The sequence below is a fragment of the Hordeum vulgare genome, chromosome 6H (genome assembly GCF_904849725.1).
Source record: "Hordeum vulgare subsp. vulgare chromosome 6H, MorexV3_pseudomolecules_assembly, whole genome shotgun sequence".
In the NCBI taxonomy this organism is placed as follows: Eukaryota; Viridiplantae; Streptophyta; class Magnoliopsida; order Poales; family Poaceae; genus Hordeum; species Hordeum vulgare.
Window position 1 is genome coordinate 42,467,081 of NC_058523.1, and position 72,089 is coordinate 42,539,169.

A 72,089-nucleotide genomic window follows, 5' to 3' on the forward strand; every position below is an offset into this window, starting at 1 on the left:
AGCGAGCAATAATAATAAGTTTGAAACGTCAACACTTCAATCAAAACAATCATGAAGCAGTACGAACAGATGGTATCTCGCTAGCTCTTTCTGAGACTGCAAAACATAAATGCAGAGCACCTTCAAAGACCAAGGGCTGACTAAACATTGTAATTCGTGGCAAAGAAGATCTAGTCATAGTCATACTCAATATCAGTCAAAAGCAAAGCATAAAAATGACAGAGGTGCTCTCTAATTGGTGCTTTTATAAGGAGAGGATGACTCAACAGGAACATAAATAGATAGGCCCTTCACAGAGGGAAGCATTGATTTGCAGAGGTGCCAGAGCTCAAGCATTGAAGACAGAGATAATAATTTTGGGTGGCATGCTTTCATTGTCAATGCAATGACCAAGAGTTTTCACCATCTTCCATGCTACACATACTATAGGCCGTTCCCAAACAGAAAAGTAAAGTTTTGACTCCGCCACCACCGATCAATCACACTCCACGGCTAGCCGAATACTCGGGTGCCGTCCATACCAACATCAATCCAGGGGGTTTTGTTTGCAATTATCTTTTCAATTTGAGAATGGAACTGGGCATTCCAGTTACCGGCCCCTTTCTCGTGAGTGATAGTGAATAAACACATATCGAGGATAACACGCTTAGCATGGAAGATACTGATCGCCCCTTGTCACCACATGAGCGGTTTGGGCATGCAAAACAGATTATTTCTTGAAGGTTTAGAGAATGGCACATGCAAATTTACTTGGAACAGCAGGTAGATCCCGCATATAGGTAGGTATGGTGGACTCATATGGAACAACTTTGGGTTTATTGAAGTGGATGCACAAGCAGTATTCCCGCTTAGTACAAGTGAAGGCTAGCAAAAGACTCGGAAGCGACCAACTAGAGAGCGACAATAGACATCAAAATGCATTGACATTAACCAACATTGAGTGCAAGAATGAGTAGGACATAAATCACCATGAACATGAATATCATAGAGGCTATGTTGATTTTGTTTCAACTACATGCGTGAACATGTGCCAAGTCATGTTGGGTAACGTAGCATAAATTCAAAAATTTCCTGCGCCATATTCAGATCTTCGTATGGAGAGACCAGCAACAAGAGAGGGATGGGTGCATCTTCATCCCTTTGAAGATCGCTAAGCGGAAGCGTTGCTAGAACACGGTTGATGGAGTCGTACTCGCGACGATTCAGATCGCGGTGTGATTCCGATCTAGTGCCGAACCACGGCACCTCCGCGTTCAACACACGTGCAGCCCGGTGACGTCTCCCGCACCTTGATCCAGCAAGGAGGAGGGAGATGTTGGGGAAGATCTCCGGCAGCACGACGGCGTGGTGTCGATGGAGAGACGAGGTCTCCCGGCAGGGCTTCGCCAAGCACCGTGGGAGAGGAGGAAGAAAGGGGGCAGGGCTGCGCCGAGGGAGAGGGAAAACTGTGTGCCAAAACAGCCCCAAAACCCCCACTATATATAGGAGGAGGGGAGGGGTGCCACCCCTCGGGTTCCCACCCTAGGTGGTGCGGCAGACCCCCCCCGGATGGGAGGTGCGGCGGCCAGGGCAGGGGGAGGGGGTGGCGCACCCCTAGGTGGGCCTTAGGCCCACCAGCGTCTAGGGTTCCCCCCCTCTCCACCTCCTGTGCCTTGGGCCTCCTTGTGGGAGGCGCACCAGCCCACTTTGGGCTGGTTGCCCTCCCTCTTTTGGCCCATGCTACCTCTTGGGGCTGGTGGCCCCTCCCGATGGACCCCCGGGACCATTTCCGGTGGTGCCGCTACATTACCGGTGACGCCCGAAACATTTGCGGTGTCCAAAACCATCCATCCTATATATCAATCTTTACCTCCGGACCATTCCGGAGCTCCTCGTGACGTGTGGGATCTCATCCAGGACTCCGAACAACTTTCGGTAACCTTGTATAACAATTCCCTATAACCCTAGCGTCATCGAACCTTGAGTGTGTAGACCCTACGGGTTCGGGAGACAGGCAGACATGACCGAGACACCTCTCCGGCCAATAACCATCAGCGGGGTCTGGATACCCATGGTGGCTCCCACTTGCTCCACGATGATCTCATCGGATGAACCACGATGTCAAGGATTCAATCAATCTCGTATACAATTCCCTTTGTCTGTCGGTATAGAACTTGCCCGAGATTCAATCGTCGGTATACCTATACCTTGTTCGATCTCGTTACCGGTAAGTCTCTTTACTCGTTCCGTAGCACGTCATCGTGTGACTAACTCCTTAGTCACATTGAGCTCATGATGATGTTCTATCGAGTGGGACCAGAGATACCTCTCCGTCATGCGGAGTGACAAATCCCGATCTCGATTCGTACCAACCCAACAGACACTTTCAGAGGTACCCGTAGTGCACCTTTATAGACACCCAGTTACGTTGTGACGTTTGATAACCCAAAGCACTCCTACGGTATCCGGGAGTTGCACAATCTCACGGTTGAAGGAAAAGACACTTGACATTGGAAAAGCTTTAGCATACGAACAATACGATCTAGTGCTATGCTTAGGATTGGGTCTTGTCCATCACATCATTCTCCCAATGATGTGATCCCATTATCAATGACATCTAATGCCCATGACCAGGAAACCATGATCATCTATTGACTAACGAGCTAGCCAACTAGAGGCTTGCTAGGGACACATTGTGATCTATTTATTCACACATGTATTATTGTTTCCTGTTAATACAATTATAGCATGAACAATAGATGATTATCATGAACAAGGAAATATGATAATGACCATTTTATTATTGCCTCTAGGGCATATTTCCAACAAGTCAAGCCACTTGAATCATTCAAAGGAGGATACCATCCCATCATACTACATCATAGTATCCTCAAAATTCATGTTGGCATCCAAGACAAACCATTATAAGCTCCTAGCTAATTAGGCATGGTATCAAAAACTATGATCTCTAAGTTTTCATTGCAAACATGTTTCTCTCACAACAAAGCTGAATCTGGAACGATGAGCTAGTCATATTTACAAAAACAAAATAGATCGAGTTCATACCAGCTTTTCCAGGCTCAGTCACTTCATCATATATCGTCATTATTGCCTTTCACTTGCACGACCGAATGATGTGAACAATAATAAGAGTGCTCGTGCATTGGACTAAGCTAGAATCTGCAAGCAAACACAAAGGAGAAGACAAAGTAATATGGCTCTTTGATAGATAAACAGATATGCATGCGAGATCCACTAAACATTGTAACCATGGTCTTCTACCTTGACCCAAAGAATAAGAAAACTATTTACACGGGAAAACTCCCAACAAGCAAAAGAAGAACAAGAAATCTTTTTGGGTTTTCTCAAACTAGACAAACACACGAGAAGAAAGCGAGAAAAAGAAATAAACTAGCATGGATGATACAGTGGCAAAGTGTGAACACCGACTAACAAAGTGAAAGTGTAAGCGAGAATATAAAGTCGGTGAGAAACACGTACTCCCCCAAGCTTTGGCTTTTGGCCTAAGTTGATCTACTCCCAAGGTGGGAAGTAACCGTCTCCGGGGTACTCCGGAGTGGACTCAGGGTGCCACTGCTGTGTGAGCTCCTCTGGCTCCCACTGATAAACTAGCGTCTGGTACTCGACTGGTAGCTCGGGCACGGGCGCCTGTGGTTGGTCTATGCCCCAATATGCGTAGATGTCCGAGGGCATAATAATGTACCTGCCTAGATGAAGATTGAACAAAGAAAGAGTAGGCAAGGTAATAGTCTCACGTGTACCCTGACTGAATACTAGGTTATAAATCATCCTCTTGTTTATATCTTTATCAAGAAAGTCATGGAGAACCATGCTATCATAATCTAGATATCTCTCAGGAAGAAGAATCTCTTCTTCCTCGTCCAGTCTAATAGGTATCTCAAAATGTCTAGCAAGACGGGTAGCATAGATACCTCCATAAACAACGCCTTTAGAATGGTTCGTGTTCAACCGTTGAGCTACTATAGCGCCCAAGCTATAAGTTTTATCATTATAAAGGGCTTCACGCAAGACCGCAAGATCTGGGGAGCTAAGGGCCCCAGCTTTCCCACGGCCAATCAAACATTTTCCCACGAATAATGGGAAGTACCGAAGCACAGTAAAATGTATGCTAGCAGCTCTAGCGCAAGACACTCCTCTCTCCTCTCCTACAACAATAGTATCTATGAAAGCCTCCAAGTCCCGTGGACGAGGTTCATGAATATCCCCAACATAAGGTAATTTGAAAACATTGCAAAAATCCTAGAGTGAGATGCGCTGGGGGATATTATATAACTTGAACTCAACCATAGGAGGATTCTTCCTTGGATAGAAGTTAAAGCTTTGCACGAAAATATTAGTGAGGAGGAGGTATTGCGGACACTTATCTTCAACGAAGGCGGTAAGGCATGCGTTCTCCACCAAGTAATAAAAATCCTCATAAAGTCCGGCGGCGCGTAAGAACACATCGCTTGGCCACTCGCACGCTCGAACTTCTGCAACTCGGGGGACCGGATACTTGGGTTTCTTCTTCTCATGTTCATCATCCATGGGGTCACGTCTTGAAGAGCCTCTTAAGAACCTCCTCATCTTTTCCTTTTTCTATCTCTGAAAATTTCTGAAATTTTTAGTGACTCTAAGGAAAAGTTTACAAGGCTCAACGAAACTCATAGCAACTACTCCAACAAGTGCCTAGAGGCCATATCACGCATCAAAACTACTTGGGACCAGCTAAAATTAACATGTAAAGCTCAAGAACAAGGTCACCAAGGTAGCAAAAATACGCAACGAATAGGGACCTAGAGCAAAAACTAATTAGACCAATGGAGGAGTCACATACCAAGGAGCAATTTCCCCAAAACAGTTTGGTAAATGGGGCTTTGCACAAGGAGATCGAAAATCGCAGCAAGAAGAGCAAGAACACGGGCTTGAGCTACGAAACAATTTTTTATGGAGGTAGGAGAAGCATATGGGAGCTAGAATAAGTGGAGGGGGGACACGTGGGCCCCACAAGCCTGGTAGGCGCGGCCAGGGGGTGCCCGCGCCTCCACGGCTTGTGGCCCACTGGTGCAACCCCCTGACTAGCTGTCCGTCTCAGAATTTTTCAAAAATTCCAGAAAAAATCATACTTGATTTTCAGGACATTCGGAGAACTTTTGTTTTCGGGGTACTTTTCTACAGGACGCAAAAAGCAGAAAACAGGGAAAGCTAAAGCTAAATCTATCATTTTTCTTCTAAGCAACCGAAGGTGAAAGCTTGGAAAAGAGGGTTGTGACACCTCGATTCATCCATCCTCTGGTCGTCGAAAGAAATCCATCAATGAGGTTGATCAAGTCTCCTTGACAAACTTTTTCAAATCGCATAAAAAAGAACGGAGAATTTTCGAATAGTCACTAGGTTACCTCAATGGGGATGTGCATATCCCCAACAAGCAAATCATACTTCATCTTGACAGTAGGTATGGGGCATTCGAAGCTCCCAATAAGAATCGATGAAGTTTCTTCGATAGCATTGATGCAGTGTACTCGATATTGTTTCTTCGGAAAGTGCATCGTATGCTCATTACCGTTGACATGGAAAGTGACATTGCCTTTGTTGCAATCAATAACAGCCCCTGCAGTGTTTAGAAAGGGTCTTCCAAGGATGACCGCCATGGCATCGTCCTCGTGAATATCCAGAATAACAAAGTCTGTTAAGATAGTAACGTTCACAACCACAACAGGCACATCCTCGCAAATGCCGATAGGGAAAGCAGTTGATTTGTCGGCCATTTGCAGAGAGATTTCAGTGGGTGTCAACTTATCCAATTCAAGCCTACGATAAAGAGAGAGAGGCATAACACTAACACCGGCTCCAAGGTCACATAAAGCAGTTCTAATGTAGTTGCCTTTAATGGAGCAAGGTATAGTGGGCACTCCGGGATCACCTAGTTTCTTAGGAGTTCCACCCTTGAAGGTATAATTAGCGAGCATGGTGTAAATCTCAACCTCAGGTATCCTCCTCCTATTAGTCACAATACCCTTCATGTACTTAGCATACAGAGACATTTTAAGCATATCTATCAAACACATTTGCAGAAAGACAGGTCTAATCATTTCAACAAATCGCTCAAAATCCTTATCATCCTTTTTCTTGGATGGTTTGGGAGGAAAGGGCATGGGTTTCTGAACCCATGGTTCCCTTTCTTTACCATGCTTCCTAGTAATGAAGTCGTTCTTATCGTATCTCTTATTCTTAGGTTGTGGGTTATCAAGATCAATAGGTTCAATCTCCACATCCTTATCATTGCTAGGTTGAGCATCATCATGAACATCACTATTGATATTATCATTAGGCTCATGTTCATCACCAGATTGCGTTTCGGCATCAGAAACAGAGACATCGTTTGGACTCTCAGGTGTAACAGTAACAGGGTTGCTAGCATGCAAATTCCTATCATCTTTCTTCTTCTTCCTAGGATGACTAGGTGCATCAGTGCCAACTCCTTGAGAATCTTGTTCAATTCTCTTAGGATGACCCTCGGGATACAAAGGTTCCTGGGTCATTCTACCGCCTCTAGTGACGACTCTAACATAATTGTCATTCAACTCATTGAGCAAGTCATTTTGATCCTTAAGTACTTGTTCTTCCTGAGCAGTAACCATAGAGGCATGTTTACTCAAGAGCTTAAGATCATTGATGTTTCTGTCCACACAAGCACTTAAATGACTAAGCATACGAGCATTCTGTTCCAATTGTCTACTAACATAATCATTGAAACTCTATTGTTTGGCAACAAAGTTATCAAATTCATCCAGGCATAAGCTAGCAGGTTTATCAAAAGAAATATCACTCTCATTGAATCTACGAAGAGAATTTACTTCTACTACCTGTATCAGGTTATCAAGACCATGGATCTCCTCGATAGGTGGTAGATTTTTGCCATCTTCAGATTTAATGCCTTTCTCTTTCATAGATTTCTTAGCTTCTTGCATATCTTCAGGACTGAGGAATAGGATACCTCTTTTCTTCGAAGTTGGCTTAGGAGGTGGTTCGGGAATAGTCCAAGCATTCTCATTGCACAAGATATTATTCAATAGGATCTCAGCTTGTTCTACAGTTCGTTCCCTAAAAACACAACCAGCACAACTATCTAGGTGGTCTCTAGAAGCATCGGTTAGTCCATTATAGAAGATATCAAGTATTTCATTCTTCTCAAGAGGGTGATCAGGCAAAGCATTCAGTAGCTGGACGAGCCTCCCCCAAGCTTGTGGGAGACTCTCTTCTTCAACTTGCGCAAAGTTGTATATTTCCTGCAAGGCAGCTTGCTTCTTATGGGCAGGGAAATATTTTTCAGAGAAGTAGTAGATCATATCCTGGGGGCTACGCACACAACCAGGAGCAAGAGAGGTGAACCAAGTCTTAGCATCATCCTTTAGTGAGAAAGGAAACAGCTTAAGGATATAGTAGTGGCGGATCTTTTCCTCACTCATGAATAGGGTGGCTATATCGTGCAGTTTGGTAAGATGGTCTGCAACCGTTTCAGACTCATAACCGTGAAAAGGATCAGATTCGACCAAAGTGATTAACTCAGGGTCGACAGAGAATTCATAATCCTTATCGGTCACAAAGATAGGCGAAGTAGCAAACTTCGGGTCATATTTCATCCTAGCGTTCAGAGATTTTTCTTTCCACTTGCACAGTAATTTCTCAACATCATAGCTATCCTTACAAGCAAGAAAGTCCTCAGCTATCTCTCCCTCCATAACATAACCCTCACGCATATCAGGCAATTCATATCTAGGAGAGCTAGTTCTAACAGGCAAAATAGCAGGTTCTACTTCAATAATCTCAAAAGTTTCAGAAGTATCATCACATCTAGCAGCAACTCTAGCAATTTGTGCATCAAGGAATGCACCTAGTGGCAAAGCATTATCAAGCATAGCATCATCACAAGCATCATGGATAGTAGAGGTAGCATCACCAAGCACATGTGACACATTAAAATTTCTAGCAGGAGGTGGTGTCGCAAACTTACTCATAACTGAAGGTGAATCAAGTGCAGAGCTAGATGGCAGTTCCTTACCTGTCCTCGTAGTTGAGGGCAAGACTTTAGTTCTTGGATCTTTCAGATTCCTCATAGTGATCAGTAGACGTAAATCCCAAGTGACTCAGAGAATAGTGTTATGCTTCCCCGGCAACGGCGTCAGAAAAAGGGTCTTGATAACCCACAAGTATAGGGGATCGCAACAGTTTTCGAGGGTAGAGTATTCAACCCAAATTTGTTGATTCGACACAAGGGCAAGCCAAAGAATATTCTCGAGTATTAGCAGTTGAGTTGTCAATTCAACCACACCTGAAAGACTTAGTATCTGCAGCAAAGTATCAGTAGCAGAGTAGTGTGATAGCAACAGTAACAGTAGCAGTAGTGACAGAGTAATAGTAGCAGCAGTGATAGCAGTAACAGCAGTAGCGGCAAAGTAACGTAGCAAGGACCAGTAGGAAAAGACTCGTAGGCATTGGATCGGTGATGGATGATTATGCCGGATGGTATTCATCATGCAACAGTTATAACACGGAGAGATATGCAACTAGCTCCAGTTCGTCAATGTAATGTAGGCATGTATTCCGTATGTAGTCATACGTGCTTAGGGAAAAGAACTTGCATGACATCTATTGTCCACCCCTCCCATGGCAGAGGCGTCCTAATGGAAACTACGGTATATTAAGGTTCTCCTTTTAATAGAGAACCAGAACAACGCATTAGCACTTAGTGAATACATGAACTCCTCATACTATGGTCATCTCCGGGTGCGGTTCCGGCTATTGTCACTCCGGGGTTGCCGGGTCATAACACATAGTAGGTGACTACAACTTGCAAGATAGGATCAAGAACTCACATATATTGATGACAACATAATAGGTTCAGATCTGAAATCATGGCACTCGGGCCCTAGTGAAAAGCATTAAGCAAGGCAGAGTAGTAGCAACATCAATCTCAGAACATAGTGGATACTAGGGATCAATCCCCGTCAAAACTAACTCGATTACATGATAGATCTCATCCAACCCATCACCGTCCAGCAAGCCTACGATGAGATTACTCATGAACGGTGAAGAGCATCATGGAATTGACGATGAAGGAAGGTTGGTGATGACGATGGCGACGATCTCCCCTCTCCGGAGCCCAGAACGGACTCCAGATCTGCCCTCCAGAGGAAGAACAGGTGGTGGCGACGCCTCCATATCGTAAAACGTGATGAACTCTCCTCCTTGATTTTTTTCCGGACGAAAGGGACTAAATAGCGCTGGAATTGAAGGCGGTGAAGCAACGTGGGCCCCACAAGCCTGCTAGGCGCGGCCAGGAGGCGTGCCTGGTGGGCTTGTGGGCTCCACGCTCCACTTCTCCGGTTGATTCTTGCGCCAGTATTTTTTATATATTCCACAAAAAATCCTCGTAAATTTCCAGGTCATTCCGAGAAGTTTTATTTCTGCGCAAAAACAACATCATGGCAATTCTGGTGAAAACAGCGTTAGTCCGGGTTAGTTCCATTCAAATCGGGCAAATTAGAGTCCAAAACAAGGGCAAAAGAGTTTGGAAAATTAGATACGACGGAGACGTATCATCTGGCCAGAGATTATGGATACCGCAACACTGAGAGGGCCCAATAATATCTCTGCATAATCGGAGGAGAAAATCCCAATCTTGAGCTACCAAGTTACTTGTCATACTTTTCCGTGAACCTGTAAGCCACCGTAATAGCCACCGTAATAGCCACCCTGTACATATGACGTTTAACAAACCCCAAAGTTCACGAAGCAAGTACGAAGGAACTCGATATTCCCATGGTCTAAGGAATTATGCAAATGTTAACTATCTCTGTGTTATTAACCATTAACTTGTGATGGATGTATCTCATAGCATAACACCAATGCGAGTCGATTCAACACAAATGTCCTTCTAACATTGTGCCCTCAAAATTGTCGGGATAGCCATGCCCATGACCAGGATAACAGAATCATCATGCAATACTTGAGCTAGTCATAGAGGCATGACTAGGAATACAATTTTCTGTTTATTATACCACACGTTCAAATGAGTTTCCCTCCGAGCCTCGTGGATATTGTAGACTCGAGAATCATTGTAGTTATAGCATGGAGCATAAACATTCATTACGAAACAGGAGATACGAAGTAACTTTTATTACTGCCTCTAGGGCATATCTCCTACACATGCCTCAAAGCCACAGTCGGATTTTCTATTGTGGTAGTCAAGGTGTTTGGACCAGAGTACTTGACAGAACCAACAGTTGCAGACGCTAGAAGGTTCCTAGTACCGTTGAAAGCAAGAGGGTGGCCAGGTACGCTTGGATCCCTAGATTACATGCGCTCGAAATGGAAGGACTGCCATATGCTCAACACTCAACATCAGGGGCATTGTAAGAAGCCCACAATCATTCTTGAAGTAGTTGCATCACAAGACCTATGGATTTGTCACTCTTTCTTTGGCATGCCCTGTTCACATAATGACATCCACAGTCGGTAGCGACCTCCATTGTTTGTTTGGTTAACTGCAAGACAATCTCCCCCGTGCAACTATACCATCAATGTTCTATGCTATAACATGGACTAATATCTTTGTGATGGAATCTATCCTCCATGTGGACCTTCTTTGAAATCATCCCTAGGCCAAGGGGTTATAAAAGATCTCACTTTCCCCTAGGACAGGAAGGAGCTAGAAAGGATATGAAGATGGCATTTGAAGTGCTTCAAACCCGTTATACAGTTGTTCGAGGACCTGCAAAAATATGAAATTCATAGAAGTTGTGGGAGTGATAACAACTTATGTGGACATGCACAACATGATTGTGGAGGATGAGGATGAGGCGATTTTCAGCCATGTTTGATCGTATCCAACTTCCACCCCAGAATCACGTGACATTTCAGGATTTCATCCAAAGGATAAATAATTCCGGTATCAAGGAACTCACAACATCTTCCTAATGATCTAATTGAGCAACTATGAGCGCTTCAAGGTGACAACTAAACCATATAGCATACTAAGTTGAATTTAAATTTGAACTATTTTATTTTCAAACATCATATTTGGATTGTAATATTTATATTTGAAATATGACCTCTAGGTTGCACGAGCGAGACCCAAAAGGTAGAGAAGTGTGCAAAACGGCCCCGGTAAAAGTTGTCGGCAGTTTCCAATGCATTCTTATGATTTTGCAGTTTATTTCAGCATTTTTGGCGATTCTAACGGCTTGGCCAGCTCGAAGAAATACAACTAAGTTAGACTGTTTTGTCTGAGCGCGTGTTTAGGGTGGATGTACTGTAAATCATCTTTGGTTCTTGGCGAGGACATGTGAGTTCTTCCCCGTGCACTCGTCCATGAAGACCGCAACTCTTCCTCAATAGGTTTATGGCCTTGCGGTGCTCCATCTTCGTGAATAAAACTAACCCATGTATCTATGTATATTTCACCTTCTTTTGGGCAAGTAAAAAACCATGAATTCAATCTTGTTTATAATAATCTTTTTTACTTCTATAAGTAATTCATTTAACTTTAAGCATGCATTGTTATTGGCACATCTCTAGACATATAGTTTAGCAACACATTTTTCCTACTATAACAAACAATTTTATTTTATTTGAAAACAGAAATATATACATAATTCTTTGTTATGAAATTACATTATATAGTCTTGGAACTGTGTCAATTTTACTCAAAGTTCAGCTTGGACACTAAATACAATATATACATATTACTTAACTCAAATCCTCAATGGAATTTCTCACCAAAAAAGAAAATCTTCCATGGAATCTCGCTCGAATGAAAGAAAATATTTAAAAAAATCCTACAAAATAACTTATTCATTTAGGTAGCGCATTCTATTTTATAACGAATGTGACGACGCATATTTCTACGGGGCGTGATTATAAAGATCACAAATATCATAAGAGATATCTTTTCAATGTGCGTGTGTACAGCATAGGTCAAAATAGAGAATCCAAGAGCGTATGACACAAAATAGATGAGAGGGATATTATGCCCTATCGCAATTTTGTTGTCTCTTCGTTTTAATCAGATTGAACCTAAATAAAAAGGGGAGTGCTAGGCGCCGGCGCCCAGCAGTTTCGGCCGGTCGCCACCTAGCCGTCTGATGCAGCCATCCCCAACCGTATGATCTTCCCCTCTCCTCTTCCCTTCTTCCCCCCGCGTTTACTTCTTCGTCTTCTTCTTTCGCACGCCCACCTTGTCCGTCCTTGCCGTCGGTCACCCCCCTCACCTGGACCTCCTCTCCCTGCAGTCCCATGCCGCTGGGATACGCTCTTCGTCCCTGTCGTCGTCGGTCGCCGTCCTCCTCATCGTCGGTCGCCTTTCCAGCTCCGTACTCGCCCTCGGTGTGGCAGGAAACCGTCGCTCCTCGTAGCAAAAAAACAATATGGTTGCAACAAAACAGAATAAAGGATGTAGCAATTTTGTATAATGGTTGTATCTTTTTTCATCATGGTTGCAGCTCGGCTCTGCCAATGGCTGTAGCAAAAAACAATACGGTTGTAACAAAACAGAATGATGGATGTAGCAAATTCGTATAATGATTGTAGCATTTTTTTCATCATGGTTGCAGCTCGGCCATGCCAACGCTTGTAGCAAAATTTCCGTCAACGTTTGTACAGTAGCTTTTTTTCATGCCGGTTGAAGCTTTTTCATGTCAGTTGAAGCTTTTTCACACACGCTTGTAGTTTTTTTTTTCAATAGATGCATACGCACGAATCCGTCTATGACATGACATCTCTGGTGGCTCGGCCCCAGCACCGGCGATGGCCTTCCATTATTCGGTAATGGTGGTTTGCCGCAGAGCCAGCGAAGGTGCGGGACGTACGGCAGTGCGTGCGTGAAGGGAAGTACCCGAGGGGGTACAATCTAGTTTTCCGGAAGGAAAAGTCACACTCCCTATCTACCCATATCCCCGTACGAGTGGACGATCCATGCTTCTCGGGAGTAAAATCGAAACGCAGTGCCGCCGAGCTCCAGATCGAATCTAAAAATTCCCCAATCCCACACCTCCGTCCGCGCTCCTCCCGCCGGTGGTCGGTCCTCGCCGGCGCGCGCACTCACTCACCGTCGCTGCAGGAAGAAGCGAGGGAGGGAGCCCACTCTGTCCAGCGTCTCCTCCGTCCGTCCTCCTCCCACCAGAGCAAGGGCTTGGTCGTTGCCGCCAGCATTCACCGCCGCTGCAGGGGCTAGACGGCGGCAATGTCACGCCTTCTGGTCCGCTCTCTCCCCAGCTCCTCCTCACTCGCCCACGAGCTGCTGAACGAATTCAAGGATCATCTGGGCTCCGGGACGCTCATGCCCGAGCTCGCGCACCAACTGTTCGACGAAATGCTGCGCCAACCAGTCCCGGTATCAGCACGCGCACTCAACGGCTTATTTGTTGCCCTCGCGCGTGCGCCGCCCTCAACCGCCTGCACTGATGGCCCTGCTCTCGCCATCGACCTCTTCAACTGCATGGCCCGAGCAGGCCGCCGTTGGGTCTCACACCTACGGCATACTAATTGACTGCTGCCACCGAGCATGCCGCCCGGACCTAGGGCCTGCCCTGCCTTCTTTGGCCGCCTCCTCAAGACAGGCATCCCGACGAACATCGTTACCTACAGCAGCCTATTCAAGTGCCTCTGTGACATGAAGCGTACGGATGAGGCTTTGGACGTGCTGCTCCACAGGATGAGTGATGACCTGGCTAATGTCATCTCCTACTCAGTAATTCTCAAGAGCTTCTGCGACAACGGGAGAAGCCAGCTTGCGCTTGACCTGCTCCAGATGATGGCGAAAAAAGGTGCTGACCATTCCCCCGGCGTGGTGTCATACAACCTGGTAATCGATGGTCTCTTTAAGGAGGGTGAAGTAAGCAAAGCATGCGATCTGTTCCATGAAATGATACGACAGGGGGTTGTGCCTGATGAGGTGACATATAGCTACATTATCAATGCGCTATGCAAAGCAGGAGCAATGGACAAAGCAGAGTTGATCGTTCGACAAATGGTTCATAATGGTGTCCAGCCACATAATAGGATATATAATACCTTGATACATGGATATTTAACTTTAGGTCAGTTGAAAGAAGCCTTTAGGTTGTTGAAAGTGATGAGAAGCCAAGGTGTTATGCCAAATGTTGTTACCTGCAACTCAGTCATGGACTACTTTTGCAAGAATGGAAGGATCAAAGAAGCCGAGGAAATATTTTATTCCATGACTGTTAATGATCGAAAACCAAGTATAGTCTCATACTCTACTATGGTGCATGGGTACGCTATAGAAGGATCCCTTGTTGATATGATCGATCTCTGTGAGCTGATGGCAAGAGACGGAGTTGTACCCGACCTCCATTGTTTCTGCATACTGATTAGTGCATATGCTAAGTATGGAATGATGGATGTGGCTATGCTTTTCTTCGAAGACATGTTGAAGCAGGGGTGAAACCTAACAAATTCATTTATTTATCTGTGATATCTGCATTTTGCAAGATGGGCAGGATGGATGATGGGATGGAAAAATTCAATGAGATGATTGATATGGGAATACCATTTGACACAAAAATTTACATCTGCATGATTGAGGGTTATTTGAATCACGGTGACTCCGTGAAAGCCAAGGAATTGATTACTCAAATGAAGAACATGGATATTTGTCATAGGCCGTGATAGGGTAATGGAAGAACATAATGTCTTTGACATGGTTGTAGGTACTGGTGAGAGGCCTGATTTTGTTACATTTACTTAAATGATCGACAGATATTGAGTAGTCGTCAAGACAAAAGACACATTTAGAGTACTTGGTGCTAAACACTCGCTACTTACAATGGTTATTCTCTAATGGTCATTCTTTCGAAGAGAAAGAGAACAGAACAATTTCACTTCCCTGCTATAAATGATTTCTGAGTCCAAACACTACAATTAACCATTGAGCATGAAGCTTTAGTATTGCACCAAATGGTTGCTATGAAGATATTATTAGCCGAGTGCTTCCTGGTAGCACCTGGCTGTGATGATGATACTGTATTAGCGCTTATGTCTGTATCTATCATTTCAGTTCACATTTGGCATACTTCCTAAATGTGTTTTGCATTCGCTGTTAAGAACCTGACTGGGTCTGAGCACTCAGGACAACATGATCAATCGATGTGCCAATAATCAGGCAAATGACCAGTCATGACTGGGTACCTGTAGCAAGAATACAAAAATGAGGACAGAAAATAAAAGGGATATGCCATTTTATCCTGGAGTTGCTTTTTTTTTTAATTCTATATTTCTTCCTTATGCAGCTATATGAATGGACATCCTTTATCACCTGTTTTCTTTCACGATGCTTAAATAGGTTTTCAGAGCTTCCAGGTGTGGTTGTTTAATACAGACTGTACCTAAAATATCATAAGCTTTTCAGAGCTTTCTTTTCTGTTTGCATGAAATAGCCTTGCTTTTCCGACACCACATGTCTTGTCAAGTTCTTCAATCTCTGCAAGGAGGTACCAATGCTGATTTTTTTTCTTTGTATTGCAGGTGCTAGCATATTCTTGATCTTATGTGTCAGCATCAGCAACTGCTCGAGTAATTGACTGAATCGATAACTGGTGAAGACATCCTTTTCCCAAAAACGGCAAACAACTCCATCACCATATCTTTCCTGGCATTCATGGTTTTTGCCACCAACTCACTCATCTCTGCTTACAATCTCATCCACTGTGATCTTTAGCTTAATGTACTAAAGACCTGTTGTTGATTACTATTTTTCATTCCGGATAAAGTATTTCATGCTAACTTTATTGTGTTGTAGGTTGTACAATAACTGTTGTGCTCTACACTTCCAGTAATGATATATATGTGTCTGTAGCTGCTGGGCGCATGATATATTATTAAAGTACCCCGAGCTGTTCAAGGATATACAATGTTTTGGACAAACACGGTCTTAAGCAACTTCCATTATCAATTTCCATAGTTTTATATTATTAAATGGGCTGTACATATTACCAGCCAGTATCAAGTTTGATCACTCAAACTGCAAACATCTTAAATTTTTCATCAGCAGTTATATTGGTCAAAAAGTAACGAAATGATCAATATGTACTGATAACATCTAACTTGATGGAAGTCTGGCCATTCAAATCAAACCAGTGTGTACAATCATCTGCAGCCCTATACTACATCTTAAATATGAGAACATGATCCCAATCACACCTGACAAGTTACAACACCTGAAGATGATGTGAATGGTAAAATAAGCAATTTCACTGATACAACAGAGGCTACTTCAGCCTAGATATAACTGAAGAATCAATTACAACTCCAGCTTTGCTGGATTAGTATACTGCAAAATTAAAAGGCTACTTCAGCCTAATTCAGTAATTTTAATAAATTAATGAATCTTCATGCCCCAAAACTCCATGATATGGGTGTGGCAACTATTTGCACTGCAGCTGCCTCTGCAATGGCTTTGAACTCCATGTCAGCTCTTGGATAGCAGTAGGGAAGATCACTGTAGGCTTCCTCTTGCTCTCCTCCAGGTAAGGGAAGTCCTCTGTGAAGTGCAGGCCACGGCTCTCCCGCCTCGCAAGCGCGCTCTTCACAACCAGCTTTGCGCAGCAGAAGAGGTTCCTCATTTCGCAGGCCTCGATCCCCACCGTGGCAGGCTTCCAGCCCCCCCTGAATAAGAATTCCTCCCACTCTGACTCTAGATCACCAATCTTCCATTCTGCATTCTTTAGCCGGTTCGTTGACCGCACTATACCGACATACTCCCACATTATGGATTGTAGCTCCATCCTGGTCTTCTTTGTCCTCTCAATGATGTCAGACAGTGCACTGTCCCTAATGGAGACAGAGAGCACAGGCCGTGCCCATTTCTCTGCGAGACACGGGTCAGCATCAGCATCCACCATGTGGTCGATAGAGGGCTGCACGGCTCTCTGAGCGAATACCAATGCTTCCAGCAATGAGTTGCTTGCAAGACGATTAGCACCGTGCAATCCAGTGCAAGCAACCTCACCAGCGACATACAAGCCTCTCACACTTGTCTCCCCTTGCAACCCAGCCCGAACACCACCGCACATGTAATGAGCTGCAGGGACGACAGGTATGGGTTGCTGTGTGATGTCCAGACCGTGCAGCAGGCATTCAGCTGCAATGTTGGGAAAATGAGCAAGAATTTTTTCCCTTGGCTTGTGGCTGATGTCCAACAGAACATACTTCTCTCCACGTTTCTTCAGTTGATCATCTATGCTTCTTGCAACCACATCCCTTGGTGCCAACTCAGCACGGTCGTCGTATAAAGGCATAAATCTCTCCATGGATTGGTTGTAAAGAATTCCTCCATCTCCTCTGACTGCTTCTGTTACGAGAAATGCATTATCTCTTGTTTTAGCTGGCTTTATTGGGAGGCCTTCGTCTGATAGTGCAGTTGGATGGAACTGGACAAACCTGGCATTGCGAAATAATAATGTTTTATTATGTAGCTCCAGAACTTCGGATACAAGCACGAGTTGCAAAACCAAATAAGGAAAAATTAAAGCAACTGAGATCAACATGTTGCTACTAGTGCAACAATGATCAGGGAAGCATCGGTGAGTTCTTCAGTCAATAAGGGGTAAATAAATCTTAGAGTAAAGGAAAACTCACTCCATATTGGATATCACAGCCTGAGCGCGATGACACATTGCGATTCCATCCCCAGTAGCCACCTGAAACATTGAGATTTAATGAGTATTAGGAGAGTTATGAGCATTTGACAACCTATTTCATATGAAAGACAAATCAGAGGAGTCACAATCATATGTTCATCTACCATACGGCATTCAGAACATATGTTGTAATGTGAGACAAAAGATAAACAAACACACAAAAAAGAATGGAAAGTTCTATTCTACTCCCGAGCTCAAATGCTCCCTTGTAAACAGTAAAATAAAAAAATACTAAACAAAATAAAAAACTGAAAAAAAAATTTGTGGTACACTTTGACAAATGTTTTACATGCATACCAATATTCAGCACGAAATAACATTTGTGGAAGTCACGGCGAAAAAAACAAAATCAACAGTCCAAAATGTATTCAAAAGCATTTTGGAGCATCGTTTTTTTTTTTTTTTTGCCACGGCTTCCACAAATGTTATTTCGAGCTGAAATTTTGCAAACATAAAAAAAATTGTCAAAGTTTACCACAAAAAAAAATCAGAATTTTATGAATTTTTTACTAGTTCTTTTGATTTTACTGTTCATGAGGGAGCATATGAGGTCGGGAGCAAAAACTCCATGTCCTGCACTATATTGAAAGATAATAGAAAATGGGTGCTTGAAATACCGGTGGATTGGTTGTTGTGGGATATATATGGCCAGCTCCTCCAGATGCAAGCAATGTTACTTTTGAGATGAAACGGACTACCTGGATACAAAGAAAGATGATAAGACCCAGGTGATATAAGTTAAGGATAAACAATGCAATAAAAGAGTACTTCTAGAAGACAAAGATACCAGGTTGGATGTAAGAATTACAGTTGATGTACCTTTTGAGCTTTGGTGTCCAACGAATCCACTCCGTAACAAAAGATTTCACCATTGTTCTGCAGTAAAACACTTCATTTTAATCGCTGCGGTTTGTGTGAAAACTATAATAGGAGGTGCCAGTTGGGCATGGTACATATAGCACACACATTTCCATATATGGAATGTGAATTGTTATTTGGTTCTTGGGGTAACTCAAGTAACAAAAACCATGAAGTTGGATGTGTTTGAAACTAAACAAATCAAAAGTGGAAATAAGAGCAAAAACTAGGTCCAGCTTTGTCAATCCAAAGTCTAGCATGTGCAGAAATAGAAAAAAAAGTGACCTGCAAATTTAGCACTAAGTGAAACAATTAAAGGTTGCATTTTTAAGAGGTCACTATCAACAAATATTTGGAGGCTGACAACATCAAGATACCTATCATTGGTGCCTTGTCACTTTCTAGTCTGTTTCCTGAAAACAGGACAGTTTAGCGATAAGACTCTTCTGTCTTTTTTTAGCCACTAAATACTTCATTCCATGATTTTGTTGCTTGTGAAGTCACTATGAGAAGAAGGGGGAATGGCTATTCAGCCATAAATGGTAAGTAACCAATCCCCATAAATTCTCATCCAGTCAAGTATAGTACTTGTACAGAATTTTAGGAGCAAGCATTACCATATACTCTACTCAATTCAGTTCTAGTTTTAGTATGTACTTGTATCTGTCAAAACAAGTACTAGCAGACAAGTTTCCAAAGTAATAGAAGGAAAAATGGAAAACACATGCATGGACATAGATGCAATGAGTGCAGATCAGCAAAATGGGCAGCAGAAAAAGTTAGCAAAAGTACTCCCTCCGTTCCTAAATATAAGTCTTTTAAGAGATTTCATTAGATGACTACATACAAAGCAAAATGAATGAATCTATACTCTAAAGTATGTCTATATACATCCGTATGTAGTCTTCTAGTAGAATGCCTAGAAAGACTTATATTTAGAAACGGAGGGAGTATTATCCATCAAATAAACAACTCTACAGTTACACCCAAGGTTTGACAATGCAAAAAGAAGCAACACATCAAATCAGCAAATGACTGGCATACGAACCACAAATACCAACCTGACAGGTCAACAGATCAATGGCGAAGTGGTGGCCGAACACAGATATGTTCTCATCATTTTCAACCGCTTGAAGGAGCGCTCTTTCAATCTCTTTTCCAGTCATATCAGCAGAATGTACGATTCTGTTGTGAGAATGTCCACCTTCCCTTGCGAGGTGCAGCCTGCCATCTTCACCATGGTCAAATGAAGCACCCATGGCTATTAGCTCCTTGACACGCTCAGGACCTTCTGTGCATACTATCTGAAAGGCAACACAGATGTCTCAAGGATAAGAATCAATAAGAAGCAACTACTGACAGGCGCAGCAGAGGCTAAACATACCCTGACGGTCTCCTCATCGCAGAGATAAGCCCCTGCAACAATAGTATCTTGCATATGGCTTTCTACGGAATCCTTGGGGCACAGAACGGCACTGACGCCGCCTTGCGCGTAGTTGGTGTTGCTCTCATGAGGCTCTGCTTTGGTGATGATAGCAACAGAGCCGTGCTTCGAGACTTCTAGCGCATACCTTAGGCCAGCGACACCACTGCCGATGACCACGAAATCAAAGTATCTCGTGGTGTCATCCTGCATGCATGGGAGGGCAGAGGCTCTGATGGAGCTGAACCTGTGCCTCGTATGCTGTTGCGAAGCACTGAGAGCCTTCACGGACATGAAACGAGGGGTAGTGCAAAATCTGCAGCATAGCCAACATGGTGTCATCAGCTTAAACAATGAAGACCGGCATTTCAGGATTTATCACCAAAGCTTGCGATTTCAACAGGTAACCAACAGCAACCAACTGGTAAGGTTTTTAACAGGTTTTCAGTTTCTTAGATGGATCCATTAGAAAATATATTTAACCTTCAAAAAAAATCATCGAAAAAGAAAGATGGGGAATCAAGAAGGTGAATACCTATCTCACCAACTGAATGATCATGCAGGCATGACATGACCCCAGGTCCTATATGCTTACAATTTAGGCGACGGCAGGCCATGGACTTACTTATTATTGCGGTTATTATTGCAGTAAACATTTGTGGCTGGCTTAGTTTGACTGACGGCCATTTGTTGAGACATGCACAGATGAGAGTATTTCAGACCCTGCGAGAAAGAGGGCTGCAACTTCACCTGGAGATCTCGAGCTGGGCGCAGGCTCTGAAGGAGAGAGAAGGCGGGCGAGACGCCTGCATGTGTGCTCCCTGCACATGCACATGGTGGAGGCCAGCAGAGCCGCCCATTAGTTTGGCCATCCTGGCGCCGGCTCTGCAGAGACAGAAAGAAGAAGCACATGGATCGGTCCATTAAGAAATCCACGAGATCTTGGCATGGTAGGGTAGCCATAAAAATTCCGCAAGATCTAGGGAGCCGTTTCTTCTGCCATGGAAAACGGTACCTTTAGAAAGATCTGATCGCGCGGTTGGTGGGGAGGAGCAGGGGCGCCGGCCGACGCTGGTGCTCCCAATGGCGGGGAGGGGAGAAGGAGGCGGTGGCGGGGTAGGGGTTAAGCGCGGCGGGCACGCCCTTTGGGCCCTCCCAAGGAGCGGAGCGGAGAGGCGGAGGTGGGAGAGAGCGGCAGCGCTTGCGCGTGCGCGTGCGGAGGAGGGGGAAACAGCAGCGCGGGCGAGAGGGGAGGAGGGAGGGAGGGAGGGGAGAAAGGGAAAGAATTGGACGAAAAAGGAATGGAATGGAAAAGGCGAGGAAAAATCCTCGCACCCCGAGGAGCCACACCGCATCGTGATGGTGGTGGTGGTGGTCTCATCGCCGCCGCCGGCGTCGTGCGGATTCGATTTCTTCTTTCGAGTCGACTACTGCTGTCCCGATCGATCCCTTTTCCGTTTGGGAATAATCTCGGGTCGTCGGGGGCGCGCGGGGCCCAGCGGGTGCGCTTTTCCACCAGGCTGCTGCGTCGCAGGCCCAGCCAAGAAGAGAGATGTGTGGGTGCGACAAAAAGAAGAAAGATTAGCATGATTTGACCCTACTTCATAAATAATTCGTGATCTTAGTAAGAACAACTCCAACGCAGCACCCAAATCGTTTGTCCACGTTCATATAAATCCACGCGCATAAAAGCGATGGCCCAACGCAGAAACTCAAACTCAAAATGCGTCTGCTTCGTGTCCGAGCAGATCCATTTCTGATTTAAAATTATGCTTGAAATGTGTCGATGCGAACGCGACGAGCCTTTTCATGTCCGCGTCCATTCACACATGGCGTCCAGTCAAAGCCAGCGCCGTCTTTATTAACGGCGATCGCCCACCACGAGCTTACACACGTCCTTTTATAATCCAAGCGCGGGGGAAGGATTCATCCTCTTCTAGAAGTCGCCCTCATCTACATCTAGGCACCCGATGCTCCCCCACCGACGGCAAACCCCTAGCCACCCTGGGTTTTTTTCTCCAGCAAGACAACGGCAAGTCCCTGGCACTCCCGTCGTCCATGTCTTCCTTTCAAACATCTAGACAACAGTTCTCCACGTATGCTTCTACATCATTTTCTTAAAAAAAGGCTATGCTTCTAGATAGAAAAAATATATATATAAAAAATACATCCTATGACCGGATGTAGTTACACATACGTCTCATGTACTACCTTGTGGTAGTATATATACTACCCTATCATTTTTAGTATGCTTATATACTATATATATAGCCATCTCAAGTTTCAACTGAGAAACGCTGATAGTCATTAGCTATTTGTAACCTTGCAGGTAGGTTTTGTGCCACTGCTGAGATCTTATCCGGTTCTTCAGCAACAATCTATCATGATCTCACGGGCATGAACAACCGTCAGACTAGATATCTCCATCTCATGGGCCACTCTACATATTTCATCTCATCGTGGAGCGATTGTCACTGCTCTCTATGTTCATTAGAGACAGTGAACGGCCTGATACCAATCAGAGGACAAACAAGACAGGGATGGAGCTGCAATCCGAGTATGTCAGCATAGTACGGTCAAAGAAGCAGCTGAAGAATGCAGAATGGAAGATTGGTGAACTAGATTCAGAATGGGAAGAATTCTTATTCAGGAGGGGTTGGAAGCCAACCATGGTGTGGACCGAGGGCCGCGAAATGAGGAACCTCTTCTGCTGCACAAGCTTGTTGTCAAGAGCGCCCTTGCAAGGCAGGAGAGCCACTTCACACAGAGGACTAACCATACCTGGAGGAGAGTCAGAGGGAAGCCTGCAGTGATCTTCCCTACTACTGTACTATCCAAGAGCTGGCATGGAGTTCAAAGCCATTGCAGAGGCAGCTGCAGTGCAAATAGTTGCCACACCCACACCATGATGCCCTCAGTGCTCAAACCCAGATCAAGTTTTTAACAGCGAGTGTAAAACATATGAGTCAAGTATGCCAAACTTCAGCTGAAATGGTACATGTAGGCATAAGCATAATGGCTAATACAGTATCATATCACAGCAATGTGTTGCCAGGAAGAACTCGGCTAATAATGTCTTCAAGTAACCATTTGGCGCAAATACTAAAGCTTCATGATCAACGGCCAATTGTAGTGTTTGTACTTTAGAAATCATTCATAGCAGAGAAGTGAAATTCTTCTGTTCTCTTTCTCCCCGAAAGACAGCAATAACTCTCAGTTGTAACTTACCAATAGTTCACTCTTGGAATGACACGAACATGCAAGGCCTACCAAAAGCCCTTTTCATCCATGATATATGAAGTATACAAAAGACTTGGACACACGGAATTATGCATGCTACACCTAATCAGCCAGGTCACTATCCACCCTGAATACTGCAGTGCCTTGAGGAAATTCGAACTAGGCAATATATCCCACTACCAATAAACCGCAGCTAACAACCGTAAGGCTTAATTCACACATCTCTAATTCTAGTGCACGCTGGAGCAATCAGGAATTCAGGATAACAACACATCTAGAGCATATCAAGAAGATGAGAGCATAACCATGGTAAGTTAAGTGCTGCTGCGTAACAAACAATAACCCTCACGCCCACACTGATGTCGTAGCATCAAGTACTCTGAATGCTTTCTCCATCTTGGCGATAAGCAGTATTCATTGATAATTTTAGTGAATGTAGTAGGATCAGGTCTCTCACCAATATGGGTGACCATGTCAAAGATGTCGTGTTCATCGATTACCTTTCCACGGCTTATGATGAATATCCATGTTCTTCATTTTGGTAATAAATTCCTCGGCTTTCATGGAATCACCATGATTCAAATAACCCTCAACCATGCACATGTAAACTTCTGTGTCAAGTGGTACTCCCATATCAATCATCTCACTGAATTTTTCCATCGCATCGTCCATCCTGCCCATCTTGCAAAATGCAGATATCACAGTTAAATAAGTGAATTCATTGGGCTTCACACCCTGCTTCAACATGTCTTCAAAGAAAAGCATGGCCACATCCATCATGCCATACTTAGCATATGCGTTAATCAGTATGTTGAAACAAGGGAGGTCGGGTACAACTCCATCTCTTGCCATCACCTCACAGAGATCAATCATTTTAACAAGGGAACCTTCTATAGCGTACCCATGGAGCATAATAGAGTATAAGACTATATCTGGTTTTCGGCCATTCACGGCCCTGGAATAAAACATCTCCTCAGCTTCTTTGATTTTTCCATGCTTGCAAAGGTAATCCATGACGGAGCTGCAAGTAACAAGGCTTGGCATAACACCTTGGCTTCTCATTACTTTCAACAACCTAAAGGTTTCTTTTAGCTGACCCAAAATTAAATATCCATGGATCAGGCTATTATATGTTACAGCATCCGGTTGGACACTATTATGAACCATTGATCGAAGGACCACCTCTGCCTTGTCCATTGCTCTTGCTTTGCACAGTGCATTAATAACGGAGTTATACGTCACCACATCAGGAACATACCCTTGTTGTATCATTCCATGGAACAGATGGCATGCTTTGCTTATTTCACCCTCCTTAAAAAAGCCATGTATAACCAAGTTGTATGACACCACGCTGGGCGAATGTTCAGCTCCTTTTTCGGCCATCATCCGGAGCAGGTCAAGCGCACACTGGCTCCTTCCGTCATCGCAGAAGCTCTTGAGAATTACTGAGTAGGAGATGGCATCAGGCAGGTCACCACTCACCCTATGGAGCAGCAGGTCCAGAGCTTCCTCTGTCCGCTTCATGTCACAGAAGCACTGCAATAAACTGCTGTAGGTAATGACGTCCGGCGTGATGCCTGTCTTGAGAAGGCGGCCGAAGAAGGCAGGCCCTAGGTCTGGGCGGCATGCTCGGTGGCAGCAATCAATTAGTATGTTGTAGGTGTAAGTGTCAGGCGCTATCACCCGGCGGCGGCGGGCTCGGGTCATGCGGTTGAAGAGATCGATGGCGAGGGCGGGGCCATCGGCACAAGCGGTGGAGGGCTGCGCACGCGCGAGGGCGGAAAACAAGCCGCCGAGTGGGCGTGCTGAAACCGGGACGGGTTGGCGCAGCAATTCGTCGAACAGTTGGTGCGCGAGCTCCGGCCAGAGCGTCCCGGAGCCCAGGTGATGTTTGAATTCGTGCAGCAGCTCGCTGGCGCGCGAGGAGACGGAGACGGAGCCGGAGAAAGAGCGGGGCGGCATTGACGCCGACTAGGAGGCCGCGCTCCTTCCCGCAGGCTGCAGCGGCGGTGAATGCGAGGCGGCGGTGGGAGTGGGGACGACAGCGGACGGAGGCGAGAATGGACAAAGTCCTCGGTCCTCCCTGCCTGCAGGGGCGACGGCGAACCAGCGGCGCAAAGGTGGCGGTGTGAGGAAGGCGGACGGGTCGAAGCTCGAAGGTGGGATTGGATTTTGGATGGAGACGGCAGACGGGGGGGTTGGATTTGGATTTGGAGCTGTGCGTGTGCATCTCAGTCCACAGTCAGCTTCGGCCGCGCCGCTAACAGCATTGTCTTTAGTTCAGTGTGTTAGAATTTAATTAATTATGTAATTAGTTAAGTTAATCTCTACTTGTAACCGCACGTGAGTCTCTCCCACGATGCGGGAACCGACATATTCTTCCTGGAGCGTCGCCTCCAGGAACCGTCTTCCCCTGACATATAAGTGTTCATCATCAAGGAATAAAGTGGACAGTTGATTCATTTGCATCTCTCTCGTTACCATTACAACACGTTATCAGCACTGCTCTTCCAGAGCGCCTTCGACGAGATTGAAGAGATCGACAGGCAAGAAAGCAAAAGGTGAGAAGGATGCCTCACTCAACGCCGACGAACCTTCGCCGCCTGCAGCAGGACTATGTCCGTCGTCGCCGCCTCGCTGCTCTCCACCGCAGGTTTGGAGAGGGTCGCCGCCTCGGAGAGGGTCGCTACATCGGTCGCCGCCACGGCGCCGGTGGCTACCGTGCGCTCCGCCAAGGAGTGCCCCGTTTCCACGGCCTGGGCACCCGCTCCCTGAGCGGTGCTAATCTGGCGGACGGCGCCGCGTCCCTCGCCCCGCTCGCGCTGGAGGCCCTCGACTCGCTCCTCGCCGGCCCTGCCCCGCCAATGCTCGGGGCCGACGCGGCACAGGGAGCACCGCCGCCGGGTTTTTGGTGCTCTGCCCATGGGTGGGTCATCTGCCCACTCCATGGGGATGACGCCGCCGCCGTCGAGCAGGCACCCGGACCCGTCTTCGAGTTGGGCTCCACCAGCGCCGCGGCTGCCGACTCCAACTCCGTCGCGCCGCGCCTCCCGTCCCTGACCCCAGCGGTTGTCGAGATGGGGAGCGGCTCCTTCGCGCCGCGCCTCCCGTCTCCGACCCCGGCGGTTGTCGAGATGGGGAGCGGCTCCTTCGCGTCGCGCCTCCAGTCTCCGACCCCGACGGTTGTCAAGATGGGGAGCGGCTCCCCCGCGCCGGCCGGAGCCCCTGCCTCCGCTTTCGCGTTTGGCGCCTCCGCGCCCGTGCCTGCGCTGACCGGGGCCTCCGCCTCCGGCTTTGCCTTCGGCTCCGCCGCCCGCAGTTTCTCTCGCGCCGCGGCTGTCGACGCCATCGCACCTGCGGTACTAGCTTCGCCCCCGCGCCTGCCGTCTCCGACGCCGGCCACCCCTCCGCGTCCGCCCTCTGCTGCATCAGCTGCGACTCCGACTCGCCGCCGGCTGATGCCCTTCGGCCTCGCGGCCTCGGGCTCTCCGTCGAGCAGGAGCCCGGCCGCCCTGGGGCTCGCAAACGGCGCCTCGCCTGGCTCTGTGTATCCGGGCGGGCCTTCCGACGAAGATGAGGACGAGCGCGGCGGAGGCTCTCTCGCCCGTCCCTGGTGAATGTTGCGAGGCAGCACGTGCGACACCTGAGCAGAGCTCTGCCTGGGGCTGCACTGGCTTTACTAGCACAGGCTCTGCCTTATCTTCTCGGTGGCTGAATGAATATATGTTTGTTCTCTGTCTTATCCTCTGTGGTGTTCGAAAGAACTAGCCCGACACGTGGTCTAGCAGCAAGTTTTAGTAGTAATACTAGTACTATCTGATCTCTGTTTTAGGTTAATTCCTGTAGCATCAACAGTAGATCTAGCAGTAGACTAATCCTTGTTTTAGACCCTGCTTAATTTCTGTTTTAATTTCTGTAGAGTACTTTGTATTCCAGCATATATGTGATGTAATATATATTTCCATGTTTGCTACATGTTGAGATTTATTACCCGTATTATTTGTAATTGAGATTTTAAATTTCTTGCAAATAAAAATCAACCCCTCGTCTTAATTGAGCCTTTGGCTTAATACGAGCACGAGTTGATATGCAAAATTCCAAAGTGATTTTCTTTCAAATTGATGTTTTGGGACCACAAAGTAGTGAGTTGATCTACTGCATAGCAGATTATCGCCACTACGATTAAGCCTACATTCTATCATATTGATATGATGATTGCTTAATATTGTGCCCTCCCATACATTTTATTAAGTTATGACATAAGGTACTAGAAACATGAGTATCTACTGATTTTATCAGATTATACTCTCTAGTTCTGAGAGACGGACCCCGAATTTTCTTTTGGGGCGTATCTACAATGTGTCAAACTTAACAATTTGAAAGTCACTCTAATGATTTCAAGCCCATTTCTTGAAGTTATCATTAATTTTGCAACGTTCAATACAACGTAACCATGAAGGTTTTAATTTACCTGGTGTAAATCAATAATCTCTGGTTTACCCATGTAGGTAACTAATGGCTGGAAGAGAGTTCGATTCACTCGACCTCAATGGCCACAACTATCCTACCTGGGCCATGGACATCAAGATCGCTCTTGCAACCCGTGGATTAGTGCGTGCAATCCAGACTCCGGAAGATCCTCTTCCGGATGGAGTCACGCCGCTGAGAGATGAACAGAAATATGCCACCTTATACATCATAAGACACCATATCCACCCAGATCTCAAATCTGAATATTTGGAGGAGGAATCCCCACTTACTCTGTTTCAGGCCCTCAAGACGAGGTATGAACAGCAAAAGGCAGTTGTCCTGCGGAAGCACTCCATGATTGGACGCATATCCGACTCCAGGATTTCAAATCCATCGGGGCATACAATCACGAGGTTCATAAGATAAGTTCCAAATTACGCTTTTGCGGGAAGGAACCTACTGATGCGGAAAAGATAGAAAAAACTCTGTCTACTATGCTCCCATCTGAAAGGGTCCTCCAGCAACAGTACCGCGCTCGTGACTACCAAGTCTATTCCGACCTCATTCATATCCTACTTCAGGCTGAAAAGCATGATGAGCTACTCGCTAAGAATGGTTCTCAGCGTCCGGTTGGTTCCCAACCTCTGCCTGAAGTTCATATGAACGTCGTGAACAAACGAAAGTTTGATGGTGCGTCCCATGGCAAGCCATCGAACTTCAAGGGTAAACGCAAGCGCAACCGGAACAGAAAGCCTGGAAACTCGGACCGTGGGAAAGGCACCGCAAAGCCCAAGTTTGACAAAACTAAGCTTTGTGACAAGTGTGGGTGCTACACGCATCCTACCAATAAGTGCAAGACCCCGAAGCATCTGGCAATTCTGTATCAACAATCTCAGGGACGCAAAGTACCTCAAGGGAAAAGGTTTGAAGCCAACTTCAACCTTCATCCAGATGGCACCAATGGAGCTGGTGGTTCGCAAGATGTTCCTCCCGGATCTAGCAACACCGTGACACTCCATACATCAGAGGATCCTACAGACACGGAGAACATGATGGTTGAGTACGCCTCAACCGACATGTTTGGAGACTTCGATTAGTCCCATTATCTCCTTAGTGATCGATTTATTAAATAAATCATATCCATGTGTGATGATTGTAATAGAACATAAGTATTGTTGTCATTTATATATTGTATCAGCACTTTGATATAATAAGATTGTATTCTATGTATTGAAATAAGGTTTTTCTTATTGAAAATTCCTCATTTTTTTATATAGCTTTCTACGGGGACAATCCGATGGAAGAGGAATTATGCCTTGTGGACAGTGCTACCACAAACTCCATACTGAGGGAGTTGAAATATTTCCAGACTCTGAAAAAGATGAATGGAGATATTTTGACAATCGTTGGACGCGATACGGTAATTGTTGGCACTGGACGTGCCATATTTACCCTCCCAGGTGGTACACAAGTGACAATTGAGGATGCCTTGCTGTATCCCGATTCATCCCGTACCCTCATCAGTTTTCGAGATATCCGTAAAAATGGTTTTCACATTGAAACTCATGAGGACAACAAAGAAGAGTTTCTACTCTTCACAAAAGATTACGGATATGGCAAGCAAGTACTTGAAAAAATTCCTTCACTATCGTCCGGACTGTACTATACGTACATCAAGCCCGTAGAACATGTTGCTTACAAGGTAATTTTTCAGAATGTTAATGCATTCCAAACTTGGCATGATCGCCTTGGCCACCCCAGTGTTGGGATGATGAGGAAAATTACTAGCAATTCCATTGGTCATAATTTGCTTGAGTCAAAGTTTCCTCGGTCATCAGACTTTGTGTGCACATCCTGCGCCACAGGGAAACTAATTTTAAGGCCATCACACCTTAAAATACAAGCTGAACCACTTCAGTTCCTTGAACGCATTCAAGGTGACATTTGTGGTCCTATCCAACCATTATCTGGACCATTTTGGTATTTCATGGTTCTGATTGATGCATCTATACGATGGTCACACGTGTGCCTTCTATCCACACGAAACCATGCATTTGCCAAGATAATGCGGGAAGTAATTAAGTTACAGGCCCATTATCCAGAAAGTCGGATTAAATCAATTCGCATGGACAGTGCTGCAGAATTCTCTTCACATGCTTTCAATGACTATTGCATGGCCTTGGGGATAGAAGTTCAGCACTCTGTCCCATACGTCCATACTCAAAATGGTTTGGCCGAATCTCTAATTAAAAGGATCAAACTCATTGCAAGACCTTTGTTAATGAATTGCATCTTGCCAACTTTGTGTTGGGGTCATGCAATTTTACACGCTGCTGACTTAATCCAATCGCGACCTACTGCATATCACAGTACTTCCCCTCTGCAATTGGTACGTGGAAATCCTCCCAGCATTTCCCATCTGCGTAAGTTCGGATGTGCTACGTACGTCCCAATCTCACCACCACAGCGGACATCCATGGGCCCACACAGGAAAATTGGGATCTATGTGGGGTACAAATCGCCGTCGATTATCAAGTACCTGGAACCCCTTACTGGGGATCTATTCACAGCCCGTCACGCTGATTGCATTTTTGACGAGGAACATTTTCCGGCATTAGGGGGAGATTTCAAGTACCAGAAAGAATGCCCGGAAATTTATTGGAATGACATTGCCATTTCAACCTCTGATCCACGTACTCAAGAGACCGAACTACAAGTTCGGAAAATTATCAATTTGCAACATCTTGCAAATAATCTGCCAGATTCATTTACTGATCTAAAAGGTGTTACAAAATCCTTGATTCTAGCCAGGAATGCGCCCGAAAGAGTGGAGGTACCAACTAAAACCACTCAACTCCCTGTTCCTAAAAAGAGGGGGAGTAGTAAGGCCTCTGACCCGGAATCTGCTTCTCGCAAGCAGCAAAGGAGAGAGAGGAGAAAATCCTCAAAATCAGTGAATGCAAGTCAACTCAACATTGATGAACACCTTATGGGTAGTTTACACCCAGTGGAAGGGCAACCTTCACAACCCAGCTCCAGTGTGCACAAACTAGCTGGAACATCGGAACACCTAGACTCAATCGTATTGGGAAATAATGAAGAGTCTCTAGGGGTGCAAGAAATTTCCATCAACTATGTTGATTCTGGAGAATCATTTGACCGCAAGTCTACGACTATCGACATATATTTTGCTGAAAAGATTGCAGATATCCTTATCACTGATCATGATCCAAGGTCTATCGTCGAGTGCCAAAGGCGCCCCGACTGGCCTAAATGGAAGGATGCAATCCAAGCAGAGATTGCCTCGCTTAACAAAAGGAAGGTATTCACTGAAGCAATACCTACACCTCCTAATGTTTTCCCTGTGGGATTCAAATGGGTTTTCCTCCGAAAACGGAATGAGAACAATGAGGTGGTGAGATATAAAGCAAGGCTCATAGCACAAGGTTTTACGCAGAAACCCGGCATTGATTTCAATGAGACATACTCTCCAATAATGAGTGGAACAACTTTCCCATATCTTATATCTATGGCAGTACAAAATCGTCTATCCATGCAGTTGATGGACGTCGTGACCGCATATCTTTACGGGTCACTAGATTCGGACATATATATGAAGGTTCCTGACGGAATCTCTGTCCCGAGTAACAATGCAAAACGCAACATGTATTGTGTCAAGCTGAATAAGTCATTGTATGGCTTAAAACAGTCGGGGCGGATGTGGTACAACCGACTAAGTGAGTTCCTTCTTCAGAAAGGTTACTCCAATAGTGATGATTGCCCATGTGTCTTCATCAAGAAGTCCTCTACAGGATTTTGCATCATTTCTGTGTATGTTGATGATCTCAACATCATCGGCAGTGCACCAGATATTGATAAAGCACACAATCACCTAAAGATGGAATTTGAGATGAAGGATTTGGGTCAAACCAAATTTTGCTTGGGTCTCCAACTCGAGCACCTTACCTCAGGAATAATGGTACACCAAGCTGCCTATATCCAGAAAATATTGGAGAAATTCAATATGGACAAATCCTACCCATCTAAAACTCCCATGGTGGTTCGATCTCTAGACGTAAAGAAAGATCCGTTCAGACCAAGGGATGATGGTGAAGAGATTTTGGGACCCGAGGTTCCATATCTCAGTGCAATTGGAGCGCTTATGTATCTAGCAAATTGCACGAGACCTGACCTCGCATTTGCAGTTAATCTACTTGCTAGACACAGCGCAGCTCCCACCAAACGCCATTGGTCGGGAGTCAAGAATGTCTTTCGATATCTCCAAGGCACAAAGGATCTTGGCCTATTCTTTCAGTTCCAGAAAAAACTGGACTCTGGTATAATTGGATATACAGATGCTAGCTATTTATCTGATCCCCATAATGTCAGATCGCACACCGGCTTTGTGTTCCTACATGGCGGAACTGCTATATCATGGAAGTCTTCGAAACAGACCCTAGTTGCAACATCTACCAATCATTCTGAAATAATTGCTTTATATGAGGCATCGCGTGAATGCACGTGGCTTCGCAGAATGATAAACCACATACAACAGTCATGTGGAATAGGTTCTATCAAATCACCTAGCATTATCTATGAAGATAATGCGGCTTGTGTTGCACAGATGCAAACAGGATACATAAAGAGCAATATCACTAAGCATATTGCCCCTAAGTTGTTTTATCCCCATGAACTCCAGAAAAGTGGTGAAATCAACATCTTACAAGTCAAGTCATGCGATAATCTCGCTGATCTTTTCACAAAGTCTCTACCAGCTTCAACATTCCAGAAATACATTCATGGAATTGGTATGCGACGGCTCTGAGATTTGCAAGAGTCAGGGGGAGTATCTTCCTGAACTGTTCCTGTTCAAAGCCTCATATTACACTCTTTTTCCCTTTATGAGTTTACTTTATAGGTTCTCATCGAGGTTTTTAATGAGGTAATATCAACATAACATCATATGTCATACTATTTGTTTTCCCCACCGGGGTTTTTAGGAAAGTATATACGACATATTTATTGTCCTCTTATTCTATGGATACATTTCATATAGAGTTAACGGAGGCAATAATCATTATATGCTATATCATTTTCTCCTTATTTTCCCACAGGGTTTGAAGGCGTTTTAGCCGCATATACTACACCACTCCTTATATTTTTCCCACAGGGTTTTTGGAGGAGACTATTTCAAGATGATGAACACGCTCAAGGACAAGTATAGATTAGGGGGAGTGTTATAATTTAATTAATTATGTAATTAGTTAAGTTAATCTCTACTTGTAACTGCACGTGAATCTCTCCCACGATGCGGGAACCGACATATTCTTCCTGGAGCGTCGCCTCCAGGAACCGTCTTCCCCTGACATATAAGTGTTCATCATCAAGGAATAAAGTGGACAGTTGATTCATTTGCATCTCTCTCTCGTTACCATTACAACACAGTGGACTTGGCTAACGGATCGGGCGTTTGCCTTGTGCCTACGTCGCGGACGCGCTGCGTTGTCGCCAGGTGGCCTGGTGGGTGGGCCCCTCATGTCAGCGACGCTGCCAAAGGAAGTAACAGAGTTTCGCCTGGCTCATGTTCTTTTTTTTTTGAAAGACCCAGCTTGTGGCTGGCATATATTGATCAAAGCAGATAGCAGTGTGGGAAAACAAAAGTTGGATGCGATCCTAGGATCAAGGAAAAAGAAAAAACCGAAGGGAAAAAGAGATGAGGTTACACATGGCGATAATTCACGACGGATCCCAGAAGGGGGTTCTAAGAACGCCGCTCCTGCTTGTCGCCAAAACTCGATGGTTCTTGTGATTGCATTCTTCATGTTTTGTAACCCGGCGTGCTTTCTCCTGAAGGTGCTTTCATTTCTCTCTTTTCAGATCTCAGATAAAATCAAGATGATCATTGTCTTGATGGCCTTTTTATGCCCTGGCATGGTTTTGTTGACCATCGTAGCTATAATCTCTGATGATTTTTCCTTCTCCTCGCATTCACTTGGGTGCAGTGAGGCACATCCAAGGCGCGATGCAGCATGTGTCCATACCTGGAGTTACATCGAGCATTGCCAGAACAAGTGTACGTATGACTCTAGATGCCGAAGACATAACTGACAGAAATATTCATTTGGCCAGCCCCTGCGTTGTAGGCGATCGTTGCACCATAGTCTGTTCTTGAGCAGCAGCCATGTAAATATCTTCATACGCGCAAGTGCCGAGGTTGTCCAAAACATCTTTTTGTAATCAGATTTAAAGAAACCCTAGAACTGGGTCTTGTATGCAGAGCTCGCTGAATACTTTCCTGATGTTTCTAGTTTTCACCTCATTGTGTCTCTAGTCCCTTCTTGCAAGTGAAGATCCCTATCTTGGATCCATCTATGAAGCCTGATCGCCTCCTTCCAGAGATGCATAGTTTTATCATGGGCTAGGTCTACAATCCAGGTGTTGTTATCCAGCGCCTCTTGTACTGATCTATTCTTCCTCCTGGCTCATGTTCAACATAGCTGATGGCTCATGTTCAACATAGCTGATGTTTTCTTTTTTCTCTTTTTGCTTGGTAATACATCGCTGATGTTCAAGCAGCAGATTCTTGACCCTGACATGTACTGCAATACGCCAAGGATCCTCCGTCTTCTGGGTATTCAGTTCAATGGCGTGTACGTATATCAATGGCGAGGTTGCTTGCCTTGACTGGATTGCACGATGCTAATCGTCTTGCAAGCAACTCATTAAACCCCCTTTTCGGACCTTTTTAGTCCTCTAGCACCTTAAAGAACCTTGTTTTTTTTCCTTCTTATTTAATGAGATGAGGTAAAGTTGTTACCTCTGTTTTTTTAAAAGCAAGCAATTCATTATTAGAAGCATTGTGTACAAAACTATTTAGATTTATCAAGTGAAAATAACACACCATTATATTCGTCATGTATTGTACTTGTTCGTAGTGGCGGCTCGGGAGAACCCTAGTCCCGCCGGCCCTCCCTTGAAGGACCTCTTCCTCACCGATGTCAAGGGTCTTTGCCGGGCGAAGCTTGCGGAGTGCCGGCGGTGGCGGGGCCTTCCGTGGGCATGACTCCTTTCCCATCCGGACGACGGCGCAACTCAGATCTAGCGGCGATGCAACTCCGATCTGGTGGCGGCGAGGCTCCGATCCAGTGGCAACAACGCTGCTCATGACGAGTGTGGTGGGGTGCTTCGTCCAGTGGTGTTCTCCGGCTTGCAACAATGGCTTTGGCTGTCGATCCCCCCGATTTGATCTGGGTGGGTTGGTGAAGCTCGACCCAAACTTGCGGTCGACCGTGGGCTCTGATCAGCAGATTTCAGGCCATGGATGTTCACAAGTAGGCGGTGGCGGGATGGATCTCGGCGGTGTGGGGGCCTGCTGTCGTGAAAATAATGGTGGTTGTCCTCGTGCTCTTTTCACATCATGGAAATGTCTTAGATGATCGGTCCTCGTCGATTTGGTCATCGACGTGTTCTAGAACTACCGCTGGAGATGTTTCCAAAGATATCTGGATCAGATAGGATCCGGTCGTGCACACCATATCAGCCTAGGAGGTTCCATGACGGTGTGCCCCGAAGCTTTATTTTTTGTTGACACCATGTGGCATGTCGGCTTCTCGTTTTTTGTGGTGTAGAAAGTTGTGGGTAAGGTCATGGTGGCTGAGGATCGGAGGATCAGTTAGACGGACAGAACCTTCGAGGCAATGGAGTCAGCCAGGTGTTTGGTAACTCTCAAGAGCAGTAGTGACAAGTGGGGACGATATCACTGGAGGAATTTATTTTTTGTGGTGCTCCTAGGACGCCAAGCCATGACTTTCAGGGTGAAAACGTAAGGTCTGACATTCATTGGTTGTGACTAGCAATTGCCTTGTTGAAGGAATTATTTTGAGAGCTCGGACTTCTCCAGGATGAAAACCTAAGATCTTGGATTGGGCAATGATGGTGCTTGTGCGCTGTTTACTTCTTGAAGGCATTGCTTTTGAAGACCTTCTATATTTTTCGGGGTGTCGTATTTGGTGGTGGCATGTGTGCGGCTGCTGAGAGAAGTCGATCGTGGTGGCGAGACCTTTGTTTTTTTTTTCCTTTTCTATTTATTTTCTTTGGATGTCTGCATCATGGATGTAGCTGCAACATCTTGTTGGTACAGAGACCGGATGTAATTAATATCTATGCTATATTAATATATTCCCCTTATAGAAAAATGTAGTGTGGTTGCTATGAGAGACTATGACTTCACCAAACATCACACACTCTTGAACAAACAGAGGACAATCTTTGAACTTTGTAAGATTCATTGATCGAAGAAATATGTTGCAGTGGTTATGGGCGCAGGCACTTCAGTACACATTTGGGCCTGCAAGATTTATTAATTGCTTATTTTTTTTGCTGAAATAGACTCTTAATCTGGCAGTATACTCATCCAGCCAAGCTGGACTTGTTATAAATTCTTCAGTTATAGTTAGGCTGAAGTAGCCTGTTGTATCAGTGTACTTGGTTATTTACCATTCACATCAGCTTCACATGTTGGAACTTGTCAGGTGTATAGGACTGCACATGATTGTACACATTGGTTTGATTTCAATGGCCAGACTTTCATCAAGTTAGATGTTATCAGTCTTGGTCACTAGCACACAGTGTCCCTTTGGTTACGTTTTGATCAGTATAAATGCTGATGGAAAGTTTAAGATGTTTGCAGTTTGAGTGATCAAAATTGATATTGGCTGCTAATATGTACAGAAGAATTCCGATTGGTCACATAAAAATAATATACAATCAGATTTATACTTTATTCCTACGTCCACTTAACAATATAAATTGTAGAAATCGATTATGGAAGTTGCTTAAGACCGTGTCTGTCCAAAATGTCATATATTTAGCTAAAGATCACACTCGAAGAGATTCAGATGAGTGAGTTCATGGCAAAAACTAAGAAAGATGTGGCAATGAAGCTGTTCGCCATTTTCGGGAAAGGATCGGTCCCCTGATTACTCGAGCAGTTGATGATGACAGATGAAATCAAGAGTATGCTAGTGTTGTGAATTAGCATACAAATGCACTTGTGGTTAACTAAAAACTGCAGCGGAAACAAAGTAATCTCAGCACCACATCATGTACTAACTTAAGGATCATTGCTTAGCACGGAAGGAAACATATGCAGCAACATATATGGAGGAGAAAATGTTAGTCAGCAGACAAGACGCTCCTCAGACAAGTGTCTTGTGGTAGGAGTAACTTTATGGATAGCAACAAGCATCAACAAAAGAGACACCTAATTTTTACGTGAAAAACCTCTCAACTTGAGGGGAAAAACACGGGCCCAAACCACCCAAATCCTCTTCCACTATTATCAAATGTGGGATACAACAAGTTCCTTCTCTAGATAGCATTAGAGAATCTCATACATCAAGATTTCTGAATCTTGGATGAACATAACAAGATTTGGGGCTCAAGAACTAGGGATTGAAACAATTTCACCAAAGATAATGGAACCACAGCTTGAAGGAGACAAGATAGTGGATCTGAATCATCACAAACTTGGGGTGGATCTCCCTTTGCTTCTTCCTTTAATCTTTCTCACTTGGTTTTCTCTTTTCTTCTCCGATGACGGCTGGACTGATTTTTGTCATACTAGGTGATGGCTATTGGATGGAGGGTAAAGCATCCCCATCCATTCACGTGTAAAGACCAAAATGACCTTAGGTCATAACCCTAATGGATAGTTGGCTTCTGCACCTCTTTTGGGCTGCCTAAAAGGACTTAAATGATCATCTCCTTACAGCCCACATGAGGAGGATATCCCAACAGCTAGTGTAGAAGATTATGTTTAGGCTGTGGAACACTCAATATTGATTGGATGCACTAGGCACGTATATATAGGTACAAGATGGGCATCTACCTCAACTATACAAGAACTAGGAGGAGGGCCCAATAACACAATATACATGCACAAATATATATTCAACCCCCCCCCCCCCGGGAGTCGAAGCGTCGCCAGAGACACAGAGACTAGAACGAAACTCCTCAAAGGTGGAAGTAGGCAGTCCCTTAGTCATCAAATCAACGAACTGTTATGCGCTCGGAACATGAAGGACCCGGTGTTGGGGAACGTCGCATGGGAAACAAAAATTTTCCTACGCGCACGAAGACCTATCATGGTGATGTCCATCTACGAGAGGGGATGAGTGATCTACGTACCCTTGTAGATCGTACAGCAGAAGCGTTAGTGAACGCGGTTGATGTAGTGGAACGTCCTCACGTCCCTCGATCCGCCCCGCGAACAATCCCGCGATCAGTCCCACGATCTAGTACCGAACGGACGGCACCTCCGCGTTCAGCACACGTACAGCTCGACGATGATCTCGGCCTTCTTGATCCAGCAAGAGAGACGGAGAGGTAGAAGAGTTCTCCGGCAGTGTGACGGCGCTCCGGAGGTTGGTGATGATCTTATCTCAGCACGGCTCCGCCCGAGCTCCGCAGAAACACGATCTAGAGGAAAAACTATGGAGGTATGTGGTCGGGCAGCCGTGAGAAAGTCGTCTCAAATCAGCCCTAAAACCTCCGTATATATAGGTGGGAGGGAGGGGAGGAGGCAGCCTCAAAACCTAAAGGTTTGGCCGAAATTGGAGGTGGAGGAGTCCTACTCCAATCCTACTTGGAGTAGGATTCCACCTTCCCACTTGGAAACTCTTTCCACCTTGTGTTTTTTCCTTCTCAAACCTTATGGGCCTTAGTGGGAACTTATTCCAGCCCACTAGGGGCTGGTTTATCTCTTCCCATAGCCCATGAGACCCCTTGGGGCGTGACACCCCTCCCGATGGTCCCCGGCACCCCTCCCGGCACTCCCGGTACACTACCGATGAGCCCGAAACTTTTCCGGTAATGCACGAAAACCTTCCGGTAACCAAATGAGGTCATCCTATATATCAATCTTCGTTTCCGGACCATTCCGGAAACCCTCGTGACGTCCGTGATCTCATCCGGGACTCCGAACAACATTCGGTAACCAACCATATAACTCAAATACGCATAAAACAACGTCGAACCTTAAGTGTGCAGACCCTGCGGGTTCGAGAACTATGTAGACATGACCCGAGAGACTCCTCGGTCAATATCCAATAGCGGGACCTGGATGCCCATATTGGATCCTACATATTCTACGAAGATCTTATCGTTTGAACCTCAGTGCCAAGGATTCGTATAATCCCGTATGTCATTCCCTTTGTCCTTCGGTATGTTACTTGCCCGAGATTCGATCGTCAGTATCCGCATACCTATTTCAATCTCGTTCACCGGCAAGTCTCTTTACTCGTTCCGTAATACAATATCCCGCAACTTACACTAAGTTACATTGCTTGCAAGGCTTGTGTGTGATGTTGTATTACCGAGTGGGCCCCGAGATACCTCCCCGTCATACGGAGTGACAAATCCCAGTCTTGATCCATACTAACTCAACGAACACCTTCGGAGATACCTGTAGAGCATCTTTATAGTCACCCAGTTACGTTGCGACGTTTGATACACACAAAGCATTCCTCCGGTGTTAGTGAGTTATATGATCTCATGGTCATAGGAACAAATACTTGACACGCAGAAAACAGTAGCAACAAAATGACACGATCAACATGCTACGTCTTATTAGTTTGGGTCTAGTCCATCACATGATTCTCCTAATGATGTGATCCCGTTATCAAGTGACAACACTTGCCTATGGCTCGGAAACCTTGACCATCTTTGATCAACGAGCTAGTCAACTAGAGGCTTACTAGGGACAGTGTTTTGTCTATGTATCCACACAAGTATTGTGTTTCCAATCAATACAATTATAGCATGGATAATAAACAATTATCATGAACTAAGAAATATAATAATAACTAATTTATTATTGCCTCTAGGGCATATTTCCAACAGTCTCCCACTTGCACTAGAGTCAATAATCTAGTTCACATCACCATGTGATTCCAATGAATCCAACACCCATATAGTTATGGGGTCTGATCACGTCTTGCTCGTGAGAGAGGTTTTAGTCAACGGTTCTGAAACTTTCAGATCCGTGTGTTCTTTACAAATCTTTATGTCATCTTATAGATGTTGCTACTACGTGCTTATTCGGAAATGCTCCAAATATCTACTCTGCTATACGAATCCGTTTCACTACTCATAGTTATTCGGATTAGTGTCAAAGCTTGCATCGACGTAACCCTTTACGACGAACTCTTCAACCACCTCCATAATCAAGAAAAATTCCTTAGTCCATTAGTTACTAAGGATAAATTTTGACCGCTGCTAGTGATTCAATCATGGATCACTCTCTGTACCTCTCAGCATATTTTGAGTCAAGGCACACATCAGGTGCGGTACACAGCATGGCATACTTTAGATTCTACGGCTAAGGCATAGAAGACGACCTTCGTCTATTCTCTTTATTCTGCCGTGGTCGGGTTTTGAGTCTTACTCAAATTCACACCTCACAACGCAACCAAGAACTCCTTCTTTGCTGATCTATTTTGAACTCTTTCAAAAACTTGTCAAGGCATGCATCTTGTTGAAACTTCTATTAAGCGTTTTCGATCTATCTCCATAGATCTTTGATGCTCAATGTTCAAGTAGCGTAATCCAGGTACTCCTTTGAAAACTTCTTTCAAACAATCTTGTATGCTTTACAGAAATTCTACGTTACTTCTGATCCACAATATGTCAACCACATATACCTATCAGAAATTCTATAGTGCTCCTACTCACTTCTTTGGAAATACAAGTTTCTCATAAACCTTGTACAGACCCAAAATCTTTGATCATCTCATCAAAGTGTATATTCCAACTCCGAGATGCTTGCACCAGTCCATTGAAGGATCACTAGAGCTTGCATACTTGCTAGTATCTTTAGGATCGACAAAACCTTCTCGTTGTATCACATACAATGTTTGCTCAAGGAAACCGTCGAGAAAACAATGTTTTGACATCCTACGTGCAATATTTCATAAATAATGCATCAACAACTAACATAATTCTAACAGACCTTTAGCATCGCTACGAGTGAGAAAGTCTCATCATAGTCAACTGTTTGATCTTGTCGAAAACATCTTTGCGACAAGTCGAGCTTTTCTTAATAGTGACTTATCACCATCATCGTCTGTCTTCTTTTAAAGATCCATTTTACCCAATAGTCCCATGACCATCAAGTAGTTCTACCAAAGTCTACACTTTGGTTTCACACATGGATCCTCTCTCGGATTTCATGGCTTCCAGCCATTTGTCGGAATCCGGGCCCACCATCGCTTTCTCCATAACTCGCAGGTTCCCAGTTGCTCAACAACATGACCTCCAAGACAGGGTTACCGTACTACTCTGCAGCAGTACGCGACCTTGTCGACCTACGAGGTTTGTAGTAACTTGATTCGAAGCTCAATGATCATTATCATCAGCTTCCACTTCAATTGGTGTAGGCGCCACATGAACAACTTCCTGCGCCCTGCTACACACTGGTTGAAGTGATGGTTCAATAACCTCATCAAGTTCTACTACCCTCCCACTCAATTCTTTCGAGAGAAACCTTTCCTCGAGAAAGGATCCGTTTCTAGAAACAAACACTTTGCTTTCGGATTTGAGATAGGAGATGTACCCAACTGTTTTGGATATCCTATGAAGATGCATTTATCCGCTTTGGGTTCGAGCTTATCAGACTGAAACTTTTTCACATAAGTGTCGAAGCCCCAAACTTTCAAGAAACGACAGTTTAGATTTCTCTAAACCTCAGTCTATACTGTGTCATCTCAACGGAAATACGCGGTGCCCTATTTAAAGTGAGTGCGGTTGTCTCTAATGCATAACCCATAAACGATAGTGGTAAATCGATAAGAGACATCATAGTATGCATCATACCAAATAGTGCGTGGCTATGATGTTCAGACACATCATCACACTATGATGTTCCAGGTGGCATGAACTGCGAAACAACTTCCATATTGTCTTAACTGCGTACCAAAACTCGTAACTCAGATATTCATTTCTATGATCATATCGTAGACAGTTTATCCTTTTGTTACGACGAACTTCACTCTGAAACAGAATTGAACTTTTCAATATTTCAGACTTGTGACTCATTAAGTAAATACTCCTGTATCTACTCAAGTCGTCAGTGAAGTAAGAACATAATGATATCCACTGCGTGCCTCAGCACTCATTGCACTGCATACATCAAATGTATCACTTCCAACAAGTTACTATCTTGTTTCATCTCAATGAAAATAAGGCCTTGCTCATGTGGTATGATTTGCATGTCACTAGTGATTCAAAATCAAGTGAGTATAAAGATCCATCAGCATGGAGCCTCTTCATGCAATTTATACTAACATGACTCAAGCGGCAGTGCCACAAGTAAGTGGTACTATCATCACTACCTCGTATCTTTTGGCACCAATATTATGAACATGTGTAATCACTACGATCGAGATTCAATAAACCATTAAAGGTGATTATTCAAGCAAACAGAGTAACCATTATTCTCTTTAAATGAACAATCGTATTGCAACAAACACGATCCAATCGTGTTCATGCTTAACGCAAGCACCAAACAACAGTTATTTCGGTTTAACACCAATCCCGATGGTAGAGGGAGCGTGCGACGTTTGATCATATCAACCTTGGAAACACTTCCAACACGTATCGTCACCTCGCCTTTAGCCAGTCTCCGTTTACGCCGTAGCTTTCATTTCGCGTTACTAATCACTTAGCAACCGAACTGGTATCCAATACCCTCGTGCTACTAGGAGTACTAGTGAAGTACACATCAACATTATGTATATCAAATATACTTCTCTCGACTTTTGCCAGCCTTCTCATCTACCAAGTATCTAGAGTTGCTCCGCCTAAGTGACTGTTCCCCTCATTACAGAAGCACTTAGTCTCGGGTTTGGGTTTAGTCTTGGGTCTCTTCATTAGCGCAGCAACTGTTTTGCCGTTTCACGAAGTATCCCTTCTAGCCCTCGCCTTTCTTGAAACTTAGTGGTTTTACTAACCATCAACTATTGATGCTCCCTTTTGATTTCTACTTTCGCAGTGTAAAAACATCACGAATCGCTCAAGGATCATTGTATCTATCCTTGATATGTTATAGTTCATCACGAAGCTCTCATAGCCTGGTGGCAGTGACTTTGGAGAACCATGACTATCTCATCTGGAAGATTAACTCCCACCTGATTCAAGTGATTGTCGTACTCAGACAATCTGAGCACACGCTCAACGATTGAGCTTTTCTCCTTTACTTTGTGGACAAAGAATCTTGTTTGGAGGTCTCGTACCTCTTAACAAGGGCACAAGCATGAAATCACAATTTCATCTCTTCGGAACATCACTTATGTTCCGTGACGTTTTTACAACGTTTTCGGCGCCTTGCTTCTAAGCCATCAAGTATCTTGCACTGAACTATCGTGTAGTCATCAGTAACGTGTATGTCGGATGTTCATAGCATCCACAGACGACGCTCGAGGTGCAGCACACCGAGTGGTGCATTAAGGACATAAGCCTTCTGCGTAGCAATGAGGACAATCCTCGGTTTTACAGACTCAGTCTGCAAAGGTTGCTACTATCAATTTTCAACTAAATTTTCTCTAGGAACATATAAAAACAGTAGAGCTATAGCGCAAGCTACATCGTAATTCGCAAAGACCATTAGACTATGTTCATGACAATTAGTTCAATTAATCATATTACTTAAGAACTCCCACTCAAAAAGTACATCTCTCTAGTCATTTGAGTGGTACATGATCCAAATCCGCTATCTCAAGTCCGATCATCACGTGAGTCGAGAATAGTTTCAGTGGTAAGCATCCCTATGCTAATCATATCAACTATACGATTCATGCTCGACCTTTCGGTCTCATGTGTTCCGAGGCCATGTCTGCACATGCTAGGCTCGTCAAGCTTAACCCGAGTGTTCCGCGTGTGCAACTGTTTTGCACCCGTTGTATGTGAACGTTGAGTCTATCACACCCGATCATCACGTGGTGTCTCGAAACGAAGAACTGTCGCAACGGTGCACAGTCGGGGAGAACACAATTTCGTCTTGAAATTTTAGTGAGAGATCACCTCATAATGCTACCGTCGTTCTAAGCAAAATAAGGTGCATAAAAGGATTAACATCACATGCAATTCATAAGTGACATGATATGGCCATCATCAAGTGCTTCTTTGATCTCCATCAGCAAAGCACCGGCACGATCTTCTTGTCACCGGCGCCACACCATGATCATCCATCAACGTGTTGCCATCGGGGTTGTCGTGCTACTTATGCTATTACTACTAAAGCTACATCCTAGCAAAATAGTAAACGCATCTGCAAGCACATATGTTAGTATAAAGACAACCCTATGGCTCCTGCCGGTTGCCGTACCATCGACGTGCAAGTCGATATTTCTATTACAACATGATCATCTCATACATCCAATATATCACATCACATCATTGGCCATATCACATCACAATCATACCCTGCAAAAACAAGTTAGACGTCCTCTAATTTTGTTGTTGCATGTTTTACGTGGTGACCAAGGGCATCTAGTAGGATCGCATCTTACTTACGCAAACACCACAACGGAGATATATGAATTGCTATTTAACCTCATCCAAGGACCTCCTCGGTCAAATCCGATTCAACTAAAGTTGGAGAAACCGTCACTTGCCAGTCATCTTTGAGCAAAGGGGGTTACTCGTAACGATGAAACCAGTCTCTCGTAAGCGTACGAGTAATGTCGGTCCAAGCCGCTTCAATCCAACAATACCGCGGAATCAAGAAAAGACTAAGGAGGGCAGCAAAACGCACATCACCGCCCACAAAACCTTTTGTGTTCTACTCGAGAAGACATCTACGCATGAACCTAGCTCATGATGCCACTGTTGGGGAACGTCGCATGGGAAACAAAAATTTTCCTACGCGCACGAAGACCTATCATGGTGATGTCCATCTACGAGAGGGGATGAGTGATCTACGTACCCTTGTAGATCGTACAGCAGAAGCGTTAGTGAACGCGGTTGATGTAGTGGAACGTCCTCACGTCCCTCGATCCGCCCCGCGAACAATCCCGCGATCAGTCCCACGATCTAGTACCGAACGGACGGCACCTCCGCGTTCAGCACACGTACAGCTCGACGATGATCTCGGCCTTCTTGATCCAGCAAGAGAGACGGAGAGGTAGAAGAGTTCTCCGGCAGTGTGACGGCGCTCCGGAGGTTGGTGATGATCTTATCTCAGCAGGGCTCCGCCCGAGCTCCGCAGAAACACGATCTAGAGGAAAAACTATGGAGGTATGTGGTCGGGCAGCCGTGAGAAAGTCGTCTCAAATCAGCCCTAAAACCTCCGTATATATAGGTGGGAGGGAGGGGAGGAGGCAGCCTCAAAACCTAAAGGTTTGGCCGAAATTGGAGGTGGAGGAGTCCTACTCCAATCCTACTTGGAGTAGGATTCCACCTTCCCACTTGGAAACTCTTTCCACCTTGTGTTTTTTCCTTCTCAAACCTTATGGGCCTTAGTGGGAACTTATTCCAGCCCACTAGGGGCTGGTTTATCTCTTCCCATAGCCCATGAGACCCCTTGGGGCGTGACACCCCTCCCGATGGTTCCCGGCACCCCTCCCGGCACTCCCGGTACACTACCGATGAGCCCGAAACTTTTCCGGTAATGCACGAAAACCTTCCGGTAACCAAATGAGGTCATCCTATATATCAATCTTCGTTTCCGGACCATTCCGGAAACCCTCGTGACGTCCGTGATCTCATCCGGGACTCCGAACAACATTCGGTAACCAACCATATAACTCAAATACGCATAAAACAACGTCGAACCTTAAGTGTGCAGACCCTGCGGGTTCGAGAACTATGTAGACATGACCCGAGAGACTCCTCGGTCAATATCCAATAGCGGGACCTGGATGCCCATATTGGATCCTACATATTCTACGAAGATCTTATCGTTTGAACCTCAGTGCCAAGGATTCGTATAATCCCGTATGTCATTCCCTTTGTCCTTCGGTATGTTACTTGCCCGAGATTCGATCGTCAGTATCCGCATACCTATTTCAATCTCGTTCACCGGCAAGTCTCTTTACTCGTTCCGTAATACAAGATCCCGCAACTTACACTAAGTTACATTGCTTGCAAGGCTTGTGTGTGATGTTGTATTACCGAGTGGGCCCCGAGATACCTTCCCGTCATACGGAGTGACAAATCCCAGTCTTGATCCATACTAACTCAACGAACACCTTCGGAGATACCTGTAGAGCATCTTTATAGTCACCCAGTTACGTTGCGATGTTTGATACACACAAAGCATTCCTCCGGTGTTAGTGAGTTATATGATCTCATGGTCATAGGAACAAATACTTGACACGCAGAAAACAGTAGCAACAAAATGACACGATCAACATGCTACGTCTTATTAGTTTGGGTCTAGTCCATCACATGATTCTCCTAATGATGTGATCCCGTTATCAAGTGACAACACTTGCCTATGGCTCGGAAACCTTGACCATCTTTGATCAACGAGCTAGTCAACTAGAGGCTTACTAGGGACAGTGTTTTGTCTATGTATCCACACAAGTATTGTGTTTCCAATCAATACAATTATAGCATGGATAATAAACAATTATCATGAACTAAGAAATATAATAATAACTAATTTATTATTGCCTCTAGGGCATATTTCCAACACCCGGATGTGACCAAGGGCGACCTGTTCGCGCACAAAGTGGATATCAAGCTCGATGTGCTTTGTCCGGCGATGATGAACTGGGTTGGCAGAAAGATACACAACAGAAACATTGTCACAGTAGACAACCATGGCCTTGGTGACACCGTGATGCAACTCGTGGAGAAGCTGTCGAAGCCAGGAACACTCGGCGACGGCATTAGCGAATGCTCGATACTCAGCCTCCGTGCTGGAGCGCGAAACGGTTGGTTGTCACTTGGACAACCAGGAAATGAGTGAAGGACCGAGGTAGACACAATAGTCAGATGTGGAGCGTCGTGTGTCAGGACAGCCGCGCGGAGGCACATTGGCATGAAAGAGAAGCGTACGAACGCAATCGTTAAGAGTGTGAAGGATGCATTCAGCTCGACCGCTCTGTTGCGAAATGTAGGGGCAAGTGAGACGAAATATCGTGCCATGTGTGGTGAGGAGAGTACGAACAACCAGGTTGTCGAACTCCTTCCCATTGTCTATTTGAAATGCAGGAATGGGACGCCCAAACTGCGTAGAGACGTAGGAGTAAAAAGCAGCAAGGGTGGTGATGGCGTCGGACTTGCGCCGCAATGGAAAATTCCACACATAGTGCAAAAAATCATCGAGAATGACAAGATATTAGGAGTAGCCCGTATTACTTGCAACAGGAGAGGTCCACACATCACTATGAATTAACTCAAATGGGCATGAAGCAACATGAGAAGAAGCATGAAAAGGGAGACGAGTATGTTTGCCAAGACGACAAGCGTGGCAAGAGTGATTCTCGTTCTTATTACATGTGAAGAAAAAACTACAAAGAATATGGCGAAGGGTGGCTGGGTTGGGATGACCCAAGCGAGCGTGCCAAAGGTCCACACCGGTGGCGAGAGCGATATGAGCGACGGAGGTGGAGGAGGCAGTGGAGCCGATCGGGTAGAGGTCTTCAGGATTGACACATCGGTGAAGTACCATCCGGGTATGGGCGTCCTTCACAGAAAAACCAAACTCGTCAATTCAAGAGTAGCAATATTTTCACGTGTAAAGTAGCGAACGAAAACAAGGTTTTTGATAAGGTCAGGAGAAACTAAGATGTTGGATAAAGAGAGGGGTGTGGAGGAAGAGGGAAAATAAGCATGTCCTATATGAGTAATGGGTAGAGAAGAACCGTCACCGACGGTGATGCGAGTAGAGGTGTTGACGGGATAAGAGGTGTGGAGGGTACCAGGATGAGCAGCCATGTGGGCCGTAGCACTGGTATCCATATACGAGTCACCGCTGCCAGCGTAGTTTGTCGGTGTAGGTGCGGAGTGTAGCTCCGCAAGCAGAGCCGGCTCCCAGGGGGCCGGGGGAAGCTCGCCGGACTGCGCCGATAGGACCGACAGGGGCGCCGGCTGCCCCACGGACTGGGCCGGCTGGCCTAGTGAGAGAGGGTCGTACGACGCTACGTACGTCTGGGGCACGGCGTAGGACGCCTGATGCGACGGGGGCCGGGGGCCGAGGAGACCGGGAGCAGGAGCACGGGGAACCGGCATGGAATAAGCATGCACGATGCCGGTCCTTGGATTCTGCCCGGCGTACCATGGAGCTGGTTGTTGCTGTGGAGGGCGAGCGATGCCACCCGAAGCGCCGTTCGGCTGATGCTGCTGACGCCCACCGCGCCGATCACCGCGACGGTGGCCGTTTCCAGACGGGGCCGGCTGAAGGGACAACCGGCTGCGGGAAGGCCGGCTGCGGGGGAGCCGACCGCGAGGCATACATTTGCATACATCATGGTAGTTTTCATTTGTCTTTATGTGAGTACTTCTTATAAAGTGTGAAGATCTTATTTTTATTCTTGTAAAACATAGAGTGTTGCCCTTAAGTGAGGAAAAGATCCCAAAGAGGACAAATTAAAAGATCGCAAAGAGGACAAATGATAGATAAATAGAAAGAGCCAATGAGGCCACAAAAAATTAAAAAAAGAGGAAAAAAATAAAAAGAGAGAAGGGGGCAACACTACTATTCCTTTTGAAAGATCCACACTCGCACTCCATTGTTATATTTGTACTCCATAGAGATTATCATTCATGCATAACTATGTGGGGACCCTTACACTATAGAACTTGGCTTGTATATTCCAATGACGAGCCTCCTCAAATGAGCTCTAGGTCTTCATGAGCAAGCAAGTTAGATGCACCCCCACTAGTTCTGTTGGAGAGCTTACCTTAGCTCATATGTGCATCTGTTGCATGGCAATCCCTACTCCTCACATCATATCTATCATTTGGCTTTCTCTCGCATATGGTTGTCCTCATTGATGTGAGCATTTCAAACCCTTTTTGTCTTCCTTCCCCATCATTATTTTATTTGCCATCCTAAGTGCCAACATATCTTGCTTGCGTGCATCCATTGCATGAGTGCTCAAAGTGGAAAGGGCGAGGATCATTTTGACTTGTGCCTGACTAGTGGTCTGGGGATGAGTCAAAATAAGATTCTGAAGGAGACCAAGCGTGAAATTTTAGTAGATTGAGTTCTCAATTAAAAAATATTCTATGCTCTAAACCCATCTCCCATTTCTTGCACGCAAACACCATTTGGAGACATTCGAGTCACGGACAGCGAGAGCTCTTGCACCTTTATGTTCTTACTTTGCTAATTTCAATACTAGATATAGACTCTTGCTTGTTATTGTCTTGACTTGAATTGCATATCTTACTTGCTTTACTTTGAAATTCTTATATGTGTGTTAGCATGTCACCACAGAAATTATTGTGTTATCATTTACCTACTCGAGGACGAGTAGGAATTAAGCTTGGGATTTTGATACGTCCCAAATGTATCTATAATTTCTGCTTGTTCTATGATCTTTTGGGTGACATTGTTATATGTTTTGCTACACTTTTATATCTTTTTACACATATTTGAACTAACCTACTAACTCAGTGCACCCAGTGTCAGTTTCTGTCTACTGATGTATTTTTTGGAGGGGCTTATACCCAAATTTCCAGAGCCCCAAAAATCCCGAGAAAAATATATAAAAATCAGTGTGCCGGAGGCTTCCAGATCATCTAAGATGGGCCAGAGGGGAGCCAGGGGCTGCCCAGGCGGCCTCCCGGCGTGGCCTGGCCCGTGGCCATGCCCAAAGGTCTCCTGGGTGGGCCCCACCTCCTCTGACGCCCTCCTTTGGCCTATATTTACCCCTCCGATCGGAAACCCTTCCATCATATCCATAATCGTGAATTTCTCCATCGTTTCGCCACCGCAGCGCTTCCGAGATTGGGAGCATGAGGAGACCTCTTCCCGGCACCCTGCCGGAGGGAGGATTGACCTCCGAGAGCTTCTCCACCGCCATGGACGCTTCTAGGACGTGCCGTGAGTAGTCCTCCTTGGACCATGAGTCCATGACCAGTAGCTATGTGATGTCTTCTCTCCAATCTTGTGCTTCCATGATTATCCCTTGTGAGCTGCCCTACATGATCAAGGCATCTATGTAATTTTCCTGCAATTGCTATGCTCGGTTTGTTGGGATCCGATGGATTATGAGATTATGTTCAGATTGTGACGAGTTATACATTTGATTATACTTTTATATTATGTTCTTTAGTGATTCATGCATGTTCTCCGTTGCTCTTTATTGCTTTGGCCGAGTAGTAGATTGTAACTCCAAGAGGGAGCGTTATGCATGATTGTGGGTTCATGCCCCCTGATGTCTAGCTTGAGTGACGAAAACATGAGACTAGGGGATGTGTTGTTGCCACCAGGGAGAAAACAACGGTGCTTGTGACCGCGGTTGCAAGGATTGTTTACCTTACGCATAGTTCGTTAATGCAGTTGTTCGTTGCTTTGAGTTTACACTTTGGGTGGGGCTCGCAACTTAATACCAGCGAGATGTTCTGGATAGATATCTCAAGGTGGATGATTAGTAAGTAGATGTTGATGAATAAACGGTCTACTTATCTTGGCGTACTGCCCATTACTATTGAGCCTCTAACTTTCAAGTAGCATAATTAGCATTGCGGTGCGTTTATAATTCTGTCACTTGCCCAACTATAATTTTTTTACCCTAACATAGTTGTTTGTCGTCTTTTGAGAGAGAGACATCACTAGTGAACATCACGTGAATCAGGTCCATATCACCATCATTGCTTACACCTCTACCATTTACTGCTTTCATTTACTTTTTTGTTGCAATCAATATCACTATTCCCACTTGTGTTTTGATCCTTTGCAAACTACAAGGCCGGAGAGATTGCCTCTGTACTCGTTGGGAGCAAAATTAGTTGTTATGTGTGCCGGTCCACGTCTTCTGCTAGCGCTAGAGCAGCGGACACCTTCTTGTTGATCCTCGGAGTCCTCCTGGTTCGATAAACCTTACAGTCTCCGTGTAAGGGAAACTTGCTGCTGACTACATCTCCACCCTCCATGTAACACCCTGATTTTTCAAAACTTTTCTTTTCAAAATATTTCTGAAAAGCACTTGCAATTTGGTGGATTTTCAAGTTCTCAAAGCCAGTTGGATTAAGAAATCTTTGAACTCTTGTCTCAACCAACCCAAAACTATTTGCTTTATACTAAAACCCTTCTGAGATTTATTTGCCATATTTTCTTTTATTAAATAATTCTCTTTTTTCTATTTTTGGAATTATGCCATCACTATGGGTTGTGAAGCAACCTATAGCTTGGATGAGCTTTAAGACCCAAAACTTTTGCAACATCTTCTCAATGCTATATGATTTCAAAATATGCAAAAATATTTCTGTGTCCAATGGATAATTATGGCCAGAATAATTATTTATTATCTGACTAGAATTATCCCTTTGTGAAGCAACCCTATGATTCCTGTTTTGAAAAATTCCCAATAAATTTCTGTAGTTACTAGGGATCCTATATGGTTCCAATATGTAAAAACATCCCATGGTCCAGTACAAATTTTGAGCAAAAACACTCTGCTAAGTTTCTGCTAAAACAAGACCTTTGTGAAGGAAGTGCTAGCTAGGAGTGCACAATGGAGCTGCAAATTTTTGGGCATGTGTGCACCACCAAATTACACTTCCCCACCAAAAGACACTGGTAGAAAAGCTTGCAATTGAGTGCTAGGAGCTCATTTGTGTTCTGGACCAGAAATGTGGTTTACAATGGAACTATATTCATTTGATCTTCAAACCTTGCCAAATTTTGCCAGTTTAGAGTCTTTTCTATGCTGATTCCATTAGACATCTTAGTTTTCTCTTATCCCAACGCTGTTGAGCTCCAGATCAACCCAAAGTCTTCTCGCAAAACCTGTTGATGATTTTCCTAGTCGCAGCAGAGCTTGTATGCTCACGCAAGCAGTGGATGGTGACTGATGGAAGGCTGCTCGATGCAATGGACAAGGTGTCAAGGCTTGCGTGGCACTAGGGTGGACGCAACCGTGGCGACCATGGTGCTGGCATGCCACAGAGCGCGCTCTGCGCAGCTCCAGTGACAGTCGAGTCGTCCCGAGCCGTCAATCACTGCCCCCCATTGTCCGAAGCGCCAACGAGGTCCCTGCTGGCCGCGTGGCACCTCCCGAACCCTCTGGTTTGTCGGGGAAGGCCGCCGGCGCTCCCGGCCAAGCTCCGCCATGGGCAACACAGTGGGCTTCGGCCGCTGTGGTCGTCCGCACGCCATTAATGGCTCCGGACCCGTCCCGTCGCTCCCCTGACCTCCTCCATCACCTCACCACCGCGCCGTGACAGCCAGCTCGCCGTCCTTGCTCCAGTGGCAAGCCCGAGCCTCGCTGCTTCGGGAGAGCTCGGCAGCGCTCGTCGCTGGCCTATTTAAGACGCTGCCCGAACCCCTCCTAGATCCCATCCCTCTCCTCCACCTCTGGATTAGCCCTAGAGCCCCCCAGCAAGAGCCGGGAGCTCGTCTCCCTCAGCTCCGGCGAGTTGCTCCTCCGCCAAATTCCCTCTGTCGCCAGCCTCCTCCGCCCCTCCCCAGTCCAATCCGAGGCCACCAGTGTGTTACTTGGGTCCCTTTGGTGCTCCTCGAACCGTCAGTGAGTTGAATCCCTGCCGGAATCGTCACCGTCGACGACCACCATAGCCTCCACCCGCCGGAGAAAGAGGGGCGACGCCGTCCGTCCACCTCCGGAGGACCTACGGGTACAGGGAGGATCGCCGTCGAGCACCCGTTCCATTCCCGTCATCTCCCAGCCTCGCCGCCGTCCCTATTGCCGGTGAGCGTCGCCGGTGAGCCACCCTCCTGTGTTCCCCCTCCTCTCTTTGTTTTAAAAGGGCAGGCCCCACCCGCCAGGGGCTGCGGCCTGCGGCCGAAGCATTAAGTGGAGGCGCCCCTCCACTTTACGCCTTCGACGTGGCCCCCCCAGGTTTTCTTTTCTTTTATTTATTTTAGTTTTTAACAGAAAATTTGACCATTTAAATATTTTTATCTACAAGTCCAAATCACTTGATTCTTTTTTGCATTGGGTTTGTATTGAAATTCTTTACAATCTGGTAAATTTTGGTATTTTTCCCACACTCATAGAATTGCTGGTTAATAAAAAGGTATTTAATGCTTTTCCTTTTCTTTTGCTATTTCAAATACATTTTCAGGGGGAAACTTTGAAGACCGAGAGTGTTTGAACAACCCCACTGATCAAGGCAAGCCATCATATCCATGTGATGTAGTTTTGCATAGCATAGCTCACATCCTCATGCATTAAAATTGCTTAACTTGCTAAGAAAATAATGATTTAATAAATGATCATATAGAAATATATGCTTATGATTATGAGTTACTATGATTGCTATGATATGGTGGATGATCATGAGGCACCTGACCGGGCATAACCGTACAACCACCTCTTGTCAGTATGGGAAGGTCGTGACTTGGGCTGTCCGCGTGATCTCTCAATGATATGCCCCAAAGAGGGAGGGTTATGCACGCGTGCCACCTTGGCCCGGTGGGCGGTGATAACTTTGTGAGCCCAGTTAAGTTGAGTTGGGCCCGTCCCCGTTTGAGACAGTTTTGTTTAACCAAGACGGTGGCACGTGTCATGAGGACACAGGTGTCATGAGGACACAGGGCCACCCAGGGCAGGACTCCGGAAGGGAGTGGTTGTCGGGGATATGATGAGAGAGTCACGGGTCAGGCAAGTTGCGTTGGAGCAATGTTGGTCCACCCGAATGGGAACACGAGCTCAGTGCTCCAGAGTGTGGGTAAAGTGTGCAACCTCTGCAGAGTGTAAAAACTATTCGAATAGCCGTGTCCACGGTAATGGACGGCCCGACCAGACCTCAGTAGATGGTCACCCGTGTGGATGTTAGTATTGATGGAAGAACTCTCCAGTTGAGTGGAGATGCTTGATGAGCATTCCGGTGGTTGTGAGACAACCCCAGACATGAGTAAGTGGTTGTTATAAAATCAAGTGGTATTATTCTTAATTTGTTGCCATGCCATTGTTTGCTGCATTGCTTGGTTATTATGAGCTTGCGAGTACATTCAAAGTACTCACCTGACGTATCATGCCAGACGCAGGAGAAGCCGAGGACGGAGGTCCTGATGATGCGTACTAGGAAGTGTCCACAACAGTGTCTCTGTGTATGGAGTTGCCGCTATATTCCGCTACGCAATAGAAGTACTTAGTAGTTTCGAGGCCCCGCTATGTCTCATAAATAATGTAGATATTGTGCTGCACCAAGGATGCCTTTGGCCTCGCTATCATTGTAAGATATGCTCTTGTAACATTATGCTATCAATAAATTCAGTTCTGTTCTGTGCCAAGTTGTTGAGTGTTTCCAGAAGACATGATCTCTGGGTTGGAAGCACTGCTAATCCGATTCATGGAATCGGGGTGCCACACTCCACTTGGGGTAACCAACGATGGGCGAGAAGTATATTCATCAACTCGTCATTAACGGCGGCGGCGCGTGAGATGGCGCGCCGGCTGTAGCTGTGGCGGCGGCGGCTGCTGCGCAAGAGATGGCGCGGCGGCGGGGGCGGCTAGGTCAGGAATGTGGAGGAAACTGATACCAGATAGAAGATTAGGTTTAGGCTGTGCAACACTCAATATTGATTGGGTGCACTAGGCACATATATGTAGGTACAAGATGGGCCTCTACCTCAACTATAAAAGGGACTAGGAGAAGGGCCCAATAACACAATATACATGAACAAATATATATTCAACAGCTAGCACCTGCAATACAAATAAAATCAATAATTTAGCATGGAGATATTGAAGAACTTGACAAGTCACACCAATGTCGGAAAAGCAAGGTTATGTCATGCAAACAGAAAATAAAGCTCAGACAATCTCATGTTATCTGTATTAAACAACCACACATAAAAGCGTTGAAAACCTATTTAAGCGACCTTAAAGTAAAACAAGTCCCGAATAAATAAATTTTTTGACGGTGACAACATGTATTTTGTTTTGCAAATAAAGGATGTCCATTCATACAACTGAAAAAAGGAAGAAATATAGAAGTTCAAAAAAAGTAACTCAAATATATTCATATCCATCCTACTACTTGTCCTCTTTCTTAGTTTGTTTTTACAAGTACCCATCTAAACTATTTGCCATTTAACAACGCGTGTAGAAAACATGAGGGAAGTATGCCAAACTTGAACCAAAATGATACATATACCCGTGCTGGCATAAACATAATGCCTGATACAATATCATCATCACAACAAGGTGCCGCTAGAGGAAGCAACCAGATAATAATATCTTCATAGTAACCATTTGGCACAATACTATGGCAACCAGTGAGGCACGATGCGGCCGGTCAGAGACAGGAAGGTTCGAGAAGCCAAAGCTTGGTTCCGTCTTTGAGAAGATGGATGTGACTAGGTAGCAGGATGGACGAGGTGAGGCCCAAGGCGAGGGAGGCGAGTGATGACGCTGACCATGGCGATGGTATCCTAGCGTCGGCGGTTAACGCGTCTTGGTGAGTCAGTGAGTTAAGGTGGCATGGTGTGAGGAGTTGGGATGTAGCCCGTAGCGGGCGGCGAGGATACATCCTCTTTCGAGGGAGGGTGGCGGGGAGACGTGCTAGGGAGATGGTGTGACGGCCGTGTGCGAGAATAAGGGTGGTGGCCGAGGAGACCATACTGCGACTTTTTGGCATCATCGTGAATGTGGAAGACAACAACAGCTGTGACATTGATGGGGGCAAGATCCTCCAAGGGATAATCGAGATCGATGATGATGCGTGCAAGCAAGGCAGTCGGTGTCGCATTGGGGGGGGGGGGGGGGGGGGCGTCCAAGACGATGACAGAGGACCAACTGTCGGGAGGTGGCCCGCCCATTGGTTTTGCAGGGATGCAACTTCCGCTGTACAATGACAAAATGTACAATGCAGTTTGGTGGTAAACATGGAGGAGGTGTCGTGATGTCTGGTGGGGCAGGCAGTCCTCCTTTTACGCGATGCATCACATCATGCATTCAAAATTAGATCACGTCTTCATTTTCTAGGAAAAGCTTTCTTACATGAACATGATAGAATGAATAATGATTTTCTTATGGACATACAAATATGGATGAACGAACAAACCAACCAACAATATAGTGACGTACCCTTTAATTAGTAATAAAGATATAGGGCACGGAATAATACATAGGTTATCGAGAAAATGAAACAGAAAAAAGCGAAAAGGAACATAGAAAAAAGGAAACAAAATAAAATTGTGTGCCCGCGTCAAATGGTCTGACCAACTTCGATTATAGTTAATGTCCGAGCAGACAAACGGGGATGAACGAACATACCAATGAATGACGTAATGATGTACCCTTTAGTAGTAAAGATATCAATCTCAAAATAATAGATAGGTCATGAAAAAAATAAAAATAAAAGACAAAAACTGAAACATAGAAAAAACGAAAAATAGAAATACGCCCATGCGTCAAATGGGGCAGCCAACTTTGATGATTATAGTTGTTTTGGTATAAGTAGTAGAAAGCAATGGTGTGTATTACTATATTCTTACGACCATTTTCTAATATAATACTCCCAAGTGCTAGATACATCCATTTGAGCAACAACTAATTCCAGATGGAGGGTAGTACAGTACTTGTTAGAGATCATGTCTTGTCTAAAACAACATATATTCTTGAACAAAATACAGGTTCTACAATATTGTAATTTTCAGAAATTTGTTGATTACATAAACATGCAGCGGCAGCTACGGACGCATGGGTATCATTACTGGAAGTTTAGAACTCAACGCTTGCAGTCATTAGGTCATACACATTTACAACACAACAAAGTCTGCACTGGAATATTCGTCCAGAAATGAAAAATCAACATGTAACTGTTAATAATTGTTAAATGCAGCTAAAGATCTCGGCGGAACAGATTGTACGCAGAGATGAGGGAGTTGATGGCGAAAACCGCGAATGCCAGGAAAGATATGATGATGGAGCTGTTCGCCATATTCGGAAAACTATCGCTCCCCCAGTTGTCGATCCAATCGCTTACTCGAGCGGTTGCTGATGATGACGATGATATCAAGAGGTATGCCAGGATCTGCAATACATATAAAATAAATAATTAAGGACTGATCTCTCCTTGCAGAGATTGAAGAATAGACGAATTGTATATGTCAGGGAAAGCAAGGTTGTTTGGTAAACACAGAAAAGAATGAACGAAAAATTAACAACTAATTTAGGAGTACAGCCTGTACAAAACAAGCACACATGAAGGCAAGGCCCTAGAACATGAAACAAAAATGGTGCCGAGAAAATGGTTTAGCTGTGACAAAGTGAATTTAGTTATCGGGAATATATTTAACTTGCATTACAGTTTCTATAGCTAGCAAAAGAAATCAAAGGTGAACAAAGGAGCAACTCCAACACATAGTTTCAAATGACATATTCCTCTGCCACACAACCAGGTCAGGACATCACACATGAGAGAAGTATATAATATACAAAAATTAAAATGAAATGATATGTACAAGCATAGGCCTAATGGCTAATGCGCTATCACCATAATGAAGGTGTTACCAGGGAGCACAGAGCTAATAATATATTCATAGCAACCATTTCCTGGGGACATATTGGGTGCACTAGACCCCTAGTTCAACATGTAAAAAGTCTTGAAAACAATTAACAGCACATGCATGTATACACCATGTCATAATTTTTTAGATCTACATTCGACGTAGAACTGAAGAAATGTAGATGACAAAACCATCAGTGAATAGTACCACCAGGATACTATTCAGACCAGATTTTGATTTGTTACACATATTATGATTTATCTATTTTGCGTATAAAGCGTTCAATCGGATTCAGAAATGAAATTTTGTGGCATAGTACATATATTATGTCTATGGATAAATCAAATTCAGACGTATTTGACACAACTTTAGATGTGTTCTTAGGAGGCCTAGTACACCTTAAGGCTGCTAGTGTATTCTATACCCACCCACCCCCCGTCCCCTGCTTTCCACGCGGGAGGGGGGGTATATATATTCATGTACCATGATACAAATTTCAAATCTGAATTTGATTCACAACTTGATACACAAAAGAGACAAAACAGTTGTGAATAGTATCACATCCAAACCTAAAGTGAATGGTATCATGCTGGTACTATTCACATTAGATTTTTTATTATTATTGTTGAGTTATTTATTGAATTGAGAACTTGAATATTGTGACACTGTATATACATTTTGTATGAGTACTGCTGATTTTTTCTCGATTACTTTATCTCAATGTGAAAGTAAGGATTAGTGCACTAGTAGACCTGAATACTAAAGTCAATGACCAGTTGAAGCATTTGACTTCAGAATACCATTTAAGGCAGAAAAGTAAAACTGGTCTTTTTTCCTTTGGAAAACAGCAATAATTCTCAGTTTTCACTCCTTAATAGCTCACTCGTTTGTAATGAAGCAAACATGTCCAGACATATCAAAGCCATGGTTGTCCATCGTCATATATGAAGTATATATATCACTATAGGACACAAGGTAATATGCATGCTAAACACAATCATCCACTTTGCAATCCACAGTAATGCTGCATATACTAGAACCAAATTGTTTTGAATATTGCAGCTTGCACTAGAGAACTTGAGCTAGACAACTGTCAACTAACACTAAACAGCAATTAAAGACTATAAGGCTTCACTCAGATTTCAAGAATTCTAATGCAAGTTGGGGCAATCAGAATGTATGCATTTCAAGCATACCAAGACCATGAAGCACAACCAGGCTGACTGCAAAATTGCAACACAGCATAAAGGAGCAAATCACTAATCACAAGAAAGACATCCTCAGAATCTTCTAAAGGTTATACTTGGCTTCACCATGATGATTTCGTACCTTACCCTTGTTCCCTTCTAAGATCACATGACTTGCAGGTCGCACAATACAAAAGATACCTATGAAAAGGAACAAGAGACTCTGAGATGCAAACCTGATCCATGGTGAAGTCGAAATAATCGCCCTTGGGCCGAGGAATCAAATGTCTCTTCCTCGTCAAGTGCAACGCCAGCGCAAAGAACTGGAACACCGAGTACACGAATCCGATCACGTTCACAGCCTCCGAGTACCTGCGCAGCAGAGGAGCACAACGGCGTAAGGGAAACCACCAATTGAAGAACCCCAACCGAACAAGCCGAGAGATTTTGTGAAATTAATTTTGAGAAGGAACTTTTATCTGCTTACCGTAACTGGGTGTAGTTGCTGTAGGAGTCGAGGGCCCAGCCCTTGCGGGTGTCGGCGGCGAGCACCGCGAGCGCCGTCAGGCAGAGCGCCGCGGCCAGGAGCCGCGCGAACAGCGCCGTGCGCAGCAGCGTCGCCGTGCGGCGTTTCCTGTACATGATGTCGGGCACGGCCCGGCGGTCCCGTTCGACGGACCTGATCGGGCCCGGCGCCGGCACCGTCGATGGCGCGGCCCGCGCGGGATGCAGAGGCGGCGTGTCCGGAACGTGCGGCAGCTTCGCCTCCGGAGGGACCCACTGCTGCGGCTGCGGCCGCGCCTGCGGATACGGCTGCGGCTGCGGCTGCGGGTACTGCCTCTGGGGAGGAGGGGGCGTTTGGCGGCGGCGGTCCTTTGTGCGGCCGTTCCAGGAGTACCAGGACCGGCCATCGGCCGCGGCGCTGGTGGTGTGGTCCGCGACGCGCGGGATGTACTGGGCGGCGTTGGAGATGGGGACGGTGGTGGACTGAGGCAGCGGCGGGGAGGGGGGATCCTCCTCGTCCTCCGACCGGACGCCGCCCCCCTCGCGCGGCTGCTGCTGCTGCTGCATCGGCGGCGGCGGGGGCAGGGGAAGATCCTCGGGATCCCCGCCGGCTGCGCGCGGCGGCGGCGGCGGAGGCGAGGGCGAGGGCGAGGGCGACGGCTGTACCTCGGCCATCGTTCTGGGGGAGGAAAGGTTGGTTGGGAGGGCAGTGGAGGTTTGCTCTCTGTCTCCGGCTGCTTTGCTTCGTAGTGGTGGGTGCTCGGGGAAAAAGCTTTGAAGAGTTTGGGATACTTGGATTGGAGGATCTGCGTTCCACCGCGTGCTGTAAAGCGATTCCACAATCTACACACCATTGCTTTAGCTGCCAAATATTTTTATTACATCCAAATGTGAAATTCTTGGGTGTAAAGCATGAGGCTCTAAGAAACGTACAATGATGACATATGAATACACATGCACCATGATAAAAAGTACTCCCTCCGTTTCTAAATATAAGTCTTTCTAGAGATTCAACTAATGGACTACATACTATGTATATAGACATACTTTAGAGTATAGATTCATTCATTTTGTTCCGTATGTAGACATCTAGTGAAATATCTCAAAAGACTTATATTTAGGTACGGAGGGAGTACTAGATTGAAACTTCTATATTGTTTTTTTCTTTTCAATGCAAGCTAAGGGTACCTCATCAAAGAATAAAAATTAAAGACTGTAATACACATGCATCTGTATTTTTCGCTTTATTTTTTTCCATCTTTTTACACAGGACCATATTTTTTTTCTTCAAGCACCAGCCTCCTGTTTTTTAAGATACGGGATGATACAAAAAATGACTGGTAAAAATTGGAGGACGAGGAGAAGATGAAAAAAGAGAAGGTCCACTCTCTGAGACAAATAGTATGAATGACCGTGCCTAGGTTTCATTTTATATGTAAAATAGTAAATGAAGTTTGGTATAACTAGGATCAAATATCTATGGATAATAAGAGCAACTCTAACAGAGTTATCATATCGGCAGCTAGCGTAATGCATTGGAGCGTATTCCATATGTAATTGGAGGCTCACCAGACGGCACACGAACTTAGAGTCATCATATGTAAATGCTTAGCACATCAATCAAACATGCACATAGTTTTTAAGAAGTTGCATGAAAAAAGCATTTAAACCAGTGACAATTATAAATCACTTGCTGCTCGCGTGTGCATCGCCCTTTCACCCGCGTGTGCAATGACCCCTTCCCTGATTTGTGCAATGCCCCCTTCACTGATGTGTTCATTGTCCCCTTCTCCTGTGTGCACCATCCCCTTCTCGTTCGATGTGTGCATTGTCCCCTCATTCGAGGTTCCTGGAATGTATGAGCACCAGATGTGCCTTTTCCCGAAATGCTCGTGCCACTAACTCGATTTGGCGGGGATTCAACATGATGAATGGATTCTCCTTGGCTATGCATTAGATTGTGTCATGATGCTCCTAAATTCGAAGCCTGCGCACCTCCATCTCTTCTTGATGTCATATGTTCCCTTGCATATCATCCCATCTCACCCTCTTCTCTTAATTTTTCTTCTCCTCCATCTCTAGCTTTTCTTGCTTCCTCTTGTCGGTGTACTTGTTTCTTGTCGTCATCAAGTTACCGATCTTTTTTTCATCCCCTCTAGCTACCCTTCTCCCTTGGGCTTCTCATTCCCTTCAACCCATGCTAGACACCAGATTGTGACTTCTAGGTAGGGGCGAAGACCGGGGTGGGGGGGCTCCCCCCCCCTCGATCGGCCCCTCAAAGTTTTATGTCAGCTGCTAGTATATTATTTGCAACTGGTGAACTAATTATCATGCTTAATTAGAGATTCAACTAAGGCGATGCACCTCGCTACAAGGCCAAAAACAAGCGTAGTCCCGATCGTCTGGCATACAGTTGCGATCGATCACAAAATCTAATCTAACCCTGCTCTTGCGCTTTGCCGTCTGCCGCCGCCGCCATTGCTCACCTCACCATCATCCATGGATGGGCGGAAGGAGATCATACTAGCAACACTACAGACCAGGATATAGCCTAGTTCTAGTTGACCCACGCTCCCACCTATCGTATCCAAAGTTGGCCAAATAGCTCGGGCCAACCAGGCCAGCACGTCGGCATGGCCCGCCATGGGCCAAGCATGGCACGGGCTAAACGGGCCGGGCCCGACACGCATCACACCTTTGGCCATGCCTGGGCTTGGAGGCTGGACACGCGGGCTGACACGCCACAGTTCGTTTATTATTTCTATTGTTTTTCAGATTTTTTTATATATATGTTAAAAATATAGCCCAATAGACCTATAATATAGCCTAACGGGTTAAAAATATGCAGTCTAAGACTGCAAAACATGCCATGGACCAGCCCTTTTATTAGTTGGGTCATGCCTGGGCTGGAGGACACAACACATGGGCTAGCCCGGCACAACCCGGTTAAAAATCGTGCCCCGGTGGGCTACGCTGTTCCAATCCCGATTAGGATGGGTCGGGCGTGCCTTGTTGTGCCGACACGTTTGGCCAGCTCTGCTCGTATCCCATGCCGATGTGCTAGTAGGCTACTACTACTAGTGGAACGCCCGTGCGTTGCTACGGGCTACAATGTGTATAATGAACCAAACAAATAATTAAGGTTGGCTCCAAGCTCATTTCTCTCTCATAAGTCTGGTTGTGTTCAAACATCAAACACACACCCAACAACCTTCTCAATATTCAACCGTTTGAACAATCATGGCTCCAAAAAATTTAGCTCATAGGCGGGGGAGAAATATGATTGTCTCGACTATCCTGTTGGAAATATGTCCTAGAGGCAATAATAAATTAGTTATTATTATATTTCTTAGTTCATGATAACCGTTTATTATCCATGCTATAATTGTATTGATTGGAAACACAGTGCATGTGTGGATACATAGACAAAACACTGTCCCTAGTAAGCCTCTAGTTGACTAGCTCGTTGATCAAAGATGGTCAAGGTTTCCTGACCATAGGCAAGTGTTGTCACTTGATAACGGGATCACATCATTAGGAGAATCATGTGATGGACTAGACCCAAACTAATAGACATAGCATGTTGATCGTGTCATTTTGTTGCTACTGTTTTCTGCGTGTCAAGTATTTGTTCCTATGACCATGAGATCATATAACTCACTGACACCAGAGGAATGCTTTGTGTGTATCAAACGTCGCAATGTAACTGGGTGACTATAAAGATGGTCTACAGGTATCTCCGAAGGTGTTCGTTGAGTTAGTATGGATCGAGACTGGGATTTGTCACTCCGTGTGACGGAGAGGTATCTCGGGGCCCACTCGGTAATACAACATCACACACAAGCCTTGCAAGCAATGTGACTTAGTGTAAGTTGCGGGATCTTGTATTACGGAACGAGTAAAGAGACTTGCCGGTAAACGAGATTGAAATAGGTATGCGGATACTGACGATCGAATCTCGGGCAAGTAACATACCGAAGGACAAAGGGAATGACATACAAGATTATATGAATCCTTGGCAGTGAGGTTCAAACGATAAGATCTTCGTAGAATATGTAGGATCCAATATGGGCATCCAGGTCCCGCTATTGGATATTGACCGAGGAGTCACTCGGGTCATGTCTACATAGTTCTCGAACCCGCAGGGTTTGCACACTTAAGGTTCGACGTTGTTTTATGCGTATTTGAGTTATATGGTTGGTTACCGAATGTTGTTCTGAGTCCCGGATGAGATCACGGACGTCACGAGGGTTTCCGAAATGGTCCGGAAACGAAGATTGATATATAGGATGACCTCATTTGATTATCGGAAAGTTTTCGGAGTTACCGGGAATGTACCGGGAATGACGAATGGGTTCCGGGTGTTCACCGGGGGGGGGGGGGAGCCCACCCCGGGGAAGCCCATAGGCCTTGGGGGTGGCGCACCAGCCCTTTGTGGGATGGTGGGACAGCCCAAGAAGGCCCTATGCGCCATAGGAAGAAAATCAAAGAGAAAAGAAAAAAAAGGAGGTGGGAAAGGAGAGAAGGACTCCACCTTCCAATCCTAGTTGGACTAGGATTGGAGGAGGACTCCTCCTCCCTTGGTGGCGCAGCCCTTGGGGCTCCTTGAGCCTCAAGGCAAGCCTCCCCTCCCTCCTCCTATATATATGGAGCAATTAGGGCTGATTTGAGACAACTTTTCCAAGGCAGCCCGACCACATAACTCCACAGTTTTACCTCTAGATCGCGTCTCTGCGGAGCTCGGGCGGAGCCCTGCCGAGATTAGATCGTCACCAACCTCCGGAGCGCCGTCACGCTGCCGGAGAACTCATCTACCTCTCCGTCTCTCTTGCTGGATCAAGAAGGCCGAGATCATCGTCGAGCTGTACGTGTGCTGAACGCGGAGGTGCCGTCCGTTCGGCACTAGATCGGAGCGGATCGTGGGACGGATCGCGGGACGGTTCGTGGGGCGGATCGAGGGACGTGAGGACGTTCCACTACATCAACCGCGTTCACTAACGCTTCTGCTATGCGATCTACAAGGGTACGTAGATCGGAAATCCCCTCTCGTAGATGGACATCACCATGATAGGTATTCGTGCGCGTAGGAAATTTTTTGTTTCCCATGCGACGTTCCCCAACAGTGGCATCATGATGGGAAACGTAGCATAAATTCAAAATTTTCCTACGCATATTCAGATCTTCCTATGGAGAGACCAGCAACGAGAGAGGGGTAAGAGCATCTTCATACCTTTGAAGATCGCTAAGCGGAAGCGTTGCTAGAACGCGGTTGATGGAGTCGTACTCGCAGCGATTCCGATCTAGTGCCGAACTACGGCACCTCCGCGTTCAACACACGTGCAGCCCGGTGACGTCTCCCACACCTTGATCCAGCAAGGAGGAGGGAGAGGTTGGGTAAGAACTCCAGCAGCACGACGGCGTGGTGTCGATGGAGAGACGAGGTCTCCCGACAGGGCTTCGCCAAGCACCGGCAGAGAGGAGGAGAAAGAAGAGCAGGGCTGCACCGAGGGAGAGGGAAAAGTTTGTCTCTCAATGGCCAAAAGTGCCCGATATATATAGGGGGAAGGGGAGAGGGGGTGCCACCCCTAGGGTTCCCACCCTAGGGGGTGCGGCAGCCCCCCAGATGGGAGGTGCGGCGGCCAGAGGGGGGAGGAGGGGGTGGCGCACCATCTGGTGGGCCTTAGGCCCACCTGGCTTAGGGTTTGCCCCCCCTTTTCTCTCCCCTGCGCATTGGGCTGAGTGGGGAGGCGCACCAGCCCACCTAGGGGCTGGTTCCCACCACCACTTGGCCCACCTTACCTCCCGGGGTCGTTGCCCCCCTTCGGTGGTCCCCCGGGGCCACCTCCGGTGGTCCCGGTACGTTACCGGTGATGCCCGAAACACTTCCGGTATCCGAAACCATCCGTCCTATATATCAATCTTTACCTCCGGACCATTCCGGAGCTCCTCGTGACGTCCGGGATATCATCCGGGACTCCGAACATCTTTCGGTAACCTCGTATAACAATTCCCTATAACCCTAGCGTCATCGAACCTTAAGTGTGTAGACCCTACGGGTTCGGGAGACAGGCAGACATGACCGAGACACCTCTCTGGCCAATAACCATCAGCGGGGTCTTGATACCCATGGTGGCTCCCACTTGCTCCAGATGATCTCATCGGATGAACCACGATGTCAAGGATTCAATCAATCCCGTATACGATTCCCTTTGTCTGTCGGTATAGAACTTGCCCGAGATTCGATCGTCGGTATACCTATACCTTGTTCAATCTCGTTACCGGTAAGTCTCTTTACTCGTTCCGTAGCACGTCATCGTGTGACTAACTCCTTAGTCACATTGAGCTCATGATGATGTTCTACTGAGTGGGCCCAGAGATACCTCTCCGTCACACGGAGTGACAAATCCCGATCTCGATTCGTACCAACCCAACAAACACTTTCGGAGGTACCCGTAGTGCACCTTTATAGTCACCCAGTTACGTTGTGACGTTTGATACACCCAAAGCACTCCTACGGTATCCGGGAGTTGCACAATCTCACGGTCGAAGGAAAAGATACTTGACATTAGAAAAGCTTTAGCATACGAACAATACGATCTAGTGCTATGATTAGGATTGGGTCTTGTCCATCACATCATTCTCCTAATGATGTGATCCCGTTATCAACGACATCTAATGCCCATGATCAGGAAACCATGATCATCTATTGACTAACGAGCTAGCCAACTAGAGGCTTGCTAGGGACACATTGTGATCTATTTATTCACACATGTATTACTGTTTCCTGTTAATACAATTATAGCATGAACAATAGACGATTATCATGAACAAGGAAATATGATAATAACCATTTTATTATTGCCTCTAGGGCATATTTCCAACAGTCTCCCACTTGCACTTGAGTCAATAATCTAGTTACATTGTGATGTATCGAACACCCATAGCATTATGGTGTTGATCATGTTTTGCTCGTGGAGGAGGTTTAGTCAACGGGTCTGCAATATTCAGATCCGTGTGTAGTTTACAAATATCTATCACTCCACTCTGGACATGGTCCTGGATAGAGTTGTAGCGGCATTTGATGTGCTTCGTCTTCCGGTGAAACCTGGGCTCCTTGGCTATGGCAATGGTCCGAGTGTTATCACAGAAAAGTGTCATTGGACCCGACGCGCTTGGAACCACTCCAAGGTCAGTGATGAGCTCCTTCATCCAAATTCCTTCATGAGCTGCTTCTGAAGCAGCTATGTACTCCGCTTCACATGTAGATGCTGCCACGACTTCTTGCTTGCTGCTGCACCAGCTCACTGCCCCACCATTCAACACATATACGTATCCGGTCTGTGACTTAGAGTCATCCGGATCTGTGTCGAAGCTAGCATCGACGTAACCCTTTACGACGAGCTCTTCGTCACCTCCATAAACGAGAAACATTTCCTTAGTCCTTTTCAGGTACTTAAGGATATTCTTGACCACTGTCCAGTGTTCCATACCTGGATCACTTTGGTACCTCCCTACCAAACTTATTGCAAGGTTTATATCAGGTCTGGTACACAGCATGGCATACATTAGAGAGCCCATGGCTGAAGCGTAGGGGACAAAACTCATCTTCTCTCTATCTGCTGCCGTGGTCGGCGACTGAGTCTTACTCAATCTCATACCTTGCAAAACTGGCAAGAACCCTTTCTTTGAGTTTTCCATATTGAACTTCTTCAATATCTTGTCAAGGTATGTACTTTGCGAAAGACCTATGAGGCGTCTTGATCTATCTCTATAGATCTTGATGCCTAATATGTATGCAGCTTCTCCCAGGTCCTTCATTGAAAAACTCTTGTTCAAATAGGCCTTTATGCTCTCCAACATCTCTATATTATTCCCCATCAATAATATGTCATCCACATACAGTATGAGGAAAGCTACAGAGCTCCCACTCACTTTCTTGTACAGACAGGCTTCTCCGTAAACCTGTATGAACCCAAACGCTTTAATCACCTCATTAAAGCGAATGTTCCAACTCCGAGATGCTTGCACCAGCCCATAGATGGAGCGCTGGAGCTTGCACACTTTGTTAGCACCCTTAGGGTCGACAAAACCTTCTGGTTGCATCATATACAACTCTTCCTTAAGGTTCCCGTTAAGGAACGCTGTTTTGACGTCCATTTGCCAAATTTCATAATCATAAAAGGCGGCAATTGCTAACATGATTCAGACTGATTTCAGCTTCGCTACGGGAGAGAAAGTCTCTTCGTAGTCAACTCCTTGAATTTGTCGAAAACCCTTTGCGACAAGTCGAGCTTTGAAAACGGTTACATTACCGTTTGCATCAGTCTTCTTCTTGAAGATCCATTTATTTTCTATGGCTCGCCGGTCATCGGGCAAGTCCACCAAAGTCCATACTTTGTTCTCATACATGGATCCTATCTCGGATTTCATAGCCTCAAGCCATTTGTTGGAATCCGGGCCCGCCATCGCTTCTTCATAGTTCGAAGGTTCATCGTTGTCTAACAACATGATTTCCATCACAGGGTTGCCGTACCACTCTGGTGCGGAGCGTGCCCTTGTGGACCTTCGTGGTTCAGTAGTAACTTGATCGAAGCTTCATGATCATCATCATTAACTTCCTCTTCAGTCGGTGTAGGCGCCACATGAACAACTTCCCGCGCTGCGCTAGTATCCTGTTCGAGAGGGGGTGTAATTACCTCATCAAGTTCTACCTTCCTCCCACTTACTTCTTTCGAGAGAAACTCTTTCTCTAGAAAGGATCAGTTCTTGGCAACAAAGGTTTTACCTTCGGATCTAAGATAGAAGGTATACCCAATAGTTTCCTTAGGGTATCCTATGAATACGTATTTCTCCGCTTTGGGTTCGAGCTTTTTTGGTTGAAGTTTCTTCACATAAGCATCGCAGCCCCAAACTTTAAGAAACGACAACTTAGGTTTCTTGCCAAACCATAGTTCATACGGTGTCGTCTCAACGGATTTAGACGGTGCCCTATTTAAAGTGAATGCTGCAGTTTCTAATGCGTATCCCCAAAATGATAGCAGTAAGTCGGTAAGAGACATCATAGATCGTACCATATCTAATAAAGTGCGATTACGACATTCAGACACTCAATTGCGTTGCGGTGTGCCAGGCGGCGTCAGTTGTGAAACGATTCCACACTTCCTTAGGTGTGTGCCAAACTCGTGACTCAAATATTCTCCTCCACGATCAGATCGTAGACATTTAATTTTTCTTTCACGTTGATTCTCAACCTCACTCTGAAATTCCTTGAACTTTTCAAAGGTCTCAGATTTGTGCTTCATCAAGTAGATATACCCATACCTACTCAAATCATCGGTGAGAGTGAGAACATAACGATAACCACCGCGAGCTTCAACGTTCATTGGACCACACACATCAGTATGTATTATTTCTAATAAGTCGGTTGCTCTCTCCATTATTCCTGAGAATGGAGTCTTAGTCATCTTGCCCATGAGGCACGGTTCGCATGTGTCAAATGATTCAAAGTCAAGAGACTCTAATAGTCCATCAGTATGGAGCTTCTTCATGCGCTTAACGCCGATATGACCAAGGCGGCAGTGCCACAAGTATGTGGGACTATCATTATCAACTTTACATCTTTTGGTACTCACACTATGAATATGTGTAACATCATGATCGAGATTCATCAAGAATAAACCATTCACCAGCGGAGCATGACCATAAAACATATCACTCATATAAATAGAACAACCATTATTCTCTGACTTAAATGAGTAGCCGTCTCGCATTAAGCAAGACCCTAATACAATGTTCATGCTTAAATCTGGTACTAAATAACAATTATTAAGGTTTAAAACTAATCCCGATGGTAGATGTAGAGGCAGCGTGCCGACGGCGATCACATCGACCTTTGAACCATTCCCGACGCGCATCGTCACCTCGTCCTTGGCCAGTCTCCGCTTATTCCGCAGTTCCTGCTTTGAGTTGCAAATGTGAGCAACAACACCGGTATCAAATACCCAGGAGCTACTACGAGCGCTGGTAAGGTACACATCAATAACATGTATATCACATATACCTTTAACGTTGCCGGCCTTCTTGTCCGCTAAGTATTTGGGGCAGTTCCGCTTCCAGTGACCCTTTCCCTTGCAATAGAAGCACTCAGTCTCAGGCTTGGGTCCGTTCTTTTTCTTCTTCCCGGCATCTGTCTTACCGGGCGCGGCAACAGCTTTGCCGTCTTTCTTGAAGTTCTTCTTATCCTTGCCTTTCTTGAAACTAGTGGTCTTGTTGACCATCAACACTTGATGCTCTTTCTTGATTTCTACTTCTGCAGACTTGAGCATCGAGTACAACTCGGGAATGGTCTTCTCCATCCCTTGCATGTTGTAGTTAAGCACAAAGCCTTTGTAGCTTGGTGGGAGAGACTGGAGGATTCTGTCAATTATAGCATCATCCGGAAGTTCGACTCCAAGTGAAGTCAGACGACCGTGTAACCCAGACATTTTGAGTATGTGCTCACTGACAGAACTGTTCTCCTCCATCTTACAGCTAAAGAACTTGTCGGAGACTTCATATCTCTCGACACGGGCATGAGCTTGAAAAACTAGCTTCAGCTCCTGGAACATCTCATATGCCCCGTGTTGCTCAAAACGCCTTTGGAGCCCGGTTTCTAAACTGTATAACATGCCACACCTAACCAGAGAGTAGTCATCACTCCGCGTTTGCCAGACGTTCAGAATGTCCTGGGCTGCTGCGGGAGCGGGAGGGTCACCTAGCGGCGCATCAAGGACATAAGCCTTTTTGGCTGCTTCAAGGATGAGCTTCAAGTTGCGAACCCAGTCCGCATAGTTGCTACCATCATCTTTCAGCTTGTTTTTCTCTAGGAATGTGTTGAAATTGAGGTTGACGTTGGCCATATACAATATTTATAAAGACAACTTTTAGACTAAGTTCATGACAATTAAGTTCATTTAATCAAATTAAGTATGAACTCCCACTTAAATCGACATCCCTCTAGTCATCTAAGTGATACATGATCCATGTTGACTAACCCGTGTCCGATCATCACGTGAGACGGACTAGTCACCATGGTGAGCAACTGCATGCTGATCGTATTCAACCATACGACTGATGTTCGACCTTTCGGTCTCTTGTATTCGAGGTCATGTCTGTACATGCTAAGCTCGTCGAGTCAACCTAGGTGTTTCGCGTGTGTAAATCTGGCTTACACCCGTTGTATGCGAACGTTAGAATCTATCACACCCGATCATCACGTGGTGCTTCGAGACAACGAACCTTCGCAACGGTGCACACTTAGGGGAATACGTTCTCGAAATTTTAAGAGGGATCATCTTATTATGCTACCGTCGTTCTAAGCAATAAGATGTAAAACATGATAAACATCACAATGCAATCATATAGTGACATGATATGGCCATTATCATCTTTGCTCTTTCGATCTCCATCTTCAGGCATCGCATGATCATCATCGTCACCAGCGTGACACCATGATCTCCATCATCGTGTCTCCGTGAAGTCGTCACGCCAACTACTACTATCACTACTACAATAGCTAACTGTTAGCAATGAAGTAAAAGTAGTAAGCACATGGCGTTGCATCTCATACAATAAATTAAGACAACTCCTATGGCTCCTGCCGATTGTCATACTCATCGACATGCAAGTCGTGAAACCTATTACAATAACATGATCATCTCATACATCATACATGCAACATCACAACTTTGGCCATATCACATCACATGTCAAACCCTGCAAAAACAAGTTAGACGTCCTCTAATTGTTGTTGCAAGTTTTACGTGGCTGATTTGGGTTTCTAGCAAGAACGCCTTCTTACCTACGTGACAGCCACAACGATGATATGCCAAAGCTATTTACCCTTCATAAGGACCCTTTTCATCAAATCCAATCCGACTAGAGTAGGAGAGACAGACACCCGCTAGCCACCTTTATGCACGGTGTGCATGTCTGTCGGTGGAACCAGTCTCACGTAAGCGTACGTGTAAAGTCGGTCTGGGCCGCTTCATTCCACAATACCGCCGGAAAAGAATAAGACTAGTAGCGGCAAGCAAATTGACAAATCATCGCCCACAACTTTTGTGTTCTACTCGTGCATAGAATCTACACATAGAAAACCTGGCTCTGATGCCACTGATGGGAAACGTAGCATAAATTCAAAATTTTCCTACGCATATTCAGATCTTCCTATGGAGAGACCAGCAACGAGAGAGGGGTAAGAGCATCTTCATACCTTTGAAGATCGCTAAGCGGAAGCGTTGCTAGAACACGGTTGATGGAGTCGTACTCGGAGCGATTCCGATCTAGTGCCGAACTACGGCACCTCCGCGTTCAACACACGTGCAGCCCGGTGACGTCTCCCACACCTTGATCTAGCAAGGAGGAGGGAGAGGTTGGGGAAGAACTCCAGCAGCACGACGGCGTGGTGTCGATGGAGAGACGAGGTCTCCTGGCAGGGCTTCGCCAAGCACCGGCAGAGAGGAGGAGAAAGAAGAGCAGGGCTGCGCCGAGGGAGAGGGAAAATTCTGTCTCTCAATGGCCAAAAGTGCCCGATATATATAGGGGAAGGGGAGAGGGGGTGCCACCCCTAGGGTTACCACCCTAGGGCATGCGGCAGCCCCCCCAGATGGGAGGTGCGGCGGCCAGAGGGGGAGGAGGGGGTGGCGCACCATCCGGTGGGCCTTAGGCCCACCTGGCTTAGGGTTTGCCCCCCTTTTCTCTCCCCTGCGCATTGGGCTGAGTGGGGAGGCGCACCAGCCCACCTAGGGGCTGGTTGCCACCCCCACCTGGCCCACCTTACCTCCCGGGGTCGTTGCCCCCCTTCGATGGTCCCGGTGGTCCCGGTACGTTACCGGTGATGCCCGAAACACTTCCGGTATCCGAAACCATCCATCCTATATATCAATCTTTACCTCCGGACCATTCCGGAGCTCCTCGTGACGTCCGGGATCTCATCCGGGACTCCGAACATCTTTCGGTAACCTCGTATAACAATTCCCTATAACCCTAGCGTCATC

General features: G+C 45.6%; 3 protein-coding genes and 1 pseudogene across 3 annotated transcripts; 1 reads left to right on the forward strand and 3 right to left on the reverse strand.

The window, feature by feature from the left end:
• Positions 1 to 12,794: 12,794 nt before the first annotated feature.
• Positions 12,795 to 15,925, forward strand: LOC123401864 (annotated as a pseudogene).
• Positions 15,926 to 16,089: 164 nt separating this feature from the next.
• LOC123401862 (L-aspartate oxidase, chloroplastic) lies at positions 16,090 to 21,353 on the reverse strand. The gene is made up of 8 exons (XM_045095717.1): positions 21,017 to 21,353; positions 20,752 to 20,886; positions 19,963 to 20,317; positions 19,640 to 19,882; positions 18,540 to 18,596; positions 18,338 to 18,418; positions 17,659 to 17,720; positions 16,090 to 17,460 (listed from the first exon to the last, which is right to left on the reverse strand). The coding sequence occupies exons 2-8, from the start codon at positions 20,871 to 20,873 to the stop codon at positions 16,446 to 16,448; spliced, it is 1,935 nt and encodes a 644-aa protein (XP_044951652.1). The 5' UTR covers positions 20,874 to 20,886; positions 21,017 to 21,353; the 3' UTR covers positions 16,090 to 16,445.
• A 1,859-nt stretch (positions 21,354 to 23,212) lies between these two features.
• LOC123401863 (protein Rf1, mitochondrial-like) lies at positions 23,213 to 25,661 on the reverse strand. Its single transcript, XM_045095718.1, has one exon. It carries the CDS (start codon positions 25,201 to 25,203, stop codon positions 23,731 to 23,733), a length of 1,473 nt encoding a protein of 490 aa, XP_044951653.1. The 5' UTR covers positions 25,204 to 25,661; the 3' UTR covers positions 23,213 to 23,730.
• A 30,787-nt stretch (positions 25,662 to 56,448) lies between these two features.
• Positions 56,449 to 59,841, reverse strand: LOC123404237 (CASP-like protein 4A2). Its single transcript, XM_045098151.1, has 3 exons — positions 59,036 to 59,841; positions 58,785 to 58,920; positions 56,449 to 56,886 (listed from the first exon to the last, which is right to left on the reverse strand). The coding sequence occupies exons 1-3, from the start codon at positions 59,725 to 59,727 to the stop codon at positions 56,695 to 56,697; spliced, it is 1,020 nt and encodes a 339-aa protein (XP_044954086.1). The 5' UTR covers positions 59,728 to 59,841; the 3' UTR covers positions 56,449 to 56,694.
• Between the last annotated feature and the right edge of the window lie 12,248 nt (positions 59,842 to 72,089).

What these genes read in the sequence shown, in the direction of transcription:
- LOC123401863 (XM_045095718.1), bottom strand. Translation starts at nt 25,203, where the DNA reads ATGCCGCCCCGCTCTTTCTCCGGCTCCGTCTCCGTCTCCTCGCGCGCC.
- LOC123401862 (XM_045095717.1), bottom strand. Translation starts at nt 20,873, where the DNA reads ATGGCCAAACTAATGGGCGGCTCTGCTGGCCTCCACCATGTGCATGTG. An exon ending in CCACAACAACCAATCCACCG is followed by an intron (nt 17,721 to 18,337) that starts GTATTTCAAGCA and finishes TCAATGTTTCAG; the next exon opens with GTGGCTACTGGGGATGGAAT. An exon ending in GCTGTGATATCCAATATGGA is followed by an intron (nt 17,461 to 17,658) that starts GTGAGTTTTCCT and finishes TCGCAATGCCAG; the next exon opens with GTTTGTCCAGTTCCATCCAA.
- LOC123404237 (XM_045098151.1), bottom strand. Translation starts at nt 59,727, where the DNA reads ATGGCCGAGGTACAGCCGTCGCCCTCGCCCTCGCCCTCGCCTCCGCCG. An exon ending in AGCAACTACACCCAGTTACG is followed by an intron (nt 58,921 to 59,035) that starts GTAAGCAGATAA and finishes TCTGCTGCGCAG; the next exon opens with GTACTCGGAGGCTGTGAACG. An exon ending in TCGACTTCACCATGGATCAG is followed by an intron (nt 56,887 to 58,784) that starts GTTTGCATCTCA and finishes TATGTATTGCAG; the next exon opens with ATCCTGGCATACCTCTTGAT.